The sequence below is a fragment of the Pipistrellus kuhlii genome, unplaced genomic scaffold (genome assembly GCF_014108245.1).
Source record: "Pipistrellus kuhlii isolate mPipKuh1 unplaced genomic scaffold, mPipKuh1.p scaffold_m20_p_13, whole genome shotgun sequence".
In the NCBI taxonomy this organism is placed as follows: Eukaryota; Metazoa; Chordata; class Mammalia; order Chiroptera; family Vespertilionidae; genus Pipistrellus; species Pipistrellus kuhlii.
Genome location: NW_023425438.1, coordinates 13,351,278 through 13,421,739, shown reverse-complemented (window position 1 = coordinate 13,421,739; position 70,462 = coordinate 13,351,278). Strand labels below are relative to the sequence as shown.

The following is a 70,462-nucleotide window of genomic DNA, read 5'->3' as shown; positions in this document are numbered from 1 at the left end:
AAGCCTGCCGGGAGGGGCGGGCATGACTGAGGCAGGGCTCCCGGCCGCCCTGGCCCTTGGGCAGGGAGCCCATATGTTCCAGGGAGTGGACCAGAGGGGCTGAGAGTTCAGGCAAGGCTGGCCAGGAGGAAGAGGCACTCTCCCAGGGACAAACGGGACAACCCAGACTCCCACGGTGCGCGCCGGCACATGGTCCACCAGGCCAGCTGTGACCGTCATGCCCGGTTGGCCCAGCAAAGATGCGCAGAACAAGTTTGGATCTGAGGACACTTCCCCTTGGCCAGAGAAGCTCCCGCATGCTGCCAGGCACTGGCTTGGGGTAGGGAAGGGGGTACCCAACCTGAAACACATTTGGGCAGAGGGACTAGCTCTGTGGTCTGCAAACGGCGGCTTGAGAGCCACATGCAGCTTTTTGGCCCCTTGACTGTGGCTCTTCCACAAAATTCCATGGCCTGGGCCGGTCTATGTTGAAGAAGTGGCATTAGAAGAAGTTTAAGTTTAAAAATGTTGGCTCTCAGAAGAAATTTCAATCGTTGTCCTGTTGATATTTGGCTCTGTTGACTAATGAGTTTGCCGACCACTGGACTAGCTCATCCAAACAGACCCTTTACAGCTGTTCATTAGTTTCCCATTTACATCTCTTGGGAGAGAGTAGGGTTGTTAAGGCTGGAGCTAGGAACAGAGTAGGTCTTCCATCGATTGCACATTTAAATGGGAAAGAAATCGCCCTAACTTGGAAGACACCGGAGCACTATTCCTAGGAAGCCTAGAGGCAGAAGCTTGGGGATTAGATTTGAGTGGTTTTAAAGAATAAGCAGTCTTCTCTTTGCACACCGAGGAAAGACTCCCTGGCCAGGCGGGGGGAGATCCCTGAGGGGACCGATCCAGAGGGCCCTGGGGACCCCCACCAGCCAGACCAGCAGGCTGGAGCCTGGACACGGAAGGAGGAGAGGGTGGGAGACTGTCCAGGCACACCCACACCCTCCACTGCCTTCAAGCACAAAGGCCACTCACCGGGCCACACATCACCCTGGCCGATCGAGCTAGGCGCACCCAGGCTCAACTCAAGGGTAGGTCTCCTGCCTCTGCATCTGGCTTCTGGGCCGAGGGTGGGGATGGGCCTACATTTGGAGGAGACTGAGTCTCCTGACAGGTGAGTAGGGCACCTCAGGCAGTGGTGGGAAGCAAGTCTAACGCTAACGGCCTAGAGTTAGTGCAGACGTCACAGGCCAAGGCCATAGTCCTCCAACCCAGGCGCCCCTCGCTTCAGACAGCAGCCACGAGCTCTGGGGTTCTCAGGCTACTGGTGCTTCTAAGTGGCCTCTATGCACTTGGGTTCGATAATTCATGGGAACAACCCACAGAACTCAGGGAAGCACTAGGTTAGGACCACAGTTTTACTATAAAGGGCTCAAGTCAGGACGAGCCAATGAAGAGACACATAGAGTGAGGTCTCAGAGGCTCTCCAACGTGAAGCTGTCATGTCCTCCGATGTCACCCTCCTGGGCCATGCGTAACTAACCAGGAAGAGCATTAGTGTCCAGCGTTTGCATTGGGGCTTCATTATGTCAACATTACGGACTGAATCATTGGCCCTGTGGTTGAATGTCATCTCCAGCCCCTTCCCCTCCCCAGAGGCTGAGCTGATGTCATCTGGTGCAAAGCCCCAGTTCTCTGATTACACGGCTGGCCCCCATCCTGAGTCATCTCATCAGAGTGAACTCAGGCTGGGTCTGAGCCACCTACTTGAAACAAGGACACTCTTATCACCTGGGAAGCCCAAGGATTTAGAGGTTGCCTCCTGTGAACCAGGGACGTAAGCCACCCAAATTCCTTATTACTCAGCACCAGGAAATCTGGGGTGCTGTGGGGTACAGTTAGAGAGACAGAGACCTAGGTCCGATGTGAGAAGAGGAGAATGATGTTCATTTGGGGATGAAACGATTCACTCAGAGGAAAAACAGGGACAGGCAATATCTTCAAGTTTAAAGCTTTGTGTTTTTTTCTACCTTCTCATAAGAGATCTTTTTTTCTTTTAATTTTAATCTCCCATTCACATTGCCTGGGGGCATGTACAATTGTTATAGCAGAGGAGAAAAAGCTAGAAGCTGTCAATGTGACTATTTTTTTTTTTTTTAAATCCAAAGGGAAGGCTGAGGGAAGCAGGGTCCAGAGTTTATGAAAGAAGGACAGTGAGGAAGCCCTATGCCACCAAAGTGGGTGAGGGGCTCCGATGGGGAGCACTGCCCCTGTCCGGCCTGTTAACCTCGGGGAGGAGCCACATGAACAACCAGATCCTCACTGTAGACCTGTGGTGGGCAGTTGGACAGACATGAGCAGAGCAAGGACGATGGGCCGGGTACAGAAGGTCACCAGGATGGAAAGCCCCAGGTGCCTAGCAAGAGACAATCAATTGCAGGGTGGCTTCTCCTCCTCTAGACCCCCTGACCTTTCTTCCCTAGAGATAACATCTAGGCCTCAAGTTGTGTTTCAGCGGCAGGCCCAGAGAGAGCAACTAAACCAGCCACAGCTGACCTCAGGACCAGCTGCATCGAATAATGGGCCAGGTCGTGGTGTTGGCCCTGTCAGTCAGTAGAGACCACAACCTGAAAGGACACACCTGAAAAACTGCTGGACATTCTGCTGACATCTTCCCCGGGGACCTCCCCTGAGGTCTCCACCCTTAAAAATCGCGTTATTTTAGGAAGCACGGCTCCTTGGCCTTCTGGTAATAAGCGCATTACCATTGCCTTCCTCACTCCCAAGCTCCTAGCTGCCCTTCCTTTACCTTCTTTTAGCACTTGTTTCCTGAGCCCAGTTCGTCTAGGGATTACTCCTGCCTCTGTGATCTGTGATTGAATCACAGAGATGGAAGCCCCCGGGGTGCTGCCCTGCTACTTGGCTTTGTGATGGGAGAAGTCCTGGCATCTTAGTTCTAAATTTCCACAGACGAACCTTAAAGATCATCTCCTATGGTTCTCTTGTCCTTTGGGTCTTGGCTCTGAATTCTTTCCTGGCCAGAATCCAAGTGCTGAACCCAGGTTTGGCCTGACCCCACCGGTCTAACACCTGGTGCCGTTCCACCACCTACAACAGGCCCAGGCCCTGACTTTCATTCAAGGCTGGCCCAGAAAAATGACTGTTTGTGTCCAAGGCTCGGCTAAGCCCCCTCTGAATTGCCCGGACACCATGCCCCCATTTTCAATGACCCAGGACACTCCACAAAAAGTGAGTGGAGGTTGGGGAGGGGAGAGAAGCTCATAGGACAGAGAACTGCTGGGGTGCAGGAGGAGAGCTCCAGTACCCATTGTTGGGTGGCACTAGATTAGGGGTGTCGAACTCAATCAGAGAAGGGGCCAAAATCTAAAATCCAGCCTAAATCGCGGGCCGAATGGTTTACTGAACAGTCATAAACTGTCATTGTGATGGAAACGCAGCGGAGTGTAGTGATGACAGCGCGGTGCGGGCCACATTGCAAGGCCTGGCGGGACGGATTTGGCCCGCGGGCCTTGTGTTTGACACATGTGCACTAGATGGTGGTGCCCCGCCCCTCGGTGACTTGCATAGGATGCCCTGGTGCCCCAGGTCCCACCAGGACTTCGGCACTGCTGTGAGGATGGCTCTAAGTGAGCTTGGTCCAGCTCGGAGCTGCTGCCTCAGGGCTCTCTGTGCATTTCTGCCCCAGGACTTCTCCACGGAGAAGCCTCCGCAGTCTGAGTGAACACAGCCCGGAAGGTCAAGGTGACACTCCTGGGGGTGGATTTGTGGCTTCTCAGCAGGACTATGAGGTCCTGGCTCTACAAGACAGGTGTGACTGGACACTCTGGCCTCGCTGGGCTTCTCCTTCCCCGCCTCCCTCCCCGGCCCCTCCCTCCTGCTCCCTGGGACCAGCTCTCCAGTTAATCACAGACGCTGCTGGTGTCAGTCCTGCTTTCGTGTGACAGCTGGCTGGGGCACCCACAGTATTTATCCCAGGAGCCTCTGGGGTGCTGCCCTGCTGCTTGGCTTTCTGAGGGAGCAGTGCTGGATTTTTAGTTCTACATTTCCATAGACACACGTTAAAGGCCATCTCACTGGACCCCTGTGTTATGCAGATGAGCCCAAGAGGAAACTTGCCTGAGATCACGTGGGGAGGGCTGGAAACCCAGCTCATTTTCTTGTCTCCTCCTTCCCAGCAGGCCTCTAAAAGCTGCTCGCTGGAGGTTTAATGAGATCCTATCTGTGAAAATGCCTTGTAAACTGTGAAGCATTATAAATACGCTATTTGTCATGATTTCTGCCAGGCCTGGGACTGGAACCCAGATCTGCTGACTCCTGGCCAGTGCATTAAACCCGGCAATAAGAAGACTGCATTAGACAGCCATTTAGGGTTTCTTATTTTTATAGTCACACTCTCAGACACTTGCTTACTAGAAACCCCAGCCCAGCCACCCTCTCGCTGCGGAGGGCTCCGTGTTGCTTTCTGCGGGGTGGCGGAGGGTGGCTGCTGTCCTTGTCGATGTGTCATTCCCTTATTCAATTTTTCTAAGATGTCCCAGGCTCTTTGCGAGTGCTGGGGATAGAGTGGTCACCAAGGCAAACACAGTCCCGGGCCTCAAGGAGAAGCGAGTCTAGTAGGGGAGAAATGTATTCAATCAACACTTGGATAATTATGTGATTTCAACGTACTGAGGGTTATGAACAGAGGGCAGGATGCAATGGCAGCGCGTCCACAGAGTCACCAAACCAACATTGGGGGTCAGGGGAGCCCCTCTGAGGAGGAGACATTTAGCTGAGACCTAAAGGATGGACAGGAAAGAGGCAGACATGAGAGAAGAAGGGGCTTCCTGGCAGGAAAAGAGCTTGCCTGTGGGCCTCAAGATGCTGACCCTAAGAAGAGACCAGGGGAAGAGGCAGGCCTGTGGAGACTGGGAGGGGCTGGGGCTCCTTGAGGCTTTATCTTCAAAGCTTTCTTAAAAGCAAGGGATGTCATTGCGTGTGTTATGCAGATCTTTGTTTTCCAGGGGTCATTCTGCTCGCAGGGTGGCTGGCGAGCATGTTGGACAGGGGCCAGCCTGGCTTTGGGGAGGAATGTGAGGAGACTACCCAATAACGGAGGGGAGGGGAGGGGAGCCATCACGGGACAGGGCTGTGGCCGTGAGAGGAGAGAACCGGATGAGTTCATATGACATTTTAAGGTGGAATCAGCAGCACAGGGAGGGTAGACAGGAAGGGAAGGAGAGGGAATTGTCGCCGGTGAGCCAATTGTCGCTGGGTTCCTGACAAGAGCAGTCGGTGGATGGAGGAGATGCCTCTTCCTGAGCTGGCAGCCTGGGGGAGGGACAGATTTGGGGAAAGAACAAGAGCTTGGATGTGTTGAATTTCTGTGTAATAGTCACGTGGGGATAACAAGTGGCAGTTAGTTATGTGGGACTACGGGCTCAGAACGGAGCTCCGGAGTGGAGACAGACATCTGGAAAGGTCCGGCATAGTTGATAGGTAAGGTCATGGTGATGGAGGCAGGGTCACTGCTTCAGGGAACTAACATTCCAACAGGGTGCATAGGGGCTGCCACTTCTGGTAACAACAGCATAGCTCCTCTTACCATGAGCTGGACAAAGTCCTAAAGCCATGTGTTTGCAGGCAGCCAGGATTTGAGAGGGCAGGATCCCCGAAGGACAGGGAGCACATGGGAATGACATTGGTGTTATTCTTCCCCTTAGGCATTGCTGATTCGTGAGTGGCATGGGGCAAAGAGGTTAAGGACCCAGCCATGGAGATGGATCAAAAGCTGAAAACTTGCACTGGAGGTTTTGGTGGTGGGAGACAAAACTGGAGCGCCAAATTCCCAGGCCAGCAGGAGCTGGGGCCCAAGATGTCTGGGAGAAAAGAAGCGCATCATGTTAAAATTCCAGAACCCGTTTCCCTGAGGCATCTGCTGATTCATAAACAGCACTTGCTGGGGTACTGAAGCGCTGAGCCCAAAGCACAGCCTAGAGACCCCGAAGCTGAAGAGTTTTAAGAAGGCAGATGGGCTGGGGAAACAAACTTGGAATCCAAGATCCACCGAAGAGCACAAACCCTGGAACTCAACCCAGATCGCAGTGAGAAAGAACCCTGGGAGGGGAGGCGCTAGGAGGGGGTTGGGCTGGCAAAAGCAGCCTTCAGACACAAGAGCCAGCGGCAAGGCAGCCGCATGCCAGACCGGAGGGGGATGGCCCCTGGGGATGGCCTTCGGAAAGGCCAAGTCAGTCCTCTCTGATGAGAAACTCGTTGGTCAGGGCCCAAAACGTTATCTCCACCATAGAAGCAGACGCACGGGTGATCCAGGGACCGGCGTTAGCCATGAAGACTTTCAAACAACCACCATTCGTATGGTCAAGAACAGAGATGGCAAGGTGGAGAATTTTAGCAGAGAAATGGAATCTCTGTGCAAAAGAGCCGATGGAGATTATAGTGGAATGGGGAGAATTTAAAAATCAATATCCTTGAAGAACGATTGACGTTTTTTCCAACATCCAAGTGGAAGGGTGTCCCAGGGGCAGGTAAGTGCTCCAGAAAGCCCCTCAGGTGACCGCTCCCCAGGGGACAGCCCCCCGGGTGATGGCCCCCCAGGCGGCAGCCGGCAAGCAGGACAGGGGTGGGCATGAGGCGTGGGCAGGCAAGCGGCAGCAGCACTCAGGGAGGAAAGTCGTGGCAGGCCGGCCAGCCCCCCGTGATGCTGGAATGTGAGCGCTGTGTGAAGAGAACGGCATTCCGCTCTGCGAAGAGTGGACGGTCGTTATGTTTGTCCGGGTCTCTGTTTGGGTTTAGTTTGCCTCAGTGTCAACTTAGAGAAATGACCGTTTGCATTTTTCAGAAGTCAACGCTTCTCTCTCGAACATCAGGAAACACAATAGCCATGCGAGTATTTAAAGCATTTTGCAGGGCTTCGTCTTGTGGGCTATTTCTGTAAAACGACATAACAAGCCTGTATGACAGTTTGAGACTGTAACATGGAAGGTTTGAGCACGTGGGGGCGCTGAGCAAGATCTTTTTTTCGGCCGGCGTGCTGTGTCCTTCCTCAGCTGACCTTGTAAACCACTTAATTGCGAAATATGGTTTGTCTCAGAGTGCCTCTTAACGTTGTATTCTTTATAATCGAGATTTTTCCATTGCATGGAAGGCCATTCTCACACACACACACACACACACACACACACACACACACACGGCCAGCTCCTCCTTCCATGGAGAGACATATGGTTTTCATCAGCCACTTCCCTCCTCTTGGCAGGAACCATGGCAAGGACTTAAATTTTACTCAGCAAAGAGCCCACTCCTCTCACACCAAGCCCTTATTTGCTGTTCTCCTGCGTCTCCTGCTCCACGCAAATCCACCTCCTTCCCTGTTCCCAAAGGAGCCCCTTGTCCTGTCAGGCAAACCCAATGGATGAAGCTGCCCAGCCTGCCAGACCTGACCAGCAGGGCCCTGAAGCTGACCCACAGGCCCCCCTGGGAGGCAGAGCAGATCGAGCTGAGCAGAAGCCATCCTTCAGGAAGCAAGGGCTCCCAGAATGAGCGGGGCGGCCAGCTGGGAGCTGTTCCTCGCTGCTGCCGAGAACGGGCAGCTGATGAAGGTTGCTCAGGAATGGGAGGCTGCTGGCATTCGGGGTGTCCTGATGCTGAGCTGATCCAGGGGAGAAACCAAGCCACACCCTCTTGCCACAGGCTCCCTCGCTTTCTGTTTCCACCAGGTCTTGCCCCAGGCCCCTCAGCGGTCTGAGCTGGCAGCGAAATTTGGCAGCCCCTGGTCATCCCTCCTCAGAGGCTGGCTGGGCCCCACTGACGTGTAAATGGTCAGAAGAAGTCCCTGCGTGCTGGTGAGAATGGCCCTACACTGGGTGCTGAGGGACCCAGGCTGTCCAGCACCCTCAACACCACCATACTTACTGCAACACCTGACCATTTATACACACACACACACACACACACACACACACACACACGTACCCTGGATCCATGCACATTTCTCTACCTCCACTACTGCCCCTCCTCTCTTGCCTGGACTATTGAACTAGCCTCCCAGCACGTTCCCCTGCTTCCCCTCAGCCTTCCCCTAGACCATTTTCCCCACAGAGGCAGAGTGACCTGGCCACGCCCTCCTGCAAACCTCTCTGTGGACTTCCACTGGACGCGGAGAAAAATACTGACTCCTCACCATGGCCCTCGAGGCCCTGCCTGTCTCCCAGCCTCAGCTCGAGTGGCTCTCCCGCCCGCACTGTGCCCCAGTCACGCTGGACTCCCTTCAGTCCCTCGTGACGCCAGCATCCCGGATCCCCAAGGCCAACAGCTGGCTCAGCCCCTTCCCCTCCTGGTCAGAGCCGCCCAGCCTCTGCCCCTGCAGGTGGGCCTGGCTTCAGGCACCAAAACAGGCTCCTGCCTGAGGCTAAGAAGGGCCCCTCACAGGACTGGGCTCCGGGTACCTCAGCCCCGCCTGGCCCCACCCTCCCCCTCACTTTCCATGGGAGGAGACAGAGACCCACCTGGGCGCAGGGGCTGGACAATGGTGAAATGAGTTTACAGCAGAACCGACCCAGAAGCCTGTGTCTTGACCCTCATGCTCGCGCTCCTTTCTCCTCCCTAGGCTCCTGGGCGAGGGACCTCCTCCGGGGCCGCCCAAGGAGTGGAGGGACCAGGCCTGCTCTTCGTGCAGCAAAGGGGAGGATGCAGCGGGTCTCTGACTCAGACAGATGGCGTTTCTTGATGCTTCCCAGTAGCCGGCTGCTCCAGTGCATGCTGGGGACGAGCCAGGGCTCACCATTCCTTAGTCATGGAGGGCTCGGGGCCCTGGGTTTGCATCATACACTGTGAGACCTTCAGCCATACAGAGACCGTGACCCCAGGCAAGCAGCAGGGCTCCTAAGACCTCGATGGAGGAGGGCACAGTGGACTGCCTATGGGTCAAGGCACCACATGGCTGGTGGGAAAGAAAGGCTTAGGCTGTTTCCAGAAGGCTCTTGTGTTGGGAGACAGGGCAGAGCTAAGGAAGTATGACGAGCTAAGGAGGGGTGGGACCTGAGGGGGAGGGATGGATGCATCAAAGAAGCAGGTGGGATGATGGGAATATCTCTGGGCTGTAGTTAGACTTGAGCAACAGGAGAGGAAAAGCTGCAATGTAAACAACCAACAGAATCATCCTAGCGTTTCTGCCTTCCGAGGGGGTGGCATAATTCCTACGAAGGGGTGAGGGATCTTTATGTGCCTGCAGAGACCACTGGGAGGGGTAGGAGTTAAGGGGAATAATTTGATTGCGTTGAAGAAAAAAGTAATTTCAAAGCCAGTCCTTAATGTTCTCTGTGCAGGCAGAGATTGGCCCAGAGGCGGTCTCAGGCAGGGGGTGGAGATGAGCGGCTCCACAGGAGAAATCGATGCTCTGGGAGGCTGGGGGTCGGGGATGGAGAACACGAGGCTGGGCGTCAAGGAAACAAGATGTCTCATGGGGGCGGGGTGGCCAAGGGAATAGCTGATATTCAACTTTAAGGTGTTTTCTGTGCTAAGACTCGACGCAGCTCTCTCAATTACATGTAGGAAAAATGTGTTCCGTACGCCCTACTCTAGGGCCACTTTGGGGAAATCAAGGAAAAGGATCTATGCTTTCCATTTGTCTTGACCGAGGGAAGAAAACAGCCTCAGGGGCAAAAAGAAAAAGAAAAAGAGGGGAGAGAAAGGAAGAAAGGGAGAGAGAAAGGGAGGGAAGGATGGAGGGAGGGGAGGGAGGGAGGGAAGGAGGGAGGGAGGGAGGGAGGGAAGGAGGGAAGATGAAAGGGAGGGAGGGAGGGGAGATGGAAGGGAGGGAGGGAGGGAGGGAGGAAGAGAGGAAGGAAGGAAGAGAGGAAGGAAGGAAGGAAGGAAGGAAGGAAGGAAGGAAGGAAGGAAGGAAGGAAGGGAGGGAGGGAGGGAGGGAAGTCAATAGAAACAGAATAAGAAGGGTTGGGATCAAATCCCCAGAAGTATTGCAGGAAAGCCTGGCTTCCCTCTCTTGTGGGTTGATCCATTTTCTCTTGGATATTAATAGGCAAAGTGACTCCATAGGCCATAGGGCTTGGGAACACCCAAAGTGGTAGACCCTGGGATTTGAATCTTGTGTGTGACTTACCAAGTGGTCACGAAGACAGAGGATCTCTGAGGTTCAGAGCAGTCTGCGAGGGCACGTGAGGAGATGGGTCACCTAAGAGAGTACGTACATCTGGCCTCTCCTGTTGAGGAAGGTCCTCGGCTCACCTCAGCCAAGGAGTTCATAGAACCCTTACAGGATCTGGAAGGGAGCCGGCTCACTATTTCCTTACACACACACACACACACACACACACACACACACACACACACACTGAGATGGTGATAAGGACAGGTCAGGCCCACTGTCTCCCTGCTCCCTTCCTCCTGCAATTTATTAAAGCTCCTTTAAATTAAAGATCGGCTCCCTAACAGCCGGTTAAGATGACTGAGTGGTTTCATCTATATTTCAGGGCAGCCTGGGGATCCTTTGGGGCAGAAACGAGGACACACTGCTTTTCACTTTCCCTCTCTGAAACTGAAGTTGTTCAAGCTGCTAGACTCTGCGAACTCCCGTTGCCAAGTTGCTTCATTCTTTATAAAATGTAGATACCTCAATCATACATCACCATGACCGGGGCCCCTCCAGGCGGCCTCCCCAGCACCTGACCCACAGGTATCGGCCTTCTATCTCCATTTCTTCAGAGGAGAGTCCATCACGTGCTTCACTGAGTTGCGACTCTAAGAGCAAAGGTCCCCGGGGACACTGGTGTGGACACTCCATCCCACAGAGTCTGACCGCGGTGGGAGGGATCTAGAAGCCATCCCAAATGTCAGATACATTGAGAATATTGATCCCAGGGAAGAGCAAATGAGGGAGAATGCACGAGTGTTAGTGAGAACCCTGGCTTACAAGTAAGATCAATGCAACAAATGAGATTATTGGCTAGTGTAAAAGGGAGGATTGATGAAGTGGCCTCAGGAATGGCTTGATCCAGGAGTTCAACAAAGTCCCCAGGGCATTCATTTTCTCTCTCTCTCCCTTCCTCTCTCCATGCTCTCTCTCTCCTCCAACTGCTTTTCTTCTCGACATTACCCTTGGCCGAATCCTGTGCCTTGAATTGCAGTCGGAGGGCCCTGGCTCCTGCCATCTCTCAAATGTTTTCTTTCCATGGAGCAGGAAGCCTTCTTGGCCCCGGTTCATATCCTATCAGTTTAAAGGCCCTCACCAAAAAGAGATGGTCTTTCCTAACAGCTGTCAGAAAAGTCCTGGGTTCAACTCACTGGACCAAATGAGAAGCACAAGCACAGGCCTCTCCCTGAACCAGTATCTGTGGCCAGGAGGTCCGGTGTGCCTGTTGGCCAGGCCTGGGTCACAGGCACACTCCCTGTTTTTGAGAAAACTGCGATCAGCTCTCCCCAAATCGCATGGAACAGATGCCCACAGGGAAGAGAGGCTCTGTCACCGCAGGAGGATAGGAGGAGCCAGCCAACCGAAGAGCAGATCCCACGGCGCTGTCTGCAAAGTTGTGAGACAGCCTGGGTTATTGTTCTTTCTATATCATGTGAGTCTGGTCACATCACCATCTTGCCTACTATCCTCCCATGGCTCCCCAGGGCCTACAAGATAAAGTCCAGTTCTTCCTAAGGGCTTGCAAAACCCTCCATGCACTGGCTCCGGCTTCCACTCTGCTCCACCTCCTACCACTCTCTGCCCAGGTCTCTCCTCCACTCCCAGCACCACTGCACCTACAGCCAGGCAGGTCTCTGTCCTCTCCCCTCCTACCCCCCAAAGCACCAGCCAGGTTCTCTCCTAATTCTCTAGACCCATGATCAGCAAACTCCAGTTCTCAAGCCACATGCGGCTCTTTGGCCCCTTGGGTGTGGCTCTTCCACAAAATACCACGGCCTGGGCAAGTCTATTTTGAAGACGTGGCGTTAGAAGAAGTTTAAGTTTAAAAAATTCGGCTCTCAAAAGAAATTCCAATCGTTGTACTGTTGATATTTGGATCTGTTGACTAATGAGTTTGCCGACCACTGCTCTAGACCAAAGACAAGTTAACGTTGCCTGAAATCTTAACGGGAATAAAGGAAGTACATATGAGAAACTACCCCTAGACTGTTTTTAGAAGCGGCTCTGCTGAGAACCCACACTAACTTCAAGGTCTTCCCAAGCCCACCGCCCAACTCACCTGCCAACTGCCTCCACGTGGTCAGGGATGCATCTCCTCGCACCGCTGGCCTCTGGCAAACTATTCCCCTTCCTTGGAGTTCAGGTCTGACACCCCACCCCCCACCCCAGCTCCTAGAAGTACAATAGTTTTCCTTCTTGCTCACATTTAAGATCTGCCTCCCAAGCCCCCGTGTCCTGATCCAGCAATTTGCCTCTTCCATGCAATGCATTACTGACAATAGGGACATCAAAACAAAATGCCTGTCAGGACACCTTGTGAATGCTGGGATGTCAGGTTAAAATCAAACCTCACGTGGGACACCAGCTCCCAAGTCCAGTCTGGCTCACGTGCACAGTTGTTTTCTCCGGTCTAAGCTGAGGAAGTGAGCACTTCTCTCCCACATTTTTCTCCATTCCAGCCCTCATCTTGTGCAAACAACTGATCCAGAGAAACAGGCACCACTTTGCAAGAACACACCAAGTTCAGGTATAGGGTAGTCTGGTTCCAAATTAGGAGATGCTCAGAGGCAGGATTCTATATCCGACCTCCTGCCAGTCTGAATAAAACAACCTTCAGAGACAGAATTCCACAAATCCATTCAATGTTCATTAATTGCTAAAGGGCATTAACATTTCGGACTAAGAAATCCCCATTAGGGCCCCATCAGTGCTTTCCCATACTCACCAAAAATGATAAGCAGGTCCTTGCTTTCTATTAGCATAGCTGAAAGAGCCAGCTCGAGTGGTATGTTCCAAAACAAAGGAACATCTTCCTTTAATGCGAATTTTAGTCTCCATCCTAAAAGGCAGACAGTTTATAATCCTAAATGGCATTTTTTTTCCAGTTTTAGAAAAAAACAAACTTATTATAAACTCATTACAAAGCAATTTTATAATTCCAGGACAAAGGATGATAGGAGAGCAATTGGGTGAAGGCTGGTTTCAAAGATTTGTCATGGAGAGCCCTATTGATACATCCAATCAAAACCAAAGACTAATCAGGTATAAAAATTTTCCAAACCTTCTCCAAAGAAATTTTGAAAATTCTTCAAAACTCTATTGTAAAGCATAGCTAAGCTCAAAAGCAAGAAAAAGAAACATTCTAGGCACCAAAATGAAACAAAGAGCTATATCCATAGAGAGTCAAAAGGATCAAACCCCAAGAGGAATAGAAACAGGCCATAGTGAAATCACCCCACAAAAAAACTTAATAACTCGGAGCAGTTATAAGATTGTTGTGAAAAAATAACCCCTGCTAAAGATGATCTCACACACACAAATTATAAAATACTACTGGCCCGGTGCATGAAATTTGTGCACATTGAAAGGGAATTCATTAGAGGGAATATTTTAATATTGCTATTTGCCCTTTCTCTATAATAGAAATGTCAGACATGAAAGAAAATTAGTAAAAGGTATATGAAAAGCTCCCTCCTGTCAAACTTAGGTGCACCACAGGACCCAGAGTCAAGTCCCTGCCCACCTATGCCTCAAAATTGTGTGAGACCCAGACCTGGCAGCTCCACCCCTGTCAGGCCCTGCCAGGTGGGGGCACAGCCTCAGGTCCCCCATCAAGCCCAATAGGGCATGGCCCCAGCACGAGGGCTCGAGGGCGTGACAACCATTTTCATATCAGCTCTTTATTATATAGGATGGGGAAATCCAATGCCAAGTCAGACTATCCGTGGGTTTAACAAATGGAATCATTCACACCAGAGGAACTACAGACTAAAAAAAAATGACCTTTAAAGAAGCTTAACTTCAATTAAGTGTTTAAGGATATAAAGGCCCATTTAACAAGTGTAGAAAATTATGATTGAGAACAAGAGGATTTGTAATCCTGACTACAATTGTGGGTTTGTCTTTCTCTTGGCAGTTTAGTTTTCCTTCGTGTATTTTGAAGCTTTCTTTTCAGGTGCATATACATTTAAGATTACTATGTTCTTTGGATGAACTGATCCCTTTATCGTTATGAAATGACCTTTTTTATCCAAGGAAATATTCTCTGCTCTGAAATCTGCTTTGTATAATATGAATATAGCTACTCCAGCTTTCTTTTGATTAGTATTTGCACAGTATATCTTTACCCAGCCTTTCACTTTTAACTTGTTTATGACTATATATTTAAAGTGAGGTTCTTGTAAGCAGTATATAGTTGGATCTTACTTTTTTTAAAAATCCAATCTCAGAATCTATCCCTTTTAATTGAGGTGTTTGAACCATTTTATATTTAATGTGATTGTTGATATGGCTAAGTTTAAATCTGTCATTTGCTACTTATATTCTATGTGTACTGTCTGTCTTTGTTCTCAATTTTCTCTTTTTTGAGTTGTCTAATGTGTTTTATTATTTTATTTCATCATAGGTCTACCTCATTCTTTTTAACCCCGATATAATATTCCACAGTATGGATATATCATAGTTATTTACTTAGCGATAAAATTGTAAATATTTTCCATTTTTAAATATTACCAAAATTATTGTAATTAACATCTTTATGCATGCTTCTTCCTCTCTGTGTGAGTATTTCTGTAGATTCAAGTCTCAGAAGTGAAACATCTGGGTCAAAGGTGAGCACTTTTTCATTTTGATAGAGTCCGTCAAGTTGCCCTCCAAAAAAAACTGTACCAATTTTTTTCCACCAAGAAATGGCAGCTCCCTACTCCGTGCCAATTCTACCCAGAATCCATCTTCTTTTATTATTTTTGTCATGTTGTTGCTGAGGTTGTCAGTCATTGTTTTTAATTTGCATGTCTCTGTTTTTTTAATGATATTAATCATATTGACATATATTTAATGGTCATTCATACTAATCCTGTGAAATGTCTATTGTTTTTGGCTGAATTATGTTCCCCCCAGATTCATAACTTGAAGTCCTCATCCCCAACACCCCAGATGTGACTTTATTTAGAGACAGGGCCTTTCAGGCAACAATTGAGGTAAAATGAGGTCATGTGGTAGGCCCTAATCCAACGTGACTGTGTCCTTATAAGAAGAGATTAGCATGGCATCTGTGAGAGGAGAAGAAAGACCGCGTGAGGACACAGGGAGAAGCCAGCCATTTGCCAGCCAAGTAAAGAGAAGAAACCAAGCCTGCCAACACCTTGATCCTGGACCTCTAACCTCTATACCTGCAAGAAAATAAACTTCTGTTGCTTAAGCCACCCAGTATTTCTATTTTCTTATGGCAGCCCTGCAAACTCATATTCATATTCATCTATATTGCCCAGTCTCCTGGGTTGTTTTTTCTTATTGATTTATAGGAGTTCATTACATACTATCAATAATAACCTTTTATCTAGAGAGGTTTGTCGTTCTTACCAAAAAGCTTTTGAGAATGACAAATACTAAACCAGATGGGACACCAAAACAAGTATAAACCAAAACTGCCCTGAGAAAACTAGAATGCATGTTTGCCATATTATTGTCTGTTATATTCGCTGCCAAATTTTTCACCAAGTATATTAATTACTTTTAGGTTTTTTTAAATTGACTTTATTTTTAAAGCAGTTTTATGCTTATAGAAAAAAAAATGAGCAGAAAGTTTCACTATTATTAACACCTTGCATTAGTGTGGTAATTTGTTATAATTGATGAACCAATATTGATAAGTTAGTATTAACTAAAGTCCATAGTTTACATTAGTGTTGGCTCTCTGCTATACAGTTCTGTGGGTTTTGACAAATACAATGTCCTACAGAGGTGTTTCACTGCCCTCATCTTCATCCTGCCCCTTCTCCCCCAGAACCCGTGGCAACCATTGATCTTTTTTCTTACTGTCTCTATGGTTTTTCCCTTTCCAGAACATCCTATTGTGGGAATCATAGAGTATGTAGCCTATTCAGACTGGCTTCTTTCACTTAACAATATGCATTTAAGGTTCTTCCATGTCCTTTCACAGCTTGATAGATCCTTTTTATCACTGAAAAATATCCAATTACATGGAGCTACCGTAGTTTCTTTATCCCTTCACCTATTGAAAGATATCACAGTTGCCTCCAATTACTGGCAATTATGAACAAAGCTGCTATAAATATTTGTGTGAAGATTTTACATAGGAAAAGTTTTCAATCCAATGAGATTGCTGGATTGTACAGTAAACCTATGTTTAGTTTTTAAAGAAACTGCCCAACTGCCTTTCAAAGTGGCTATACCATTTGCATTCCTACCAGCAATGAATGAGAGTTCCTGTTTCTCCACATCCTCATCAGCATTTGATGTTATCAGTGTTTGGGATTATAGCCGTTCTAATATTAGTGGTATCTCATTGTTTTCATTTGCAATTCCCTGGTGGTATATGATGTATGGTGTTAGACATCTCATTTGCTTATTTGCCATCTGTGTATCTTCTGTGTTGAGGTGTCTGGTCAGACTTTTTTCCCCCCATTTTTTAATTGGGTTGGTTGTTCTCTTATTGTTGAGTTTTAAGAATTCTTTGTAATTTTAGATACAAGTCCTTTATGAGATATGTGTTTTGCAAAGATTTTTCTCTCTGCCTATAGCTTGTCTTTACATTCTCTTAACCATATTCTTCAAAGAGCAGAAGTTTTTCACTTTTAATGATGTCCAACTTAGCAAAATTTTTCTTTCATGAATTGGTGTCATATCTCAAATCATTGCCAAACCCAAGGTCAGTGGGTTTTCTCCTGTTATCTTCTAGAAAGAGGAGATTTTTCTCCTGTTATCTTCTGGAAATTTTATAATTTTGTATTTTATACTTACATCTCTGCTCCATTTTGAGTTAATTTTTGTGAAGAGTGTAAGGTCTGTGTCTAGATTCATTGTTTTTGCATGTGTATTCCAACACCACTTGTTGAAAAGACTATCCTTTCTCCATTGTATTGTCTTTGCTCCTTTGTTGAAGTCTGTTTTATTCTGTTTCACTGATCTATTTATTCTTCTATAAATACCACGTCGTCTTGATCACTTAAGTTTACAGTAAGTCTTGAAGTCATGTTGTATCAGTTCTCCAACTTTGTTTTTACGATTGTGTTGGCTATTCTGGGTCTTTTGCCTTTCATTATAAATTTTTTATATCCACAAAATAACTCGCTGGGATTTTAATTGGGATGACATTGAATCTATATGTCAAGTTGGAAAGAATCAATATCTTAACAATTTTGTGTCTACCTATCCATGAACATGGAATATTTTTCCATTATTGAGATATTCTTTGATTTCTTTTATCAGAGTTTTGTAGTCTTCATGTATATTCTGCACATATTTTGTTAGCTTTATACCTAAGTCTGGTTTTCTCTTTCTTTCTTTCTTTTTTTCTTTCTTTCTTTCTTTCTTTCTTTCTCGCTCTCCCTTTCTTTCATGCCAATGTAAATGGTATTGTGTTTTTAAATATCAAATTCTAATGATTCATTGTTAATATAATGGAAAGTAATTAATTTTGTATATTAACCTTATATCCTGCAACCTTACTATAATTATTTATTAGTTTCAGGAGTTTTTAATGATTCTTTGTAACCTTCTGTATAAACAATAATGTTATCTGAAAATAAAGACAGTTTTCTCTCTTCCTTCCCATTCTTTATATTTTCTATTTCATCTTCTTGTCCTATTGTATGAGCTAGGTCTTTCAACACAGTGTTACTAGTAAATAGGACTGGTGAGAAGGAACTGGATGTGGACTGGAACGAGGCTCACAGAGTCAAGGCATCTCTATGCAAGATTTGCCTGTAACAGGAACCACAGGTTAGTCCTGTGTCCCATTGGCAAGGTTTCCTTCATCAGTCCTCCCCTTACAACAAGAAGCCTCGGTTCCTCTCCACATCACTGGCTTGGATGTGTATTGTTGTTGCTGACTTATCACAAGTGGGGAGTGATGATCCAGGAGGGTTATATTTCCTTCCCAGGACCAGAGTTTCAAGTCCTGCCTGGTGGCAGAGGAAGTGCCAGAGAAGGCAGAGAGCTGCCCAGGCGCCTGACTGGAGCTCTCCTATTGAAATTCTCTCCAGAGGTCTTCTGGACTGATCTTCTGGAGCCATTTGGGTCCTCACAGCCACTGCTAAGCTCTAGACTGCATCTTTTCTCATCTTTTTATTTTAAAAAATATATGGCTAGCCGAAACCAGTTTGGCTCAGTTGATAGAGCGTCGGCCTGCGGACTTAAAGGTCCCGGGTTCGATTCTGGTCAAGGGCATGTACCGTGGTTGCGGGCACATTCCCAGTAGGGAGTGTGCAAGAGGCAACTGATCGATGATTCTCTCTCATCCATGTTTCTAATTCTCTATCCTTCTCTCTTCCTCTTTGTGGAAAATCAATAAAATATATATTTTTAAAAATATATGGCTAATACTTCAGAGTATATATTTATTCTTTCATTTGACCTCCTAAAATACGATGATATCGGTATAGCTATAATTACTGATGGGGAAACTGAGGCTCAGAGAAATTATTTGACTCACCAAAGCTACTAAGTCTCAGAGCCATTTATTCATTCAGCAACCATTTCCTACTGGCCTATTGTGTGCCCAACCATCTGGAGACCCAAAGCTGAAAGAAAACGTGCCCATGGTCATCCGGTGCTCCCGGGTGGTGGGCAGCAGGCTCATGGCCAGGCAGCTCCAAAGCAATGTTACTGCCTCGGTGGCGGTCCATACCAACCCAGGGGTTACGCAGGAGGAGGTCTCCAGGGTGACCTGGGGGAGTCCTCCCAGACGGAGAAGTACCGGTAGCATTTGACCTGAGACTTAAACAACGACTAAGAATTTCCAGGGAGAGCCACGAGGAGATTGTATTCCGGGAAGGAACGGCACAGGCAGAGGTGGCCAGTGTGAGAGGACCTAGAGGGTTCGGGGAAACTACAAGTTGGTCTGGATCACTGATCACACGGCGGTGAGGGGTGGGGGTTGATGATGCAGAGACAGAGACATCTAGGCTGGAGGGGCGCTCATTTCGCGGTACACAGCGTATGCCAGGCTCTATCCTCGTCACACACAAACCCATGGAATCGTGCCTTGTCTCGACTGGGAGCCTCTGAGCATTACTTACATTCCAGAGCCCCCGCAGGATCAGGCTGAGGCAACCTGTCTGTTTCCTAGAGTGGCCTCCTCCCTCATCTGCCTGCTTCTCCTCTTCCTACAGCCTCCCCAGGAGCACTTCACAGATCCTCATCTCAGGGACTGCTCCCTGACAGCCCATCCCAAGCACCTGCTTAGTTTCAACCACTTCCAGTTACTTTGATACCACGCCATGGTTTTATTTGTTCGCTGGTTGTCCCTTTCACAGAATATAAGTGCCAGGAAAATAGAGAGCTGACCTATTATGTTGACTAGTGCCTCCTCCTGCCTGTAACAGTATCTGGCACATAGTAGATGCCCAAAATATACCTTGCTCCATAGATGATCTCAATTAATTCTCACAATGACCCTGTGGTGGTAAATATTATCATCTCTTCTTACAAACAAGGAAACAATTTCGTAGACGTTTAATAAATTGCCTAGGCTGACACAGATAGTGGATGGCACAGCCAAGGTTCCAAACTTTGCCTGTGACTCCAAACCAACGCTTAGGCTCTAGTAAACGCAAGCCCATGTTTGCAATTTTCAGAACATTCCAGACTATTTCACACCTCCTCAAAGGGGGCTCCTGAAGCTGCTTCTTCTGCAAAGAAACATCCCTCCTATCCCGCATCTCACCCCAGGCGGACCCTCACGGTGCCCTGTGAGCCCCTCTGTCCCTGGACAGATTCCTTTGGTTCTTGTTCATCTTTACTTCCTCTTTCTCTTCTGTGAAGTCCTTTAGGATAAACCTTCACCTTGCTCATTGTATAGTTCAGCCCCAGTGAGGGTCTGCCACTGGACCCCTAGACAGCTGAGGCTGTGAATGTGGGATTGGCGCAAAGTCTGAGGGACCCTCTATACTGGCCATGTGAGGCCCAGTGAACTTCCCAGCCCACATCAGAGCATGAGGCCTGGTCCCTGGGGGTTTCTAGATTCAGGGACCTTCCCCCAAATGCCTTTTGGCTCAGGGCTCCTCTTATCTCTCTCAGGCCCATCACCCCCACCCTGTCTGCCCCCGCAGACTTTGAGTGGGGTGAGTCCATTTCATTATACTCTCCCTGTGCCTGCCTGTCAGAGATCACCCCGGTGAACTTTGTGGGGGCACAGAGAGCCATCAATCCTACTTACAACTGCTTGGTTGACTTCCCCAAACCAAGAGCTTAAGTTTTCTGAAAGTTGCTCCCAGGTCCAGTCCATGAAAGAGGCCTTGGTCCCCTCAAGGTAGATGTGGAATCCTGAGGGGATGTAGGCCTCCTCCAGTGGAACGCTGGGGCTGGTGGGGACTCTGTAGACCTCGCTGTCCACCCCTGAGGCCCAGATTGGGGACATGGCTACCCTTAGGTCACAGAGAGGGGGACAGACGGGGGCCAAAACTGGCCTTCCACTGCCCCTTTCTATTTCAGCTCATTCTACTGCTGCTCAGCAATTGAGACACAGGAAGCATTCCTGCGCCCAGCCAAGGACCCTACATCCCTGCCCCCTTTCCAAGGCCAAGCATTGGTAAGGGCCAGAGTAAAGTCTGGCCAGGGCAGGAAAGTGCTGTCTTAAAGAGGCGGTAGGGCCTGCATGTCTGGCTGAGCTGGCTGTCACCCGGGGCCAGGTGGGCCTCTGACACTCAGCAGGAATTTTCCATTTGCGCATCCTTCGGCTGGTTGGGATCCAAGGCATTTTTAAGCTTTTTTTTTTTTTTTTTTTTTTTCCATTCCAGTTTTTTCTCCTGCCCCGTGAAAATGCACCCTGGGGTCCAGAGCAAGGGTCTCTAATTCTCAGGGAGGCTCCAGGGAGCCCCTCCCAGGAGCCACCTGTTAGAACATAAAATACAGAATTCTCGAATAGAGGAACCAGAAAGTGTTTTGTTTTGTTTTAAATCCACACAGACAGTGAAATTGAGGGTCAGAGAAAAGAATGGCATGCCAAGGGTCACTCCACCGGCAAGTGGTGCAACCAAGATCAAACACAGGTTTGTCTAACCCTGACAGTATTCCATTTCCACGGTACCCGTTTCCCAAGGTCAAGAGCCGAGGTCACTGAGGGACTCCAGAAGTCACGTGAGAGAGTCCCACAGATGAGGCCGTAAGCGGGAGCTGAGCCATCTGTGGGGAAACTGCCAGGCCCTAGGAGAAGGCCCCAGAACAGACAGCTGAGCTGCCAAGGACACACGCATGCTTCCCCACACCCACACTCCTTTGCCGGGGCTGGCAGCAGCGATTCCAGCAGCTCCTTCCCGAAGGCAAGGCCAGGTGTGGTGGCCCCACCTACAGGGGCCTGAGACCCCTCCTCTCGCATCACAGCGGAGGGGCTGTTTCCCGGATGGTGGCAGACCTAACCTTGGGGTATTCCTTCTTCAAAATAGACTCGCCCAGGCCGTGGTATTCTGTGGAAGAGCCACACTCAAGGGGCCAAAGAGCCGCCTGTGGCTCGAGAGCTGCAGTTTGCCGACCACTAGTAACCCCTGGGTCTGCAGGTCAAGGAGGAAAGACCGGCTACAAGGTGAGTGACACGCTACGGTGTCTTCGCTGGGCCCCTAGGGGTGTTTCCCAGAGTCCTCGCTAACTCCCGGAGCGTGGGCCTTCCCGGGCCGGACCTCAGGGCCCCAGCCTTGTCCACAGAGGTGGCCGTGAGGAAGGTGACGATGGGAGACCTGCAGTGCTGGGCCTGCGCCACCTTCACCTTCGTGAAACTTGTAGAACAAGGTCTGCAGTTTCCGGCCCAGCACTCCCCAGCGTCAGTTCTGTGAGTAGCCCCAACTGCCTCCTCCCTGGTGCCCCGAATCCCCGCAGCTGCTGCAGCCTGAGACAGAACGCAATCAAACGCTTGGGCTTGTCAGAAGGTGGAAAGAACGGAAACGTGGGTCCGAAGTCTGTTGCTTAATTAGGCCAATGAGGTTGGCAGATCAGAGATAAGTTTGAAAAGAGACCTGAGGTTTTGAGAATCTGAGGAGTCAGGAGGGAAAGACGGAAGCTTTCGGGAAGCCAGCTACCCACCCAGAGTGAAGTTCGTGTTTGTAGGGGATTCTGCGCCCCGATTTCACGGAAGGTGCTGAGGCTGGCTTCAGGTGGCGTTAAAGAGCAGTTTTAGACACGTTCATTCATGGATTCATCCAGAACATATGGAGCCCCAGTCATTGAACAGGTGCTGCTGAGACAGTGTTGAGCCACACAGACACAGGGACCTGTCCCCGCCCTCCCGGAGCTTGTGGTCTGGTGGGGGAGACAGACAGCCAGTCCTTGAGATGCAACTGGTCTTTCTGTTATGGTGGTGTTGGGAGGAGAGGGGAGGCCGAGGACCAGGAGGGACATAATCCCCCTGGGCCAAGGAGCACTTCCCCGAGAAAGGGACCATCAGAGGAGCAGGGGTGAGCCAGGTGGGGGAGGTAGGAATCCACTGGAGGCTGAGATCAAAGGAGCACAGTAGGCCTGCTAAAGAGGCTCAGTGGTTGAGCATTGACCTATGAACTTATGAGGTCACGGTTCTATTCCCCATCAGGGCACATGCCCAGGTTGTGGGCTCCATCCCCAGTGGAGTGTGTGCAGAAGACAGTCGATCAATGATTCCCTCTCATCACTGATGTTTCTCTCTCTTCCTTCCTCCCTAAAATCAATTTTTTTAAAAATTGGGGGGGGGGGGGGGGGATAAAAAAAAAGCACGGTGGGTTTGGGGACCCGAACAAAGGCTCGCAAAGCTCAGCAGGGGAGGGCAAGTGGACCCCAAGCCAGGCTGGAGAAGTAGCGGGAAAGGGTTTGCAAATACCCTGCAGACCACGCCCAGGGCCCAGGTCCTCCTTCTAAAAGCGTGGGAATCGCTCGAGGGTTCTGATTGGAGCCGTGTGGCACAGGTGAGGGGAACCTGGAGCACAGCACGGCTCTCCAGTGCTGAGACGGATGGAGGGGGCTGTCCTCGTGCGGGATGGGTGTCCAGGTGAGGGGGTGGAAGGGACACAAACGGACTTGGGGAGCAGCTACAGTGCTCAGGCTTCATGCGGGGGCTAGACCTGTGAATGCCTTCCCTCGGAGCGGGAGTGACATAGGAACAGCCCTGGCCTCTCCGAGCCAGAGTGCATGCCCCCCCCCCCTACCCCACATGCTTGCTGCAGGCCTGAAGGTGTCAGAGCAGTACCGGACCATCAGGGCCTCTGGGAAGTGGGAGCTGAGGGAGGAAGAGGAAAATACCCAGCGGGAACTGGCCCCGGCAGCTCCAGAGAGGGTGCTGGGAAGGAGGCAGCAGGCGGCTGGGCCAGCCACTCCTGACAGGTGAGGACACTGAGGCCCAGGGTGCAGGGGCAGAGCGGGAAACACAACCCAGGTTCCTCCGATGCTCGTTCTGCTGCTCCAGGTGTGTGTGTGCACATGGGCGTGTACACGTGCACACGAGTGATGGAGACGAGGCTGTCGTCTCTCCTTCCGCCCGTAATCCAGGCTGGCCGTGATGCTGGCCTGAGCGAAGATGTGTACAGAAATATGAGAAATGCTTAGGAAAGAAGTTAATCTCTATATGGGCTGTCTTCAGTTTCAGAAGGTTAATATCTTGATTTTTTTTTTTTAATCCCTTTCTGTTTTTTTCAAAGAGGATTTGGTGTTCTCAGTCCCAGCTGGGAGCTTAAGAAAACAGAACAGTGTTTCTCCGCCTGCTGCCTTCCCTGCTGCTCGAGGCCTCTCATGCTGGCCCCGGGGGCAGGGGTGCCTGGATCCAGGCCTTAGCTCAGGCCTGCACTGTGCGCAGAGAGGAGGAGAGGCACAAACTGCAATGTGCCCCGGCGTCTCCGTCCCCCATTCACTGCTTGGGTGAACCGTGGAGCTATCCTTTCGCCTTAGAAGAACAGGGATGACCGTGAAAATTTGTACACTGGATGTGCTCTTAAAACCGACTTTTGGGGCAAACAGGAGAATGTATTTCTGGGGTTGCCATTGGTGGGTAGACAGAGGTCTTGGTATGGCCTGTAAGAGGGGGCAGACTGGGCTGAAGGACGCCCCCCCCCCCCCCAGTGCCTCTAGTAATAATAATAATAATAATAATAATAATAAAGCAGGTTCCAGTTTCTCCAAATTCCAAAAGTGGTGGTGTTGGGTTCCCCTTGGAGCTCATTTCAAGATTACAAACTTCCACGGAATCTCTGCCTCTAACAGCCCACCCACCTCCCCCCCCCCCCCCCCAGGCCAGACCCTGGAAGTCCCTTTCCCTACAGATCTCTTAAGCTTCAGGGCTGGCCTCATGGGGGTTGGTACCCCCAGGCCTTATCCAAGGAGGGAGCAGAGGGAAGGGAAGAAAGCACTTTTGACATGCCAGTCCTCATTTAATGGCCGGTGCTCCCTAATCTCCCCTAATCCTCCCAAGCCCACCTTAAGAAGGTGGGTCCCACAACTGGGCAGGGGTGGGACCCACCCAGGGATGTTGGCCCCCAAACCTGTGCTCTTTCCTCTGCCTCTCGGCTGCCCCCTCAGAGCTACTCTGTTGAAACAGGACGGGGCACTCTGGTCAGGTGCTGTGTCCTGGCTCAATGCAGCAGGCCTGTATTAACGCGCCCGAGGTTTGCTTGGCAAGGTATTGAGGGACAGAAAAGATCCAAGGAGCCTAGGGGGTGACTCCCAGCTGGCCTCTCAGCTGGCTCATCCCCTCCCCCAGGGCGGTGGCAGGCCATCATCACACACCCCTGGGACTCTGGCAGCCGTTCTCCCGCTTGTGCTTTTGGATCCAGCACGTTACAGTTCATTCCTTCGGCCACATTGTTCATTAACGACATCACTTTTTCCATCTCCCTGACGGCTCCGTGCCCTTTCCTGAGCCCCGCCTCCCAGCCCATCTCCATCTCCCTGGCGGGCTGTGGATTCCATGGGGGATCACAGGACCACGCCGTCTGGGGGTCACCAGTGACCGGCTCAGCACAGAGCCCAGGTACCACCTGTGCCTCCCCGTGGGGACCCAGCACCCTGGCCAACCCTCGTCCATGTGGTTGGACGGTGACTTCCCCTTCAGATCGCTCGGTGCCCTGCAGACATGGCCCTTCTCCCAGACACGCAGCTCACAGGCACCTTTCCATCGGTGCACAGCAGTGGAGACCCTGCTGAGTCCCTGTCTAGGTTGATTCCTGGCAGGGCTGGGCCATGGACAACTCGGCCTCTTCCTTCATCCCCACCTCCCATCCGTCACCGTGCAGTGGGTTCATGGACAGTTCCGGCTCCCAGCCCCTTTGCAAGCTGGAGTCACTTGGTCTTGTCCACAGTTCTGCCCTGTTTCCTACCCAAAGTCAAGCACCTGCCCCTCCTGGGGCAAATCCAGAGGCGCATCCTGGCCCTTCCTATTCATTCAGAGGAATAGCAGAGAACACAGAACGGCTGGTGCAAAGAGCTCGAAGTGGAGTAAGGGGGTGAGGCTGGCTGGTTCAGGCAAGCCAGTAGGCCGAGCCTAGGAGTACAGGCTTAGATCTGGGTGCCATGATCTCGTGGTGGAACAGCTCTGCCCTGCCCCTGTCCCTCCGCTGTCTCCAGGTAACAGTGCAGGTTTTTAGATTGGCACCCCAGGCACCCCACGACCTCCCCATCCAGCCATCCTTCCCACTGCCTCCAGGGGAGTGTGGGAAATAACGTGGCTTCTTCCTTAGAGTCTCTCTCCTGGCAAACATTCATTGTGGGGCTGAGGAGCCAGGCCATCCAGGCCCGCTGGGTGCCCCCACAGATCCCGCCTCCTTCCTTCTCTTCCCTCCCCGCCAGCCTACAAGGGGAATCAGCTCTTCTCAGCCCCAGCGTTGCTCCTCCTCCCCCACCCACTGAAGACCAAGGACTCTGCATGGCCTCACAAGGTCACTGGTTGCCAAGCCACCCCAGGGATCCTCTTCAAGGACAGACTCAGGCTTTGGGCACCAGTCATCTAATTACATGGGCACCAGTCATCTGAGGTCTCCAAGGCCAGGGCAAGCTGTAAGTCAGGTGGCTGCCACAGCCTGTTCCAACAAGGCCACCCTACTCTCAAAGCTACAACCACAAAAACCAAAACAGGGATTAGATAGGGCGATGTGGACCCCAGCCATTATCACTCACACCTATTCTTTTTCTTTTTCTTTTTTAATTGAAATTTCACCAATATATACTATCATATTAGTTTTGGTAATTTGATAAATGAATATATTGAAGTGATCACCATAATAACTTCAGCTACCATCTATCTACACAAATAGTCACAATTCTTTTCTTGTGAGAAAGTTTATGTTTGTTGACCACCTTTACCATTTCACCCAGCAGGTCCATCCTTGTTGTTGCAGATGGCAGGAGTTCCTTCTGAGTAATATTCCGTTGAATACATGTACCATATTTTCCTTATCCACTCATCTACCAATGGATAGGCAATTTCCGTATCTTAGCTATTGTACATAATGCTGTAATGAACATGGGGATATAGGTATCTCTTTGAGTTTGTGTATTCATTTTCTTCAGATAAATACCCATAGTTGGTCCGAAGGTTGTGGGTTATTGTTAAGCAGATAAATACCCAGAAGAAACATGGCCGGGTCATATGGTAGTTCTATTTTTAAAATTTTTTTGAGGTGCCTTCATACTGTTTTCCATCGTGGCTGCACCAAGTTACATCCCCACCAGCAGTGTCCAGGGAATCCCTTTCTCCTCATCCTCACCAACATTTCATCTTTGTCCTTTGGGTGACAGCCATTCCGACAGAAGGGAGGAGAGAGCTCACTGTGGTTTTGATTTGCATTTTCCTCATGACTGGTGACATCATGCACCTGTTGGCCATTTGTATGTCTTCTCAGAAACACGTCTCTCCAGATCTTCTGCCCATTTTTTATTTGGGTTGCTTGTGGGTTTTGTATAGAGTTGTATCTGTTCTTTATATGTTTGGGATATAGGCTTTGCAAATATTTTCTCCTTCTGTAGATTGCTTTTCCATTTTGTTAATGGTGTTGTCTGTGCTGTACAGAACTCTTGGAGTTGACACTCTCACCTTTTAATAGAATGAATTAATTAGTTTTAGCTTCTCACTCGTCATCTCACTTGGAGTCCCCCACTAGGTGAGTGAGGCCACCGAGGATTGCTCTCCTCACTTTTTCCTGTTTTATAGAGGGGGAAACTGGGGCTCAGAGAGGGGCCCACTGCTCACAGCTGGTCACTTCCAAGGTCTCCTGGCTTCTGATCCTCTCCATTGAGCAGCTTGTCTGGGGAGGTTGGGTTACTCTGGTTGCTTTAATACCAACCCAGAATCCTGGAATTTCAGCAGTAGAAGGGACTGGTGTTCAAAATCCACCCTCTGCCTCCTGACAGGGTCCACACGTCTTTCAGGAACCCTTCCTAGGGAGGGAAACCAGCACAGCTAGAAGGGAGACTGGCCTGGGATCTCCCCTGACTCCATCCTGCTCCTCAGCCGTCATGCTCAGGGACCTCCTCTCCCATATCCTCCAGCTCGAACACAAGCCAACCTCCTCAAAGAACCTGGGGCTCAGAAGCCAATAAATCATGGTTTAAACAATCATGACTGGCTTGTTGGGAACACACATTTCATTAAACTTCTAGAGGAAAACAGAACGCCAGAGGGCATTCCTACTTTTATAAATATATATTATTTCGGTGTTTTTAAAACATAGCCTGAATAATTAGATCCTGCAGCATGTATTTTGTATGTTTGAAGATTTCAGACACGTTCTTCTTTAGCTGGTCAGCTCATTTCAGCCTGAACTAGAAGCCAAATCAGATGGACTAACTGGACTAGGGTTTCTATTTTACTGGTTTAAAACACACACACACACACATAAAAAAAAAAAATAAAAAAAAAAAAAAAAAAAATAAACTTTATTTAGGTATGATTGGCATGCCAACAGCTATACATAGTTAATGTATACAATTTGATGAATGTGGAGATAAGTATACATCTATGAAACTCATCACCCAAATCTATTCCATAGACTTATTCATCACCTCCAGAAGGTTCCATCTGCCTTCTGTCTGTATTTATTATTATGGTTAAGTATACAATACATTATTGAGATGGACTAGCATTCCAAACTCGGAATGGATCTTTCCAGCCCGTCCTACTCATTTGACAGACAGGGGACTGAGGCTCGGGTCCGAGAAGAAACGTGCTCCCCAGGGAAAGTCAGATCCTCAGTGGCAGAGCCAAGTCTCAGCCCAGGCCTCTGAGTCCTCCCAGTGCTTCTCCCAGTGTGGCAGCTCCTGTGGCCAGGGTTTGGGGAGCCTGGGGAAGGGGCCAGGAGCCACTTTCTGAGGAGCCCCTGGCCTCAGACCCACCTGCCCACCTCTGCGCCTCAGGCTGCTTTGATGCTACTACTCCCACATGTGTCTGGTTCAAATGGCTGTCCCTTTGGACTGCAGCGAGGGGCTGATTAGATGTAATTGCTTTGCCTAGAGCGAGCTATCTGCCTAATAGAATCAGCTGCCAGTAATTAGCCTGCCAGAGGCCTGTCTCCCCAGCTGGAGTCCTCTGACCTCCAGACCCTTACAGCAACCTATGAGTGCTGGGCCTCGGCGGCAGCTAGGTGTCCGGTATAGGTGAGGGGGTGCCAGAACTTTGGGTGGAAGAGAAGCTGGAAGAAAGCAGTGCTGGGAAGGCTCAGCAGGATTCCAGGTGCTGAGCCCCTGGGGCCAGAGAATCGCAGTATTTTGTGGTTGGAGGGGGAGAGAGCCTGGTGAGAGGGACTTCCTGCTCCCTGAATGCTGAACTGAGCCCAACGGAATCACAAAGGGCATCAAGTTCAGCCCCAACCAAACTCAGTACCCTCAGCAATCAACTCAAAAGGCATTTCTTGCAGACCCACTATGTGCTAAGAACTGTACTAGCTCCTTGGGTTTTTCAAAAAAAGACCCCAACCCAAGGGATCATTCAGGCTATGCTTGCCTACCTCCGTTGACCAGGAGCTCAGTACATCCAGGGCAGCCCATTTCTTCTTCAGAGGCGTAGGGAATATTCTGGGCTGCAGGGTCTTTCCCTGTAGCCTCTCCCCACAGATCACTAATCCCTCCTGCAATGGACAGACAGCTCGCGTGTCCCCTGTGTCTTTCCTGCAGGCACAATATCCCCAGTTCCTTTGGCTGTGTCACCTACATCATGCGGTGAGACCCTTGCGACTCTGGTTGATGGGGCTGGAACCTGCTTCTGCTGTCACTTCCTCTCTCCCAGCCGTGGGGACTGTGGGAGTCAGCATTTCTCTCCCAGCAGAAACAAGCGCAGCTGAAGTCCCCAGGAGTGCCCTGGTGCCCACCGAGGGGCAGACGCCTAACAACTGCTCATTGGGCATAAAGTCACCTCTCCCCTGCCTAGACACACACACACGCCACACACACACATATACACACACACGCACACACATATACACACACACGCACACACACTGTGCCGTGAACACTCACAGGCACCACTCGATACTCACTGGCTGATTAATCACTGCAAGTGCTATTATAATTATTGTGTTCGGAGCTGAGAACAGGCTGCCTCTGCTTGCTTCTCAGAAGCCATAAACCTGCAAAGAAGGATTTCAAGATTTGTGAGGCTGTTGACTAGATGTGCAGGCTCACATTTTCCTTCGCAGCAACACGTTTGTTTGTCGGGGAATGCAGGCCATGGCCGCTCCAGAACGCCTGCAGAGGACAGGCTTACGGGACTCTGTGTATGCAATGGGGAGTAGGGGGAGAATTTAGGGAACTTATCTTGTAGGTAAGGTTTAGAAGCCACGCTAGCCGGACTCGAGTCCCAGCTCAGGCCCAGCGAGCTGTGATGCCTGGACGTGCAGTAGCATGAGCACTATAACGCTTCTGCTATGTGTCCCAGTGAAAATCCCCTCCTGGTCCTAAGGACACTCAAACAAGGATGCTCATCTCAGCGTGGTCTTCAGAGTCAGAGGTAGAAGCTGCCGAGGGGGCCTCTCTAGGGGAAGGGATCCGTCACATGTGGTGGATGCTGACCTTGGACCAAGGCTTTCTGCTAACGAATGGAGCAAGCCTGACCCACAGCAGCTCCAGGAAGATGGGCTGGTTCCCATGCTCACTGGTAGGAGACCCAAGTGTGTGCCCTGAGCTGCTCACAGCTCATGTGGGGCAGGCTGAGAACAGAGCCAGGTGTCCACCTCCCAGAGTGTGCTGTCCCCTCCCTGCCCCACCCCACCCGCCAGCTCCCAGGGCCTCTCCCTGTGCACACTGACTTTGTGTTTGCTTTGGGCTTGAGATGTTAAACAAAGAGTGTCTCTGGACAAACGCAAGCCGGCCGCACTGGGACCAGTTATGCTCTGTAAATCCAGACCAATCCTCCATGTCTCTCTCCTCAGAGATACATCAAGAAACATCTCCGTCATCCCCTCAGCATCCTGAGTTCTACCAACTCCCTGTCAGAGGCCAGGATCCCCGGCTCAGCTCTCCGCAGCTGCCACTTCCCTGTCTTTCTGCTGTAGCTCCTGGGCCTACAGGGCCCCTTCCTGTCTCAGGCCTGCCTCTGGCTTGATGTTGAGCTGGCTCTGAACACTCCTTCCTACAGCGAGCCATGGGCCCTAGGCCTTGCCAACCCATCTGGCCCAGCCAGGCCTACTGGACCGGATGGAGGCGTGCCTTTCGCGTCAGGGGCTGTACCAAGGGCTGTGGGGCACAGGGATGAGCAGGGCCCTTTCCCTGCCCAGTTGTGTCTGTTCTAATTAGGGTGGACCTGAATTCCATATGAGGCTCCGGTCCAGCTAGTAATTGATAGAGTCAGGATTTGAACTCAGCCATCTGATTCAGGGTCAACTATGTCACTCCCTACCTCCCTGCTCCCTGCTCCCCGCACCCACCCTCCAGCCAAACTGGCCAGTAAAGAGGGGCTAAAAAGCAACGGACAGAGAGGGTTCTGGGCCCCTCATCCTTCAGCCCACATTCTTGACCATTGCACAATGAGCATTGCTGGTCCCCGGGCCAGGCCTGTCATTAGTATCACAGAATGTCAGGGCAGGAAGGGACTTTTTTAGATCGTCAACCCTTCCTTCTGTAGAAAAGGACACTGGGCCATAGAGAGGCGATGGGACTCTTTCAAGTCCCCCCACCCCCCCAGTTAGTTGGCAGTTGGTGGCAGCACTGGGACCAAGCCTGGTGTCTGAACTCCCAGTCCAATGCCATCTCCACAAGCTTCCTCTGGCCTTTGGACACCCACACCTGCCTTTGTCCCCTCCCCCTAAGCCAGGCAGGGCTCACTCCGGCTTCAGAAGGGGCTGTCTGCCAGGAGTGACGGGAGCAGATTGCTGGGGTTTGCTGCCTGTGGATTCAGTCTGTGCCCCTCTCCCGCTGACACTGCTGGTCTCTAACCCAGCAGGTATAGGATGCTACTGAGGACACCAGACAACATGTGGAGCCACTCTGATGTGCAAAACACTGTGCTTCCCACTGGGAAGGGCCTCGTGTAAGAAGGGTCTCCAACCTGGAGAAAGCAAGGAGCCAGTGCCGCAGACACATGTTCAAGCGCCACCTGATCTATCACCCAGGAGGAAGAGCTGGTGGACTGAAGTTTAGACAGGCTGCCTCGGAAGCGCAAAGGAGCCAGAGGTTTTGACTGGTGGCAATCGGGGAGTGCTTCCTGGAGGAAGTGGCCTTAGAGCTGGTTCTTGAAGCCTGGGCAGGAGTTCAACAGATAGAAAATGGAGGAGCCAGGATCCTAGCGTATGGGAGCCAAGTGAGCCAGGAGTGAAGCATGAAAGCACTTGGATGTGCCTAGAACATAGAGAGGGGTGGAGGGAAAGACAAAGCTGGGAAGTAATAATGTGTATAATAACATGCAACAACTAATGATAATTATTCAGTATCATTTATCCCAGTAGTCGGCAAATTCATTAGTCAACGGAGCCACATATCAATAGTACAACAATCGAAACTTCTTTGGAGAGCCACATTTTTTAAACTTAAACTCCTTCTAACGAATGCCACTTCTTCAAAATAGACTCACCCAGGCCATGGTATTTTGTGGAAGAGCCACACTCAAGGGGCCAAAGAGCCGCCATGGATTTTATCTTAACTTGACCCTGTCCTTTTCCTCACAAACTAAGGTCTTAGAAAGCAGTAGCTAGAAATCTCTTTCTCCCTGATTCTTGGGAGAACTAGGGAGGCAGTGGCAGGCCAGAATGCTCATGGGATGTTATAAATAAAGGGAGCACAGGCATGTCCTGGTCCAAACCCCTCCACTCTCCACTCGTGGCTGTGTAAACCGAGGCCCAGGGAGAGGGCGAGACGGGCCCCAAGTCCCCCAGCAAATGACTGGCAGAGACAGCACCCCAGCCCAGGCCTCCCGACTCTTTACCCTGGGTCTCTCTACTGCAAAGAATTTTGGGAAATCATCACACAGAAGGCTGACGCATGTCATGATTTGAGAGATGTAAAAAAGTCTCTAATTGGCCCAAAGCTTCCTCCACTAAAGTCACCAATGGATTTAAAAACAAAACAAAACAAAACAAAACAGAAGAACACGGAGACGCCATAGCTGAGCAGTCATTCTTGTGTATAGCAGACAAGATTGACAGAGGTGCTCTCTGACACCTGGCCCTGGGCAGAGGGGGTCTGGGGGGGTGGGGGGATGCCCGAATCTTGGAGGAAAGGATGTGCCATAGACTGTGCGGTCTTCGGCACAATCCCACCCAGGTTGAGGATAGGCTGATGCCACTCTTGCCTAAAGGTCCCAGGGGCTACATAGAAGTCTAGACAGGCACCAGCTTGAAGCCCCACCACCACCACCACTCCCACCTCCTTAAGAGAAAGGAGGGAGAAGAGGCAGGAAGAGGAGACCCAGGCTGCCCTCCACTCCACCGTGGTTGTGCTGTGTTCCCCAAACTGGCAGATGTCCTGATCCCACACATAACAGATGCTACAGAAAAACCCCATGGGGCAGGAGCCCTGCACCCCCTCACTCACTGTGTGACCTTGGGCAAATTCCCTTCTTACGCTCCATGCCTCAGTTTCCCCATCTGTAACATGAGAGGGTTGGGCTAGACAATCTCCAAAGGCCCCTCCAGTTCTGAAGTGCTGAGAATAGGCTTCATCAGAATTAATAATAAATGCCCTGCCCCTAAAAGACAGCATTTTTCCCTTTTTTAAAGCTCTCAGACTCATAATATCGCCTTTCGTCTGCACAGCAGTCTGGCCTGGCTGCCAGAAACAAGCCCCTCCACACACAGCCTTTCTTTCCCATGGAAAACCAGGTCCAGCACACCGCTGCTCTTCTAGACCAGCTTTGGGGGAACTGCTTTCGGGGAGGGTGCGGCCAGGAGTCGAAAACCCAACTGTAGTCTTACCCCTGGGAGCCAGGAAGGCAGCGTTTTTCTTCCAGAGAGCCAGAGATGCTCAGGGGGGAAGCCTGCAGTAGGCTGGTTCATGGCCAAAGGGGCAGGGTCAGAAAGTTTGTGTCTTCCAAGAATCAAAGATCCTGGGAAGGGGGTGCCGATAGGATGGGGAGAGGTACGATGTCACAAACCAGGGCCCTCCCATCGGGCGCTGGTCAGAGACCTGAGTCCTAGGGGGGAAGGAGATGTTATAGGGCCCCATATAGTCTGACTGTACAAATGTGACCTCCGTTGGTCCCTCACAACAACCTGTTCAGAGTTCGTATCATTATCTACCCTATTTACAGATTTTTTTAACATTGAGGCTCAAGGAATCATGATGGAAAAGAACATGGGCTAAGGAGGCAGACTGAATTCTCTTCCCAGCTGAGTGGTCTTGGGTCACTCTCCACACTGCTTTTAACCTCAGTTTCCCCATCTATAAAATGGACACAACCATACCTACCTTTCGGGATTGTGGAAAGGACTAGAGATAATGCATGTAACCACATGCCCAGCAGACGCGTAGCAGGTGCCGATGGATGCTTGTTGACCGAACGGCTGAAGGAAAGAACGTGTTGGTGGCACGCCTAGGAAAGCAGTATGGTGTCCAGAGTGCCAGGCCAGCCCAGGCTGTGGGCAGATAGTGCTCCCACTCTGGCTGTCTGCCTCCTGAGCCTACCCTCAGCCAGGCGCCTGGGGGCCTCTTTCATGTCTGATCTCGTGGCCATTGCCAGGGTCCCATGAAAGACTTTTTCACACACACACACACCCTTTGCCAGTGGGATTTGCATTCCTGTCATTCTGCTCACTCAGCCCATCCAAGTCTGGAGTTGTTTGGAGCTAAGCAAGGCCTGTGGGGTCATCTACCATGAGGAGGTGAGGAAGCGAGGCTGAGAGGGACAGTGACTCCTGGCCTGAGATCCCACAGCCTGCTCCTCCTCACCACCATTGGCACCATGTTGGCAAATGAAGAACCTGGGGCCTGGGGGAGACTCCTGGTCCCTGCAGCCTGTCAGATCCTCCAGATCTGATCCCACCAGCCCTACTGCATGGAGACCTCACTTCTGCGGGGATGTCCAGCATTGTCTCCGCAGCCCAAGCCCAGCCTGGCCTGATGGTGCAGGACAGGGACCACAGATGGTGTCAAAACAGTACAACCTCCCCTCCCCACTTGCTCCAGGGAGTGGGGGGAGCAGAGCTGCTGGGACTGGGTGTTCCTGGCCCAGGTCACCAGTTTGTGCCTTCACAGCCAATAGGGGAGCATGCTGACTGGGAACTGACACATTTCATGAGAGCAGGGTTTTCCTTGGGTGTTGGCCCACGTGTGCCCAGGTCCACAGCTGTGCCCTCCCATTTCTAAGACAGCCCACAGCCTGGCAGGGAAGTGGGGCTGTGGTCTGGAGGAGGGAAAGCTAGCTGAGTCCCAGTGCTGACCCTAAGTCCCAAGGTCCCCTCCGGCTACAGCATCTGTGGTTTCTGTGGAGGGAGGAGGATGGGCTAGGGGCTCACTCTGCCTTTCCTCTCCCCTTCCTTGCTTTTCTGATTCCGTGTTATCCATTGATCTCCAGCTACCCAGGTCTCCCTGTCATGGTCTGCCGCTCTCTGCCTCTCTCTCGCTCGGTATTTTTTCTGCCTGCCTCTTCTTTTCTCTGCCTATGAGTCTACCTCTGATTTTATCTCCTTGCCTGGCACACTCCCCTCTGCCTCTCTCTCTCTCTCTCTCTCTCTCTCTCTCTCTCTCTCTCTCTCTCTCTCTCTCTCTCTCTCTCTCTCTCTCTCTCTTTGTAGTTCTATGCATTGTCTCTGTCTAGTTATCTCTGGGTCTGTGTGTGTGTGTGTGTGTGTGTGTGTGTGTGTGTCCTGGCGGCTCTCTCCACGGCTCTCCCGCTCGCGGCCCGTCCCCTCCCCCTCCGCCAGCCACCGCCTCCCTCCCTCCCTCCGCGCGTCTCCCCAGTCCTTATTTGGCTGGGCGGGAGGGCTGGCGGGAGGAGGCGGCCGGCGGGCGGGGGGGCGGGGGGGCGGGAGCGGGGCCGGGCGGAGGAGGGCGGTGGGTGGTGCTGAAGGGACAGCTCCGCGGCGGCGGCGTTGGCGGCGGCGGCGGCCCGGGGCGCGGAGCGGGTGCCCAGCGCGGGAGCTTGCGAGCGCAGCCATGCCCCAGGCCGCCTCCGGGGCAGCAGCAGCGGCGGCCGGGGCCGGGGCCGGGGCCGGGGCGCGGGCCGGGGGCGCCGGGGGGCCGGCGGCGGCGGCGGCCCGGGCGGGACGATGAAGCGGCAGAACGTGCGCACGTTGGCGCTCATCGTGTGCACCTTCACCTACCTGCTGGTGGGCGCCGCCGTCTTCGACGCGCTCGAGTCGGAGCCCGAGATGATCGAGCGGCAGCGGCTGGAGCTGCGGCAGCAGGAGCTGCGGGCGCGCTACAACCTCAGCCAGGGCGGCTACGAGGAGCTGGAGCGCGTCGTGCTGCGCCTCAAGCCGCACAAGGCCGGCGTGCAGTGGCGCTTCGCCGGCTCCTTCTACTTCGCCATCACCGTCATCACCACCATCGGTAACTCCTCGCGGGGCAGGGGGCGGGGACCCGGGGCCGGCGTTCCGGGGAGCCCGCTGGCGAGGGGGTTCCCCGGTGGAAGGTCTGGGCGCCGAACCCAGTGCTTGCACAGCCCCGAGTTGAGCCCGGCGTGTCTGTTCCGCGGGCACAGGACTGGGGGCGGGGGGGCGGGGGGGGACAGGAGGAGGGTTTTGGGGGGCCCAGCGTCGATTCCTGGCTCCGGACCCGACTCTCCAGCCAGCGGGGCCAGCCCCAACTTGTCCCTGCCAGGCTGCGCGGGGCCCCGGGGGACTCCGAAGTGTGTGAGAGGATCGGGAAGGAGCCGGGCGAGGGAGGCCGGGGAGGAGGGGTGTGGCCCGGCCAAGCCGTGGACCCGGGCCGCTGAGTGCGAGCCCAGCCGAGCCGCTGGGAGTGTGCGACTCCTCCCTGTCCCTGCAGATGGGCTGGGGCTCCGGGGACACGTGTGGCTGCAGGTACTCGGCACTCGGGGACTCTGGGCCACTCTGGGTTCCTGAAACACCCTGTATCTGTGGGCTGTGGGGAGGTGCCTGTGTGTGTGTGTGTGTGTGTGTGTGTGTGTGTGTGTGGTGTCCGGTTCTGAGAGTTTGTGCCTTTAGTGTTGTCAGGGTGGCAGAACTGGCTCTGGGAGCCAGATGCAGCTTTGTCTGCCTCACCTCACAGGAATGGCCTCAGTTCCCGTCTCCAAGCTGAGGCCAACCGCAGCCTAGGAAGGTACACACACACACCTAGGCTCTCTCACAACTCAGGCACAGGCGCGCGCACACACAGGCACACGCGTGAGCACACACAGGCACGGACACATGGCACACCACGATGTCCAGGGAATAACTCTTCAGGGAGGCCCTTGATGTGCTGTTCAAAAGTGACCGGACAGGAGTGAACGCCTTCCCGACCCCCAGGACGCTGAGGACCCAGCCAGCTCCTCACTTCCGCCCCTGTATGACCTTGGGCAAGTCCCTTCCCGGGCTTGGGTCTCAGGCTCACTGCCGGACAACAAGAGCTTGGCTGCAACGAGTTCAAGGACTCTTCCCCGTCCTGAGGCGCTCCCACCCACCTTCCTCCAAAGCCCCCGGGGAGGCCACCGGGGGCTGGTTCCTCCGCCTCTCCTGTCTCCTCTCCTCCCCGGGTCCCCTCCGTGCCTTGGCAAGACTCCCAGGGGCTCCTTGCCACTTGGCATGGCCCATGGCAAGATGACAGTGTTTTCCCGAGAGGCCACAGGAGTCCCGAGAGTAAAGACAGGGCTTGAGGCTGTCCCTGCCCTCTGTCCGTCTGTCTGCTGAAGGACTCTGCAGGAGGCTCCATGTCCCTCTGGGGACCACAGGGAGCTAGGCAGGGCAGTTCTTGGATTCCTCTCTTGGACCGGGGGGAAAAAGGAGCCACAAGTAGATGTGGCCCCAGTGGGGGTCCCTCTGGGTTCTGCTGACCCTGTGAGTTTAGAGTAGGATGACCAGACACAGGCCCTGCCCAAAGCTCAGGTTTGCTTTCCTGGGAAGGACCAGACCGGGTCTTCCTCTTGCCCCTCCACCACTGCCCTGCCACCTGCCAGGGTTTCAGGAGCAGCGAACATTCTCAGGCCTCCCTGCTCCCTCTTCCCACACACCATGCCCGTGGTTCTGTGCCCCCTTTCTCTCTCAGCCCCAGGTATCTGTGGCCCGGCTCCTCGGGAACCTCCCAACTGACTCCTTGCCTCCAGCCTCATCCCCTACAGGGCGAGTTCCCTGGGACAGTGCTGCCAGAAAGTCTCCTCAAAGCACAGCTCCGGCCACACCGGTACGCTACTCCGCAGCCCACGATGCTCCCCTACCCGTGGAGTCCGGTCCATGTGCCTTATCTCAGTTTCAAGGTCCTTTGTACCTGGCTGCAACCTCAATGTCCAACTTCATTTCTCACTTCACACTGACATGATCCCTCCACTGCAGCCAAGCTGTTCCCCCAAGAACACCTCAGGTGTGGCCGTCTGACACGCCTTCTTCTCTGTCTCCTATTTAGCTTGTCCAAGCTAACCTTCCAGGTCCCGCTCAAACCCCACTTCCTCCTTAGAGTCTCCGGGAACACCCCAAGCCGCTGCTATGGGCAATTTCAAGACTTATTGTCAGGATGACACTGGAGGCGCTTTTGCATGGTTACTTAAATTTGGGGGGCTGTGTTTGGTCTCTTTACCCACACCGTCATTAACCTTCATGTGGGCAGGGCTTTCTGGTCCCCATCTCAGTGCTCCCTATGCTGGCACAGTACCCAGAGGCACACATGAGCACAGAGAAGGCTGTTGATGGGTTTAAGGTGTGCAGAAATGAAAAGACATCATCTTTTCGCTCCATCCCTGCCGTCTCCCAAAGTGTCTGTCGTCCTCACCAAGAGAGATGCTAAAAGCTGGAGGTAGAGACAGATAGAGTGTGGTTCTGGTGATTATTTATTTATAATGTGCCGGGCAAGAGGAAAGACAGTGTCAAAGCACGACCCTGGGGCTGTGGGGGCTCCAGACTGGCACAGCCCACTCCCTGCCTCCCCCAACCATCCCTGGCTTTTTGTCACCTTTCACCCCGGCTATGCCACCTGGCTGGAAGGTGTCCATCTAGGAGCCCTACAGTCTAGGCTGTGATCAATGGCTGGAAAGGGCTTTAGATGAGACTCATTGACCCAAAACCCAAAGGCAGCAGCCTCTGTCCATCTGACTCCTTTGGGGACCCAAATGGATCTGCTGAGGCACCAGCAATCCCAGCGGGATAGGACAGTGACAGAACCTCCCATTCATTCAGCTCCTTCATGAGCACGGTGCACTTTCACCCCAGCCTTCATAGCTCAGGGATGTTTCCGGGGCGGGTGTTGTTAGCTCCGTTGCACAGAGGAGGGCCTGGAGACTCAGGGAGGGGAAGGGACCCCCCCAAAGTAACAGCTGGTGAGCAGTTAGAGCAAGAAGCTGGGTCTTCTGACTCCAAGTCTAGCGCTCTTCCCCCTGCTGCTTCCTCTGCCTCCCTAGGCTGTGAAGCACAGAGCCGGACAGGATCAGCATGACCAAGATGTGCTCGGTGATGCCAGCTTGCAGGGCACCCACCATGGGCAGCCTTGATTGGTTGACGGTCAGCAGGGTCAGCATTAGTCATTCACCTGGTTAGTCACAGTCTCTGCTGGCTGCAAGGATTCCTCAACTCCCATCTCTGGTCTCCTAGCCAAGAAACGCTTCCATTCTTGGGCCTCAAGTTCATCGTATACAAACAGAAACGGGGAAGTTTAACCTTTCTAGCTGTTGAGTCATTAAACTCCTCCGGGGCCCCAGCCCCATCTATCCATAGCCGAAGGCTGTCGGAGCAGGAAGGGGCCTGGAGATCAGCTAGTGCCCCCCTCCTCTGACAGAGAGGTGGTGGGCACCACATAGCCGGAGGGTAGCGAAACCTGCCTCCCAGGCCCCACCTTGTTCAGGACGCCTCTTTATTTAGTATCATTATAGTAGCCACCATTTCATACCTACTCTTGGGCAGGCCCTATCCAAAACTCTTTCTTCCTGTCCCCTCAATTCATTCCCTCACCTACGCTCCGAGATGGGCATGATTACCTACGTTCCTTTCAGGGCAGGAACGGAAGGCTCTGGGCTTAAATGACTCACCCGCCGCCTTGTGACTTGAAAGGAGGCACCTGCCCAGATTCAGCTGCGCCTCTCTGACTCCCGTGCCCTGGCTGTCTTGCCAGTTCCTTCTCCTCTTCAAGAACTCAGCCCAGACCTTGTGTCTTGAGGGCACCGAACAGCCACAGCCTGTCTTTCCCCCAACAAAGCCCTCTCCAGCCTGCTGCTTCCCCGCATCCTGCCCACTAGCCAAGCATTAGAGCTGTGCCCAGCACCAGGCCGGCCCGAGCTGCCACAGGCTCACAGGTGCCTGTTCTCCCACCGCAGGTCCCAGAATCCGCGTGGCTCTCAGGCCACATGAGGCCACATGAGGCCAGTTGGTGATTCGCTGAGGAGGGGCTGGAGCAGACACGCTTCTGTCCTGCTCTTTCCTTGGCCTCCAGCCTGCTCTCCTCAGGTCCTGAGGCCTGGATTCGATTGTGAATTCAAGCCGGCCGCTCACTTGTTCCATCTTTCCAAGGGGGGGTGGGGGAGTTCTCTTTAACCACAAAAGGGACCTGCCATCCCCAAATCCCAACACCCGAGCGAAAGGAGACGTTAGCAATCATCCCAACACCCGAGAGGTGAGTGACTGGCCTGAGGTCACACAGGAAGTTGAAGGTATGACCCTGAGTAGAACCTGCACCGTTGGGCGCCCAGACTGACCTTCTCTCCGTCACCCCAGCCTGTTCCCCTTACGACCCACCATCTCTCTCAGCGCTGGGCCCCGGCTGCTCATCACCCCACTGTCCCCCGTCCTCTCTTGACTTCCCAGCCGGCAATAGCCCCACGGCCCACTCTCAGTTGGCATTTCCTTCTTCCCTGCCCAGGCTACTCCTCAACTTCAACCACACAGACTTTGACTGAGGGAGGTGTAGAAACACAGATACTGGCTTAAAAGCCATAGTGCTAGTGTTCATCTCTCAAGCCACCCCTCCACTAACCCCCCCCCCCCCCAAACACCACCGCCAGCTGTGTGATCTTGAGCAAATTTACTTAGTCTCCCTGAGCTTGTTTTGTCATCTACAAAATGAGAGGCTGATATCTGCCTCCCAAAGATTAAGTGGGATAATAGAAAGAAAGAGCCCGGTACAGAGTAGGCACTTAATAAACAGCATCTGCAACTATCGGTGCTATTAATAGTATTGTCTGTGTATTATTACTTCCCCACAGAGGGAAGTGCTATTTCCCGAGGACTTCTATGACCACAGCTAGCTCTGCTCCTTGCTAGCAGGCGGGGACAGGGGGGCTGAAAACCAGAGGCTGCTGCCCCCTTCCCTTTAACCCCCTAATCCCACCCCCCATCCCAGGCCTCCAAGGTTACCACGTATGCCTGAGCCCACCTGCCATCCAGACCCAGGGCCAATCCTCCCTCCTCTGAGCAGGAGACCCTGGAGAAAGCCAATTGAGAGAGTGAGGTGCACCATGATAGAACCAACCCTGAGTTGGAGCAAGGAAGCAAAAGTTCCAGTTCCACTTAGTTCAGCTGCTGGCCCTCTGTGACCATCAGTTTTCTCACCTACAAAACAGGTGTATGTGCTCTGAGGTCCTTCTGCCATGCCTCCTGCCTACATGCCTACCTGTCCGGGCCCCATACATCTCGATGGGGACAGGAGGAAGGGGACGGCAGGCAGATACATGGAGGGAGTAGGGTGAGAATGGGATGGAAATAGAAGACCCACGGCTGGCCAGAGCGGAGACAGGACAAACACAATAAGTATTTTCAAAGAAAACATAAACAAGCACAGATGAATCTAGTGCAAATCGCCACTATAAACAGCTTTCAGCTGGCAGCACACACGGTGGCTCTGTGAGTTGGTTTTGTAATTTAAAAGAATGTAAAACTGATTTCCCTGCAGTCAGCTTGCCAGGGAAGTGACCGCTGGCCTCATGGGCACCTTAGCTGAGCCCAGAATGGGCACTTCCTCGCCCTTGGACCTCATCTCTGCCTTGGACGCGGGGGAGTGGCATGGGTCTCTACCATGTCAGGCGCTGTCCCAGGCCCTTCTTATCACCTTCATTCCCACGACTGCCCTGGGAGGGCTGGCGTGACCATCTTATTACAGCCAGGAAAGGGCAGCTCAGAGCTGCAGAATGTGGCCCAGGGCCCTACAGATATAAAACAACAGCCCAGGGGCTTACACCCAAGACTGTAGGGAGCATCTTTTCCCAGAGCCCTCAACTCTCCAACCCCCACAGAGCCTCTGCCATCCCTTCTATGGGAGCACCACAAGTCATGAGAACGGCACCAGGGCCTGTGCAGGGCACTCCAGCTGTGGCCTGTTTCAGGACCGATTGCGAGCAGAACTATGGATAAAGCAGGCAGCCCCAGGAGAAAGCAGAACGTTAGCCCCAGTCCTCTCGTTTTCCAGTGTGGACACTACAGTTCAGATGGGAAAAGGGACTTGCGAAAGGCTACACGTCCCATGGTCCTCAGAGCTGGCCTCGGAGCCCTGTGTGCTGACACTTCACTCCGTGCTGTGGGTCCTCCTCAGACTTTTAGAAAAGAGGGCAAACTGCCAGCCAGCCTCGTCTGCTGGCCCCGGGCCTCCTCCTGACCCCTCCATGAGCCTCTGGTCCTCAGAGAGTCACCTGACCAACGCCTTTTGTGGCCAAGCTCATGCCACTGCCTCTCTGTCCACATTTGCTGGTTGTCCAGAAACTGCAGATGCTCAGGCAGCTCTCTGGTGGCTCCCTGGCCTCCTGGGATCCCTGCCACTGAAGCTAACGCCCCACTCCTGCTCCCTCCAGTGACACCTAAGGGACTCTTAATGAAGGGGCCCTGGTTGCTATGAATACAAGGCAGGAACCTGACCTGGGAGCTACAGATAGGGTTCGTTCTTTCCCGAGAAGCCTTAGACAAATTGTTCTCCCTCTCTCTCTCTTTCTCTCTCTCTCTCTCTCTCTCTCTCTCTCTCTCTCTTTCTCTCTCTCTTTCCCTCTCTCCCCCCAACCGCTTCCCCTATATTCATGGGAGGAACAAAAACTTCCCTAGTGTACCTCAGTCTTCCCATCCGTATAGAGGCAGGTGCCCACAAGGGGACATGATGAATGCTAGCCTGCCAATGTAAAATTTTCTACGCTAATGTTTCCCAAATGATCAGATCCGGGTTTGACCTTGTTTAAATGCAGCTCTTGAACCACTTGGTCTGGGATGGGGCCTGAGACTCTGAATTTCTCACAGGACCCCAAGGGACCTGATGCTGTTGATCCATGGTCCATCCTTTTAGTGACAAGGATCTAAATAACCTGGAGACCTGACTTCTGGGAATAGTCATGTGACTGTGGTTTTAAGAACAAGAAGGTTTAGAACTGGGAAAATCCTTAGGAATCTGGTCTTGGAATGTTAGAGCCAATGGTCTCAGCGCTGATGGACCCTTCTCTGCAGTTTAGCCGTGGAGTCACTGTGGGTGGGAGGAAGAGGAATGCAAAAGGGCTTGTCCCATTGGGAAGCCTGCAGACCAGAAGCCACTGGTCCTCGGCTGTCCTCCTTTCCTCCCCTGTCTGCCAGGGAAGTGCCTTAGATCCAGCGAAAAGAGGTGCCCCAGAGATTACACATCACAGTGGGAAACTGGTTCCTCCCTCATGGCATCTACCCAGAAGCCCAGGGGCAGTCCGACCTCCTGCCCCCATTAGAAGAGGCTCAGGCTCATTTCTTCTCTCATGGGCTGGGATCCAGACAGCCAAGGCCCATAGAAGTCACCAGGCCCAATGGCTACCAGATACCTCGCCCTGTTGCCAGCGACAGCGTGGAATGCAGGTAGCAGGACAAGGCCCACTCTTTTGTAGACCCATCAGGCCACGTGTGTCTACACATGTATCTGGACATCAACAACCTGGGCAACATTCAGAGGAGGGGAGCAGCACGTCCAATGAAGGGCACTTGGTGGGGGCGGGCCTGCAGAACATGAGTGCTGCCTTCAAGTATCTGCTGGGCCAGTGGTCGGCAAACTGCAGCTTGAGAGCCACATGCAGCTCTTTGGTTCCTTGAGTGTGGCTCTTCCACAAAATACCATGGCCTGGGCGAGTCTATTTTGAAGAAGTAGTGTTAGAAGAAGTTTAAGTTTAAAAAATTTAGCTCTCAAAAGAAATTTCAATCTTTGTACTGTTAATATTTGGCTCTGTTGACTAATGAGTTTGCTGACCACTGTGCTGGGCTATTAAAAGGTAAAAGCATCAACCTTGGGCTGATTAGGCACATGGGGTTGAACCAGCACCAGTGGGTGGTGTCCATAGAAAGATTTAAGTCCAATATAATTCAGAACGTATTAGCTTTGAACTTGACCAAAGATGGACTGTGTGACCTTGAGAGGTGGGGAGTTCCCCATGGATAGACATGCACCAGAGGTCACCTAGATCCGTCAGGATCTACCAGAAAATAGAACCAGTGGGAGATACATATTATGAGATGTATCACAAGGAACTGGCTTATGTGATAATAGTAACTGGCTAGGCAAGTTCAGAATCCACAGAGCAGGCCACCAGGAAGGACAGGCTGGAACTCCTGCCAGCCTAGGGGGAAACTGCTGTCCACCAGCAGAATTTCTTCTCCGGGGAATCCTCAGCTCAGCACAGAAAGCCTTTCAACTGATTGAATCAGCTCCATGAAGATTATCTAGGATAATCTCCTTTACTTAAAGACAACTGATTATGGACTTTAATCACATCTACAAAATGCATTCACAGCAAAATCTAGATTAGTGTTGGATTAAATAACTAGGGCCTTTATTAAGCCTAGCCAAGTTGACACGTCAAAAAATCATCACCCAGTTCATATATCAGACTGGGGGGCTGCAATAAATGGCTGTTAAGATTCTTCCCAACCCTAAGATGCTTTGATTTCTTGATCATCCTGGAAAGTTAGAGCACCAGAGTGGTACTCAGATGTGTCCAGAGGGGGCCCCATACCCTCTGGGTCACTTCCAAATAAACCAAGATTTGCCTTCATTTTAGTCAGTTTACCAGAAATGATTGAGCTCTCCTGAGGGCCAGGCACTATACCAAGAGAATGGAAAACTAGGGCCCAGATCCTTCCCCAAGGAGTCTGTGGGCCAGTAGAATCCTAAATCCACAAATTGAGTGGTATGTGTGCTAAGTCCTAGTGCCTTGATTGGCAAACTGGGCTTGCGAGCCACATGGGGCTCTTTGGCCCCTTGAGTGTGGCTCTTCCACAAAATACCACAGCCTGGGCAAGTCTATTTTGAAGTGGCGTTAGAAGAAGTTTAAGTTTAAGAAATTTGGCTCTCAAAAGAAATTTCAATCATTGTACTGTTGATATTTGGCTCTGTTGACTAACGAGTTTGCCGACCACTGTCGTAGTGGAGTGACTGAAACAGGGAAGTGAGAAGGCTTCCTGCAGCAGGTGGTGCCTCAGAGGAGCTTGGGCGGAGAGTGAGGACTTCAGGTGAAGATTGGCGGTGGGAGCTTTCCAGGATGCGGGAACAGCGTGAGGCCGGCTGAGGGCCACGAGCGTGCCAAGGAAAGGTGGTTGTGAGCAATTCCTGGAGAAGCTGAGTGCTGGGCTCCAGTGAATGGACTTGATTTGACAGGTGCTGGAGGAGGGAAGTGACGGATGCCAACCTGAGTTTGGATCCACTAATCTGGAGCCTGCCCAGTAGGGATCCCCATGACTCCAGGTGAATTAGGGGTTACCCTCATCAGCTCAGTTGAACTGGTGGGTGTCCCATGACCCCACTTGAACAAGAGGGTAATGACAACCTGAACCCTGATTGCCCCCTTCCACAGCCCCACTCCGGAGCCCAGACCACCGCCAGCCTGTGGGTGGTGTGCGGAGGCCGGGGCAGCGCCGGGCTGAGAGATGATACTCTGTGGATATTATCTGCGTGGACAGCCCCAGGTCCCCTCGCAGATCCCCTTCCTCTCTGCTCAAGGCCCCGGGGCTTGGCTCGGACTCAGTGTCCCTCTTCAGGAATGCGCAGGGCCTCTCCTGACCACGGCCCCAATGCAGAAATAACCATCTCAGACACATCCGGAGAGGCACATTCCAGCCTGCTGGCCACGGGATCATCTGGGGGGCGCTCTCCAGAGACCTAGATTGTCCGGCTCCAGCGGAGCTGCCGGGAGAGAGTGGCCCCAGGCTCTCAGACAGGAGGCGGCCTCTCTCTGGGATGGGGGGAGTCCTCCTGAGGGTGCAGGAGAGCTCCCCGAAGCCTGGGGAGCAGACAGAAGCGAGTCTTCGATGGATGCAGCCGAGGGGTCTTCCCTGGGTGACTCCATCCACATGAAGCAGCCATTCCCCACGGAGCCTGCCTCAGTTTCCACGGTCACGAACCAAGGCTGCCGTTCCCTGGGAGGTTTCTCTGGGCTGAGTTCACTCCATGTGTTACCTCGTTGAATCCTCACGGTCCCCATTTCAGACGAGGACCCTGCGGCTCAGCGGGGCTAAGAAATGCTCCCAGCGTCATACTGCTGGCGTGTGGCAGAGAGGGCCGGGTAAAGCGGGCACCACACTGGGTCCCACGGGTTCTCTTCTGAGCCCCCCAACAACCCGAAGGTGTAGGTACTATGATTCCTACTTTGCCAGACATTGGACTTGAGAAGGTGAGGTCACTTCCTGTGACCCAGAGCCAGCAACCATGGGAGCAGGCATCGCATCCAGAGCTCTCCCCGCGAGGGCTAAAGGTGGGTCACCCCACTGCACGGGCGTTAGTGCATTTGAGAAGCACATGGCAGCCTGTGGGGGGCAGGAGGCCGTGCTGTGGGGGCGGCTGTCACCGGGTGGCCTTCGTTCCGTGCATTTGTCAACACCGTCCTTCTGAGCAGGACAGGAGCCTGAAGCTGGACATGGGAACAGAGTGATGATGCTTGAGCGTGGCCAGTAAGTGTGGGGACAGGGGGCCTTGTTGGGGGTGCTCACTGGTGCCTTGCTGAGGGGGACCGATAGGGTAAGATGGCCCCTGGGCGCTGAGGAGGAAGCTTGTCCCAGGAGCATCAGTTGTCTGGGCCAGAGCCACAGGTGTCAGGGCTCAGCCCCCTGGGGTAACTCATTAGACCTGCGCACAGCCCAGGAGGCGGGAAGTGTTACATACCCCCCCACCCCCACCCCACATGGAGGAGCCGAGCTCAGGCACAGGAGAGGAGGGAGTGTCTTAAGATTGCACCCTGCAGCTGGGGGGCTGGGCCCCTCTCGAGCCGTGAGCCGGCAGCTAGCATTTTCCTTCGGGGTTTCCTTGGTCTTTAAGGAACATTCAAGAGGCAGCAGAGGAAGAATCTTTGGTGTTGGCAGGCCAAAGCGCCTGGAGTGAGCCAGGTGGCGGAGACAGCAGGAGCCAGTGGGTGGCCCCAGGAGAAGGTCAGTCTCCGCACCCGCTCAGAGGAGAAAGGGGGCTGAGTGTCCGTGGGGGTCCTGCGGACAGGCCGTGGCTCCCCTTCGTGGCTTTAGCGCTCAGCCTGCTCTCTCACAACCCCAGGGAAGGGCTCCATCCAGCCCAGGCAGGCCCCTCGGCTGGCTGTGTGAGGGTCACCTATCCGGGAACAAACCAGGGGCCTTGGTCAGGCTGAGCCAGTGTGCCGCCCTCGTCAGCATGGCCTGCCTGGTGGATTGTCCACCATGGGGGTTAGTAAGACCCTCTCAGGCTGTTCATGGTCCTTGATCCACCTCCAGATGGGGCCAGAGAAAGGGGCACCTGGATCCAAATTCAGTGGCAGCCTCCTTCCCTCTGGTGTCTTGCTCAGCTCCAGGCCCTGGAGCCAAGCACGCTTGTCTTCCTGGGGATCAAAGAGGTCCTGGTGTCCCTGGCTGCCCTCGGGGCTGTCCAGTCGATGAACATCCTTTCTGGACGTTGTGACGGATGACAGTGCAGCTGACTGAGGCATGTGGGGGACACAGGGCCCTCCACTGTTTCTCTGCTCCTACCTGGCTGTGAGACCCACAGCAAGTCACATCCACCTGGGCTTATCCGCAGAGGACCGGGCTGGTGGGGCCTGAGCCCTGTACAGCCCTGCCGGCCTCTGGTGGGCCCGCCCCTGGCCTCAGCTTCTCCCAGCCCCTCCTGAGAGGCACGTTCCCCGGGACTACGCTCTTGTCCCCAGTTCACCCCATGCCGGCGGAGCCCTAGAGGGACTTCCTCTGAGGCCAGTCCCAAGAATAAAGCTCTGTCCGGGACCTCCACATCAACTCCCCCCCCCCCCCTTCTGGAAAGAAAGCATTTCGGACTGCGGCCCAGGCCCCGTTATCAGCAGAGCGAGTCCGCCGCCCCAGCCCCTGGGACGGCTGGAATGCAGGAGCCTCCCTCCCGGAGAGGAGGGCCGCCCGGCTGGCAGCTCCCACGGTAGCCCATGTGGGTGTGGGAGGAAGCCGTGGTGCTGAGAGCAGGCTGACCCCAGCCAGCGCGTTCTGACAGGGATGGCCTGCAGAGAGGTGCGGGCGGTCCGACTTCCCACATCGCCACTGGGCCTGAGCCTGCCAGGGGGAGCACGCTGTGGTCAGTCCTGCAACCCAGGCCCTGGGCTAACTCAGAGGCCTCTGGGGTTGGCCGCCGAGATCCTGCTCATGGAAACTGTGACCTCCCACCCAGACCCAGTGACTTGGTAGGCCTGTGAGGGGCCGGGGTTAGCCCCACGTATTGATATCTGAAAACGTTTACGGGATATTACACAGTGACCCATTGCAGAACATGCACAGGCCAGTGGAAGGTCCCAGCAAGCATCTTCCTCAGCCTTTGGCGGGAAGGAGGTCCATGCAGGGGGCAGGTGCAGCGTGGCAGAGGATGGCAATGCCTGGGGTCCGTCAGATTCTTTGAGGATCACTGATTCAGTCAACCTTTCTCTCTTCCACAGGAGACTGAGAACGGGCGAGGTGCAGGGAGAGGTGGGGAGTGCTCCCACCCCCACCCCAGCCCCTAGCAGCTCAGTAACAGAGCCAGGCCTCAAACCCAGGCCACCTGACTCCTCCTTCAGGCATCTGCACAGTCATCCCTCTATCCCTCCATCTGCACAGTCATCTCTCCATCCCTTTTGTTTTTCTGAGCATCTTCCATGTGCCAGGCGCCATTCTAGACCTCAGGGACCCACCCCTGTGCTCAAGGTGCCCACATTTCAGAGGAAGCAGACAGTTGAGAAACTAAACTATGTGGTCGCAAATAAAATATCATCTCAATGGTAGCAAGTGCCAGGACCATCGGGGGGGGAGCGCCTTTCCGGGAGGGGACCTGTGTCATGCAGAGATCCGAAAAGGACCTTCCAGGAGGAAACAGCAAATGCAGAGGCCCAGATAGGGGCCTGCCTTGGCGTGTCTGAGGGACAGGAGCAGAAAGAGAGATGTAGGTACAGCCTGCTGAGCAAAGAGGTGGAGATTGAGAAGGATGGCCATGGAAGCCCCATCCAGAGCTTGGGCTTTGTTCTAAGAGGCCTGGAAGTCCCTGGGAGGACTTAAGCTGGGTTGTAGTGTGATATGACTTAGATTTTTATCAGGTCCCCTAGCTGCTCCATGGAGGGCAGCTGGGTGTGGAGTAAGAGGGAAGCCGGAAGGCTGGCCAGGCTACAGTTCAGTGACTGAAAGCCAGGATGACGCAGGGCTGGACCTGGTGGGGACTGTGGAGATGGAGGGCAGGGCGGATTGAGTGGTGTCTGCGAGGCAGACTTGGCCAGACCTGCTGATGGATAGGAGCAATGCCATGGAGAGGGCGGGAGGGAGGGGGAGGAAAAGACGTGGAGGGACTTTGGCCTGCGCCTGGGTGGAGGGTAAGCGTTTCCTGAGCTGGGGAATAAAGGCTGCTGAATAACGGGTTTGGTCAAGAGATAAGATTTAAGACTTCTGTTTTAGACACACAGGTTAATTTTGAGACGCTTGTAGCAAATCCGTGAAGGCAGTTAGAGAGACAAGTCTGCGGCTCACGGAAGAGGTCAAAGCTGAGATATAAATTTGGGAGTTATCAGACGGACATAATTTAAAGTCAGGAGGCTAAATGAGGTCAGCTGGGGAGAGGGGAGAACAGGCCTGGGGCCGGCTCCTTCGCCTGCTGCGGGAGGTGGACACCAAGGGGCTGCCTGGAGCCTGGAGGGGACCTGGGGAGAGCGGTGTGGAGGCCAGGAGGCCAGTGTCGGGAGAGGGAGCCGTCCACTGCCAGCCGCTGCTGGGAGATCGGGTCAGGTGACTGCAGAGAAACAACCAGTGGGTTTGGCAACCAGTGGCCGCTGGAGACACTGACGGGGAAAACGGTGTAACATTCAACAGCTTGTTGCAGGAGCAGGGCCGCTGAGAGGGGCCGGTGGCCTTCTGTGTTTGCCCGGAGTGGGAGTGAAGAGCCTGGTTCCAGGGAAGGCAGGGAGAGAAAGAACACGATCGCAGCTCAGTTTCAGGCCCCTTCATAAATGCTTCACACACCTCCTCCTGCAGAGGCCCAGGAGGTAGTGATCATTATGTCCATTATGCAAATGAGGCCCGAGGCCCAGCAAGGTTATCGGCTCAGGGCACCCGGCCAGGGACCTGAATCCAGGCCTGTCCATCACCCAAGTCCCTGCTCACCGTGCAGCGGCCCCCACCTCCCAACGGCCAGCTCTGCCTGCCTCTGCTTGCAGCTTCTCCCCACCCCTCCTCCCATCTCCCCAGCGCAGCATTGTCCTTTGATCATTCCCATCCACCTCCAGCAGTCTCAGCCTTGGCCTCCCTCCTCCTGGAAAGCTCTGCCTTTCCTCTTTGATCCTGCCCCTCTGTCCCCGGCTGCATCCTAAGCTGGGCTTTATGCCCCACCCCCACCCTTGTAAGATGTCCTCCCACCAAGGTGGGGGGGGGGGGGGGGAAGGGGAATCTGCAAGAGTTTTCAAGAGCCTTAAGGGAGCCTGGACCTGTGTGTTTGCGAGAGGGAGTGTGGGGGTGTGGCTTCTGCCCCCTTGACTGCCATCTCTAGAGTCTGGGAGCTTGGGAGGCCTGGCCAGCCTGCTGCTCAGCCCCTGCTCAGCATTGAGGGTCCAGAGATGGGAGCTCAGGCCAGGGATGCCTACAGGGGCAGCCAGGAGTGGGCATCCAGAAAGGCCATGCATTTTTATAATACCCCAATGGGGCCAGAGGAGCCTCAAAGTCCTTCCCAAGAGAATGGTACAGATGAGAAGTGGTGGACAGGAGTCCTAAACAGGATGTATTGTAGCTGGCAACACTGGCCACCTGGCTATCCTAACATGTGCTTCAGGAAACTGGGAGAGGGGGTGCACTCAGGACCTCAAAGTCCCTTTTGGAGCCAGAGGGATTCCAGTGGGAAGTTGTGGACGAGGCCCAGAGACTAGTGAGGCAGAGAAGCCCTGGTAGGGACTAAGGCATGGAGCTCTCTTCCCAGCCTGGGGGCTCCCCTCTCCCCCACCCCCCGGGCTCCCCAGCCTCCCTGCCTGGTTGTGATGAGGGAGGCTTCCCAGAATGCCCTGGGCCTCCTCCAGCTCCTCCATCAGATCCTGAGGCCTGTCCGCCCCCACTGCCCTGGGAGGTTCTGGGACCTGCCTCCCTCTGGAGGAGATGAGCAGAGGGGACCTGATATACAGACAGCCCTGACAGGGGGCTGCAGTGGTAATTAGCTTCTCACACATCCCCTGGGTTATTTTTAAGCCTGGCTCTTCCCTGGTTTATTTTTAAAGTAACACTGGCACGTGGCTGGCCAGCTGCCCTTCCCAGGTGCTGGTGCCAATTCGGGCCAGGAATGAAGCAGGGCAGATGTGGCCCCCTCCCCGGGTCCCCACTGGGTGCCAGAGTTAACCAGCCCTTTCCACATGGCCAGGGAGGTTCCTGCTGGGCCCAAAGCCTGGGTCCAGCCTGGGGGGAGCAGGTGGGCTGGCAGCGGGGGCCCACAGCACACTCCCACCTCGCTGTCCTTGACCAGGTCACCTCACCGGCCCAGCCTCAGCCTCCTCACTCCTCCTGGGGTGAGTGATGCTGATAGCTGCCTCTCTGAGGTCATACACTCCACAGGGAGTGAGAGGCTAAAATGCTGCACACAGAGAAGAGAGTATTAGGATAACCTGCTCCCCACACTGTCCTGCTAACCCCCCTCCCAGCCAGGCCCTTCTCCCTGGTGAGTGACACCCAGTCTGAGGCTCCTCTGAGCCCTCATTCCTTCCCCACCTGCCCCAAAACCTGCCTTCCACATTCCCAATCTGGCTGGACCCTAGTCCAGGCTGCTGGTGACCCTGAAAAGGCTTCAGCTGGGATGGGGGTGAGGGCAGAGTCCCCCTCCCCCAGCACCTCCCCACCTGCCTCCCTCCTGCAGCCTTCCAGAGAGCTGAGCTGTGGGAAAGCATGGCCAGAGGTTCGCTCTGACACCCTGTCCTCGGGTAGGGTTCGCAGGAGCAGCTGAGGCCAGAGAGGCGGGACGTAGGGTGGAGGGCCCTGAGGGGCAGGCTGAAAGCTCAGGCTGCTGTCCCTGTGGGCAATGGGCTCATGGAAGGTTCTGAGGAGAGGAAGAGGCATGCTCTGGGAGCAGGTGTGGGGAACTTGAGGGGACAGGGGACTGGCAGCTGCTGGGGGTGACGCTTAGGAACAGCTGCCCTTGTCCAGATTGGAGACCGTGCGGGCCCAGACGATGGTGGTGGCTGAAGGAGCATTAAGAAAGGGCAGGACGAGGAAAGGGGGAACGGCTGAGGTCAGGCATGCGGGTGAAGAGGGGGACAGAAAGGCAAGGTGTTCACCTGGCTGACCGAGGAAGGAGGCCATGATCAGAAATCAGGCTGCACAGAGAGGGCCAGCATTGGGCGTGGGGGATGATGCATTCGGGTGGCCAAGCCGGGCCTGTGGGGGTCGTGGTTCAGCCAGGTGGTGGGTGGGAATGCAGCCTGGAGCAGAGCTGGAGGCGAGGCCTCAGGGGCTTCCCTGGAACCAGCATCAGAGCATCCCAGGCAGAGTCCTGGCCCAGTCAGGATGCAGGCCAGAGCCTAGGCAGAAGGGGAGACCGCCAAGGACCAGTGGAAAGCAGGAGGGTAGAGTTTCGGGAGGCGGAAGGCTGGCCACCAGGGCTGAGTGTGGCCAGACGTAGAGGAAAATGCGGAGGCCAGCGGTCCAGCTCACCCTGTGCGACTGTCCGGGCTGTGTCCGCCGGGAAGAACCCAGCTGGGGTTTGGGGTTGCTCAAGTCTGGCCTGCTCACCGAGTGACACGCTCGGGGGGACTGCATCCACCCAGAAGGGCCCATTGTTCTAATGTGTCCCTGAGTGCCACAGGGCACTGGGTCTGGAGCTCAGGAAGGTCCTGATGCCTTGGGGAGAGCAGTCCTACCGGGCAGTCTGATGGGTGAGGCCAAGGAGAGGGCATAATGCCCCTGCCTACCTGCCATCCTCCCTGTCTCCCACCCTTTTCTTTCCTTGAGGACATAAGGAGGCTTTAAAATAGTGAGGAGATGCCAGACCGGGCATGGCCCGGCGGTTGAGCATCAACCTATGAACCAGGAGGTCACAGTTCGATTCCCGGTCAGGGCACATGACCCAGTTGCGGGCTTGATCCCCAGTGTGGGGTGTGCAGGAGGCAGCCAATCAATGATTCTCTCTCATCATTGATATTTCTCTCTCTCTCTCTCTCTCTCTCTCTCTCTCTCTCTCTCTCTTCTTCTTCTTCTCTCTCTCTTTACCTCCCTCCCTCCCTCCCTCTTCCTTCCTCTCTCTGAAATCAATAAAAACATCTTTATTAAAAACACCACAAAAAGGAATAAAGGGCTGTGGTGGCCTCCAGTAGCAAAGCCAACAGGACGAAAACAGGGGTCAGCCTTGGGAGGGGGGCCCCACCCCCACTGAAATGGGAAGGGGGGGCGGGGGGAGCAGCCTGAAAGGAGAGTAGAAGCCATAGTGGGAAGGCCAGGCACTGCCATGTACTTTCCGTATGACCTTGAGCAAGTCCACCTCTCTGGCTCAGTTGCCGCATCTTTAAGTGGGGATGATAATAGTACTTTTAATGGGGATGATAACAGCCAATTGGGATTGCCGAACAGGGCTGGGTGAGGAATGACGGGCTTGGAACGGTGTGGCACATAGTAAGGGCTCTATGGAGGTCCACCGGTACTGTTTTGAATCGGGGAGGAGGGAGCCGTGGCAGGCATTTAATCATTTGAATAAAGTCAAGTGCAGAGCGAGCCAGCCCTCCCAGATTCCAGGTTGGGGCTGCGGGGAGGAGGGCGAGGCTCGTCAGAACGATGAGCAGTAGCAGGAGAGCACCGGGTCCCGGGGACACTGCCCAGTGCGGAGCTCCTGGCATCGTAAAAAGCAAGCGCGGGACACTAATGCATAACGAGGCAGCCTCTCCAAGCCATAGGAGCCATGAAGTCATGCTCCATTTATACCCGGCCCGCCAGCCTGGCGGCCCAGCCTGGGCTGTGCACCGGTGCGGACGGAAGGTGGGTCCGGCGGCAAGGTCATTGGAAAGGCGGCAGGGCCAGAGGCCAGAAGAGAGGTGACACGCCCAGGGGGAGGCAGGCGGCCGGAGGCAGGCAGGGCGTGAGTGCGGGCCTCCATGGCTCTGTGTGAAGGGCCGTGTCCCCAAGGATGGGGACAGCCGCTTGCTGTCTCCACTGAAGACAGGCTGCGCAGGAATGGCCTTCGCCTTGGTCATGTCTCTCTGCCTAAGGAGCATCACCAACAGACGGGGCAGGGCTGAGGGGAGCGTGTTTCCATGGAGAGTGGCGGAATCGTGGCCTCTGAGAAGTCTCTCAGGACCAGTGGGCCGAGCGGGGGAGGGGCTGGACGTGGTGGCTTTGGAGGTCCCTGATGGCGTAGAACTTGAAGGAACAGCAGGGCCCAGAGGGATGGCATAGAACTTGAAGGAACAGCAGGGCCCAGAGGCCAGGTCCTGAGGGGGTTTCTCTCCCTTCACGGAGGCACAGGCTTTCCTGCTCCCCTGGGTGGGTCCACCCATCGTGCATCTGGTTCTTGCACTTCCGCCCGGAATGGTGAATGAAGTTGCGCCAAGAGGCCCCCCTGGGGGGCCTGGGGGGTGTTGGAGGGAGCGTGGAGGAGGGACCCCGCCTCTGCAGGCTGGCTCCGAGGGAGAGAAGGTCCTGGCAGCTGCCTCCAGGCTGAAGTCCTTCTCCTCCTGGGCACAAGGCCAGCCTCCACCCTCTAAGCTCCTGAGCCCTGGGGAGGGTGCTGGGCCTGAGAAAAGCTTCCTTCACCTCTCCTGGCATCTGCTGCCAAACAGCCTGCCAGCCCGGAGCTGCCTGGGCCACTAGCCATGGCCAGAAAGGACAGTTGGGAAGCAGGTGATGGAGGCCCACAGGGGCCACGCCAGCTCCCAGGCCTCCCCCATCAAACCAAACCAAACCATCCAGCAAGGCTGGCTCTCTGTATCCACTGGGAATCTACCGTGGATACCAGGAGAGGGGCCCACACCACATGAAGCTGGGGACAGGGGGGTGTATTCCAGAGGAGGGCAGCCCTGGAGCAGTCCTTGGGGAGGCAGAAGAGATGAGGGAGGGAGCTCAGGGAAGCCGAGACATGAGGAAGTACTCAGGTGAGGCAGGGCGCAGGCGCAGAGGAACCTTGGGACAGAGGGAACCGGGACCATCTATGCTTTAGAAAATGATAAAATTAATAACAGCTCCTACTTCTGAGACCCTCCTCATGCCAAGTCTTGAACCAAGCACTTTACACACTGCATTTCCAACCCCAAGGCCACCCAGCTACGTGCTTAGGTGGGGGGTCGGAGCAGCCGTGTGGGCTGTGGGAGAAGCAGCAAGCCTGTGGGAGAAGTCCCAGGTTTTCCAGCTCTGGAGCTGCAGCCTTGGGTGAGTCACCAATGTCTCCAGGCCTCACTGTCCCCACCTGTCGCAAGGAGACCACCGGGGCCCAAGGGGCTCCCCGGGGCTGCTGAAGGGGCAGCAGGAATGCTCCTGAGCACTGTAGAGCACAGGGTCCGGGTGGATCCCTGAAGCCCAGCCAGGGCCTCTGCTGTGCTGCTCACTCAGATGCCGTGCTGGCAGCCTGGGCCCTCCAACGGGAGTGGCCAGAGCTCAGCCGGGGCACAGTGCCTCCTTGGACCAGTGTGAGTAAGAGACTTCAGAAAGGAAACAGCACCACTCAGCTGGGGTCAAGGGCCCGCAGTGCGAAGCGCAGGCCTCTCCCTCCCCCTCTCTCCGGCCACACCGTCCCTGTCCCTGCTGGTCCCCATCACTCTGGCATCCCTTCCCTCGTAACTCTGACATGCATGCGATGCTGGCTCACCCTGGCCCTGGCTAGGCCCAGACTCTTTATAACCCTGCAGCTCAGCTCCCCAGCGCCGACCGGCCACTCAGCCTCTGATCACAGTGTCTGGGAGAGACGACCTGATTGGCTCAGGGCAGCTGATCCTGGGTCCTCTTGGACCAGGAGTCCATCCCTGGCCTAATCCGCTATGGCCTGAGCCAGGGCACATGGTACAAAGGGGTGGCGCAGGCCCACCCAGGACTGGGGCGGTTGCAAGGACAGCTCCAAAGAGGCAGGAAGGGAGCAGACACTCAGACCAGTGGTCGGCAAGTACAATGATTGAAGTTTCTTTTGAGAGCCAAATTTTTTAAACTTAAACATCTTCTAACACCACTTCTTCAAAATAGACTCGCCCAGGCTGTGGTATTTTGTGGAAGAGCCACACCCAAGGGGCCAAAGAGCCACATGTGGCTCGCGAGCCGCAGTTTGCCGACCATGGCCCTAAACCATGCTTCCAAATGTCCAGGGCCATCTTTGAGGGCCACCAGGTGCGGAGCCTGCATGCTCCCAGCCTCAGGGGCACGGGCAGGATTGCTACGGCTCAGACTCCCTCTGGTTTGGGTGCCCACAGTCCCACCAGCTCCTCTAGCAGCGGCTCAGCACGTCCTGGGACTAGGCTTTGCTTAAGGGACAGTCTGCTCTGACCTGTCCACCGACTTGTCTGTTTTCCCAGAGGGCAGGACTGAGCCATCCTCGTCTCTACTTCCTCTCCCAGCCCTTAGCCAAGTTCCTGGCACAAAGAAGTAGGTGCTTAAGAAATGTTTGCTCAATTAATTAATTAAGACAAGCTAAGGGAGAAGGAAGCCATTTCCATCTCACTGATTTTTTTCAGCTGATACTGTGGGGACTAGCCAAGTTCTACACCTTCCTCTCCGCCCCGCCCCCCATCGCCCCCTCAAACTCCTCGGAGCTGGCTCAGGCTGGCGGAGACCTGCCTCTCGGGGAGAAGGGCCTGAATGGGAAGGAGGAGGGATCACAGCGGGAGAAAGCACCTGCTTTGACAGACAGCTTACGAGCTGCCTCTCCACTTTCCCAGAACAACCTTGAGAGCAATTCATGCAGGTCTCCCTCAGATGGGCCATGGACCCCATTCTCTGGGTCTGCAAGACCCTGGAAGCCACTGGCAAGTGGAATAAGAGGAGCAGGACTGCCGAGACCGGTGTGGCTCAGTGGATAGAGCATCGGTCTGCGGACTGAAAGGTCCCGAGTTCGATTCCGGTCAAGGGCATGTACCTTGGTTGTGGGCACATCCCCAGTAGGGTGTGCAGGAGGCAGCTGGTCGATGATTCTCTCTCATCGGTGTTTCTAACTCTCTATCCTTCTCTCTTCCTCTCTGTAAAAAAAATCAATAAAATATATTAAAAAAAAAAAAAAAAAAAAAAAAAAAAAGAGGAGCAGGACTTAGAAAGGCGTATGACTTTGTCCAAGTCACCCAGCCACGTGGCTCAGTCTCCTCAGCTGGAAAACCAGGGCACCCGCCATCCAGAATGCAGCCTCTAATCAACTAACATAGGTTAGATGATACAAGGCCTGAGCTGGTACCCTGACTCAGGCTCTCACCTGAGTAAAATGGAAATAATGCCTAGCTCACAAAGGTTTTGTGAAAAGTAAGTGAAATATTGCGACTAAAATCACGTAGGACAGTGCCTGGCACATAGATGCTCACTAAATGCGAGCTTTCTTATTTACTACAATTACTACTGCTATTGTTACTACCTCCTAACCACCGCCGCCATTCCTACTGGCTACTGTGGGCCGGGCACTGAGCTACTGAAAGGTACAAGGCACCATCTCTGTCCTATGAGCTCAGAGGGAGAGTAAGGAGACAAAATGAGACAAGGAGGGAGAGGAGGAGGAAGGGGAGGAAGAGAAAAGGAAGGAGGAAAAGGCAGCAAAAGCAAATAGAAGCCAAGACTCCAAGCCCCAGGAGACTGGTCTCCAGGGCTCGATGGAGGTGGGGTCAGGACCCCTCAGAGCTCAGCAGTCAGGACCCCTCAGGGCTCAGCAGTCAGTACGGAGAAGCTGAGGACTGACAAGGCTTCCTGGAAGGCTTGGTCCTGCGAGGCTCAGGTAGGGCCGTGCAGCCATCTCCTCCTGACTCCGTGTGGCGTCCTGTGCTGGGCGTCTGCGTAGGAGTGCGTGGATGAGACACGATTTTCAGAGCTGACTCTGGCTGCCCCTCCGCTTCGGCTGGAGGGATGTTACTCAGAGCCGTGCTGACTAGGCCTGCTCCCGCCCCCTCCGCCCTCCTTTGCCGGGACAGCCCTTGGGTTCTCACCCCATCCACAGCATCTGCTCCGTGCCAACTGGGACAGCTCCACAGACACGTGGGCCCCAGCAGCATGTACCAAAGGCTCAGTGCCGTTGCTCTGCAGACCAACAGTCCCACTGAGATGTCTGCTTCCTCCACTGTGTGTGGAGGAGGGAACATGGCCACTCTGAGCGCCTAGAACCTTAGAACGTTGCAGGGCCCCAAGAATATCTCCTCCAGCCTCTCCATTTCCCAGAGAAGGCACTCCAGGCCCAGCCAAGGACAGGGTCTGGCCTGCAATCACATGGCAAAGCTAGAACCCAGGTCTTCTGACTTCCATCCTGTGGAAGAGTCCAGTGGATTTCAAGGTTTGGTTCTAGCATTATGGCTTGAGATGAAGCACTGTATGTCCCTGGGCCTCAGTGTCCACATCTGTGGAATGGGAATAACAACACCACCTCTTCCACAGGATTGCTGTGTGAGTTCAGACAGTAGGATGGATAGAACTTGCCTGTAAAAGACAAAGCCCTGCCGGGACCAGTTTGGCTCAATGGATAGAGCGTCGGCTTGGGGACTGAAGTGTCCTGGGTTCGATTCCGGTCAAGAGCATGTACCTTGGTTGCGGGCATATCCCCAGTAGGGGATGTGCAAGAGGCAGCTGATTGATGACTCATCGATGTTTCTAACTATCTCTCCCTTCCTCTCTGTACAAAATCAATAAAATATATTAAAAAAAAAAAAAAAAAAAAAAAAAAAGACAAAGCCCTGAAGACAGGCATTGTTACTATTATTCTAGAACGTAGAGCACTGCACATAGTAAGTCTGCTGGTTGAATGGAGGGTGTTTGAAGCATGGTAAGTGGTGAACAAGGGGCTCTAGGAGCACTGATTTGTTTAGATGAGGGGGAATCAAGGAAGGCTTCACAGAGGGGGTGACTTTTGAGATGGGCTTTGATGAAGACGTAGAAGGCTGGAGGCGGAGCCACAAAACATGAACCGTGTCCAGAAATGCAAAAAGGCAGCTGTGGCCTCCAGAGAGCTGTGGACACCAATTCCTGCTCAGAACTCCCCACTCTCTCCTGGGCCGGTGCATGGTCCCGGAAACAGGGAGCTAGCAATTTAGTCCATAGAAATAGCCTCCTGACCTAACCTGAACATTGAGGCTCAGCGGGCTGGCATGCCTTAACACGGGCCCTGCCGCAGGCTCAGCCAACGAGGGCCCCAGGGCTCAATCTGGCCCACCACTTGCTTTTGTAACTAGTATTATTGGAGCCCCGTCACTCCCGTTCGTTTACCTATTGTCTGTGGCTGCTTTCTTGGTACCATAAACAGAGGTGAGTAATTACAGAGACCATATGGACTGCGAAACCCAAAATATTTACTCTCTGGTCCTTTATAGACAAAAAGTTCCCCTATCCTACACAGCAAGACGGGGCAAAGCTGGGATGGGGGCCAGGCCTCCGATTCCTGACTGGGTGCTCCCTTGGCCCTCTAGGCCCCACCCCTGTAACTCTGCCCAAAGGGTGAGATTTCAGGAAGCTGGCCTCTGGGCAGACTCACTCCAGGACACAGAGGGCAGCCAAGAGGGATCTGTGGGGTGGCCACTGTTGCCCCCATGACTCAACATGGCTCCTTACAGGGAGCAGGTCAGACACTTTAGGGGGAAACTGGCAAGGAGATGCCAACAGGCCCCTGCTTCTGCTCCCCGGGAAAACTGGAAAAGCCAGCGAGTGTGCGGGTAGGATTTGAGCCAGCCAGATGCTGGAGTTACAGTCGCAGGCTGTCAAGAAGCGCTCAGAGGAGGACTGGCATCTCAGCAGATGGCCGGGTCCACTGTAAACCGGGCTGTAGAGTTCCTTTCTCCACGCCAGGCTGTCCCTGGTGCATTCATGTAATTAAAGCCCCACCAGATCCAATCTGTTAGAAGTTCTGGGTTCACACATGTCCTGCCCAGCTGCTCATAAGGAGGCAGACAGACAACGGGCCTAGGCCGTGGCCACCTGGTGTATGGCTGGCCTGGAACAGACCCCACAGGCCCCAGATTGGCCGTGTTCTGTGACACTGCCCACTCTGGGCCTCACGCTCTGTCCATCATCCCTACCTCCACCCCTTTCAATCCGCAGGATCACCTTGGATGCCTCCCCTTCCTAGTTCGCTCATTCAGCAACCAAGATTTATTAAATGCCAGCTACATGCCACATACTCTTCTAGGTGTGAGGAATAGAGTGGTAACAAAAGAGACAAAAATCTCCTCCTTCATGGGGGTTACAGTTCAAACCCACACATACAAGAGCATCTCACACATTGTTTAGTCTGTTCTTTCCTCACTCCCCTTCCCTCCCTCCATTCCTTCCCTTCCCCTCCCCTTTCCTCCCCTCTCCTCCCTTTTCCCTCTCCTCTGCCTCTCTCCTTTCCCTCCCCTCTCTTCTCCTGTACTCAGTGCACTGCTGAGCACTTGACAATGGACGATGCAGAGGCCTCCTAGTGAATCATCCTCTCCCCATCTCTCATAGCCCCACACAGGGATGCAGGACAAATCATCTCTCTGACATGTCCATTCCCTACTCAAGGTCTGAATCCCCGTACCTACTCTTCAAAGCCCTTGCCCACCTTATCAACCTTCACTACCCGTGAACTTTCCGCTCCAAGGAAACCAGAATTTCTGTTGTTAGGTTTCTAATAGTCATTACTTTCTTATTATAAAAGTAATAGAGTTTTATGGAGAATATTAAATATATAAAAGAAAATTAAAATTAATCATGAGCCCTGGTCGGTGTGGCTCAGTTGGTTGAGCAATGTCCCATGCACCAAGAGGTCGCTGGTTCGATTCTTGGTCAGGACACATGCGTAGGTGGGGGGCTAGATTCCTAGTAGGATGTGTGCAGGATGTTTCTCGCATCCATGTTTCTCTCTCTCTCCCTCTCCCTTCCTCTTTCTCTGGAATCAATAAAAACATTTTTTTTTTTAAGTAATTGTAAGCCCTAACTGGTTTGGCTCAGTAGATAGAGCATTGGCCTGCATACTGAAGGGTCCCAGGTTTGATTCCAGTCAAGGGTATGTACCTTGGTTTCGGGCACATCCTCAGTAAAGGGTGTTCAGGAGGCAGCTTATCGATGTTTCCAACTCTCTATCCTTTTCCTCTCTGTAAAAACTCAATATAATATATTTTAAAAATTAATCATGAGCCCATACTTTAAAGATAAACTCTATGAGCTTTTTAGTATATTTCCTTCCAGTTTCTCTTTCTGAGTGAGTGTGCGTGTATGTGTGTGTGTATACTTTTTTTTTAATATTTGTATATTCAGCATGAGATCCCATTATGCATAAAGAGTTACATCCTACCAGTTTTGTTTAGCATTCTAAGGTGGTTTTCTATGTCATTAAAAGACTTCTCAAGAACAGCACTTTCGTGGCTGCACAATATTCCAGCACATAAATATGCCTTAATATGTTTAACCAAACCCTATCGGTGAACATTAGGACTGTTTACCATTTTTCACAATGAAAATACTGCTATAAACATCCTTGCTCATAAATCCTTGTTCCACGCTCTGGTTATTTTCTGAGCAGACATTCCTAGAAGTGGCATCGCAGGTCCAGCAGGCACTCGGAGGCTCTTGATGCTACCTGTCTGAGACTGTGTGTTGATCCCCTCCACCCCCCAGCTGTGAGAATGCCCACCAGCCTCAGACGGCTGTATCTTGTCTGCCCCTAACACGCCACGTGTCTTCCTAGCATTGTGTCTTTGCTCCGGCAGCTCCCCTCTATCCGAAGAACTCTGTGTTCCCCGCCCATCTTTCAAAGACCACCTCCTCCGAGAAGCCCTTCCTGATACCCCAACCGAAGTTCTCCACCGCTGGCCCTCCTTCAGCCCCTGCCTTAAATTCTTCCTGAAACATTTCCCGCTGTGGCGGTGCGTTTGTGTAATGTGTGTTATAATAACCTCTTCTCTGCTCAGGGCTTTGGGTTCTCAAAGTGCTTCCACGGAGATGTCTCATCTGACTCTCTCAGGGACAGAAAGTGTTTCGAGGTCAGGACCGTGGCTTCATCATCTGGGTCCACTGACTTGCTATGGCCCCGTCGCCAGCCTCAAGCTGGTCCTTGACCTCCTGGATGCGTCACTATTCCTTTTCCTATGAGAACAGCCTTTAGGATTGCCGCCTCCCCCCTCCCCACCCCCCTCTCTGTAGAGCGGACAGCGCTAGGACGGAGGGCCTGGATTCCAGGCCTGGCTCTGTCACTGACTCACCTTGACCTAGGGCTAGTCCCTGCCCCATTCCGGGCCTCAGTTTACCCACCTATAAAATGAGCACGTTTAACTACACAGTCTCCCACACTCCAGAACCGATCGCCCCTGCAGCCCCTGGCCTCAGGCACCCAGAGCAGCCCCAGGGTGCCTCTGAGGGCCCCTGTGCAAAGCCAGTCTCTGGGATAGGCCTGAGGGAGCTGGCCAGAGAGGCAGGCCTGGCTCCGGGCCAGGCTGTGTCTGCAAACACTGACCTTGGCTGCCGCAGGGATTTTCCATGACACCAGCACCCTCCCCCTCTGCTCCCCCTAATCCTGTGGGCCTGGGGAGTGTGGGGGATGGGAGTGATGAAGGCTGCTCTACATTCTGGACCCTGAATTAGAGTAACAGGCGCACCTGTGGATGGTAGAGAGAGAGAAGAGAGAGCGGTGGACCTACACTGGAAAGTCTGGGAGGAAACCAGGGGTCGGGAGAGAATGAGCTTGGGGTCGGGGCGTGGGGCGTGGGGAGGAGATGAGAGAGTAGCTGGGAAGATGGGAAGAGAGGCCTTAGAAAGGGGCAGGGGAGAGGGAGGAAGGGTGCTGTGCTTCAGAGCTGTCCTTCCAAGGAGCTCTGGCCCGGAGGGGACAAACTCCAGACCCAGCTCTGCACACCCGCTCCTCCCCCCACCCAGGTCCATGAGGCCCTGGTGGTTTCCCAGGCCTACCACAGGCCTGGGCATGCGGGTGGGGGGTGGGAGGTTCCAACCGGGGCACTGAGGCTGACCTCCTTTTGCAGGGGCCCGGGGCCATGGGGAGGGCAGGGGATATGAGTCACTCAAGGCCCTGCGCCAAGGCTGCCGCCCCTCCCCCTGCCGGGTGCCTTGGGGAGGTTCCTCCCATCCACATCCCAGGCCTCAGGTCTGTCCAGGTTGAGCAGCTGCTCCCACCAGGCCTGTGCGTGGCCCTGAGGTGACTTGCCGACCCTCCAGGAGCTCAGAGCCCCGCAGAACTCTGCAAACTTGCATGCACACGTGCCAGGGGAGGCAGAGAGCAGGCAGAGAGGCCCCTCCAGCTCCGGAAAGGGTCCCCGAAGGTTCTTGGAAGAGATGGTGTCTGGGCTGGAATCTAAAGGATAGAGAAGGCCTGCACTTCTCCCCAAGTCCGCCAAGCAGGGCAGCCTCCTCCGTCCCCCCTGAGGGCCCTGCACTGCTACCAGCTGCCTCTGCCTCGTCTCCTTTAACACCCGTTAGGCCCCTTCAAGCCCCCAGTGTCGCTTCCTGGCTCCACACCGCTGCCATCCCAGAGCAGGGGGGTCCTTGGTAGGTCTTTCCCAGATGGTGCTCAGGCTCAGGCCCAGCCCCTCGCTGGGGCAGCTGTGTCTTACAGCCAGCCCTGGAGGTGCCTCAGTCTCCCTGGAGCCCCTACTCCTCTCCAGGGTCCCCCCAGGCCCAGGCAGCACCCTGGGGTCAGGCCCTTCCCCAAGTCTAGCTCTGCATCAGCCTTTGAGCACCTCAGGCACAGCTTCCCCATCCATCTTCCCTCAGGGCAAACATAGCCGTCAGGTGCCCGTGTTTACATTAGATAAGTAGGTGTTTGGGAACCAGGAAACAGGCCCCACCAGGCATTGCCAGGGGCTCTGTGTTCCTCACCTGGAGAAGGACCGAGCCCACCAGAGAAGGGACACCAGAGAATCAGAGTCCTAGAAGAAGGGCCTTCAAGTTCTTGAGGCTACGGAGGAGAGTTTCCCAAACCGTGCTCTAGGGAACCCTTGTCCAGCAATGTGCCCTGTCAGAAAAGTAGTCAAACAAATGGGAAAATGTACCACACGTGTTAACATGCCTGACCTTGCATGTTAACATGTGTGCGCTCTGATGCAGCCGACACAAATGAAATGACTGCAGTTTCTGTTACGTTCAGCCTTCTGCCCATTGGATTTAACCAAACAACACTTCCCACCCAACCATTATTTGCAGACCATGGGACTGTATCTCAGGAAATTAACTTTGGGAAATACTGATCATAGAATGTTGATGCTGAAAGGAACTTTAAAAACCATCTAATCTTGATGGTCCCCGAAACTATTCATACTAGCGATCCGTATTTATTGATCCCAGGATCCCAAGCATTTTAAGTCTACTCACTCATCAAAGCCCCACAGCAGTTCTATGAGGTAAGTCCACCCACTGTTCCCATTTTACAGATGTGGAAACTGAGGCACTTGGCCAAACTTGAAAGCTGTTTGGCTCCAAAGGCTGTGCTCTCATCTACGCCACTAAACTGCAGAGATCCCCTGCAGAAAACAGAAATGCCTATTTTCAGTATTTCAAAAGGGTAACAATAACTTGATTCAGACTCATAAAATCAGTTATCCCAGGCTAATCAGAAGTTTTGATTGGCAGGTGTGTCCTTAATTCATTTTGATGGGAAAATAATTATCGCTGTCACATTTATTCAGTGCCTGGTGTTGTGTAGCAGCTACACTGCACTGATCAACACATTGTATAATACTTCATAAATAAAATCTTTCGAAAATTGCACTCTGAGGGAACAGAAAAAATAATAAAATGGACCCAGAGTGAGGAAAAACGGTGGAAACCTTTTCTCTTGCCCTATCCTTCCAGGTCACAGATGAGGGAAATTGAGGCCCAGAGAAGGAAAAGGACTTGCCCAAGACACAAAGCTAGCTGTGGTCAGGGTCAAGTCAGATCCCCGGGTCTCTTCCCTCCACCCGAGGCTGTGGCCAGCGTTCTGGCTCTGTGGCCAGCTAGACTAGGGGTACAGGTCAGGCACTCAGGCTGGCAGGCATATGAGGTCGATGGAGAGCAGGCAGCTGAGCCCAGTTCAACCACGGCCATTACCAAGGCTCAGACTGGTCATTTGTGCTTTGACCGGAAGGAAACAGGCCACAGGGAGAGAAAGTCCACTCAGGGGCACGCCGGACCCCAACCCTCTGCATCTCCCTGGAAGGCAGAGCTTCAGCCAATCTCTGCGCTCCTCGGTGATGCCGGGAGGAAAACAGAAGAACTGTAATGGTATTCATCATTAATATTGATGTCCAGCCACATGATTATTTTTTTGGTCCAGCCACCTGGCTTCCTCAGGTGAATCCCATGCCTCCAGCTCCGTTCACTGCTTAGCTGAATTGCTCCCACGCAGGACCTGCTGGACCTGGTTGAATGAATGGGTCAACCCTGGTCACACTGAGCCAGGGGGCAGAGGACCGAGCATTGAGGTTAGAACTGAGCATCCTGGATTATAGTCCTGGCTCTGCCATTCACCGGCTGCACGACCTTGAGAAGGTCGTGTTTCCTCTCTGGCCTTCATTTCCCCATCTGTACACTCTAAGGGCTGAGCTAGCTGATTGCTAAGGGCCTCTCTGGCCTTTAGCACCTTAAGTCAATGGTGGACTCAGGCCGGTGGCTGGAAGGCAAGGGGCGGGGACAGCAGGTTAGCGCTCTGGGAGACAGCGGCCAGAGTCTTATGGTTGGTGCCCGGGTTCTGGCTGGTCAGTCCACTGGATTCGATGAAGGAGGGTCCTCAGACAATGAGCCCCAGGGGGCAGCCTCTGTGTGTATCAGTGACGCACAAGGACAGAGGGAGCCCCTCTCCAGGGACGCAGGGCTGGACAGGAGGGAGAAGGTGGGCACTACTGTTTGTCCCTCTCCCCGCTGTAAGCCCCAATCTGATGCGGGCAAGGACCAGGCAGGCAGCGGGCCTGCTGGCAGGCAGACAAGCCTTGCCAAACTCCCATTCACTTCCCAGACCTCCCAGGGTCCCCTGGGAGTGGCTCCACCCCAGCGGGCACCCCTCCAAGTGGAGCCCACGTCAGCAGGTCCTCACAGCTCCCTGGGCCTTTCACCCAGCGACAGTGGACCAGCCAAAGGGGCAGAGGCATGCTGACCCTGGGCCTGACACATGGGGAAGCCCAGGACTAGTAGATTCTCTAGGCATCACGCTCCTGGTGCTGTTTCTGCCGTGTCCGGCTCGGGCACTGCCCGGGGCAGAGGCACCGAGGGGAGCACTGCCCTCTCAGGGCCCCGGCTTCCCATCCCCGTCACCTTCCTGGGTGACGAATTGGCTCCGAGGCACTGGAGTGAGTGATGAGTCAGAAAGTCCTAGTGGCCTTGGCCAACTCGAAAGCCTTAATTGCTCCGTCAAATGGAGGTAGTCATACTCATGACCTTATAGGAAGCTTTTGAGAATTAGAGTTTAAAATGTACCTGAAAGATAGGACCTGCAGCCTCAGGCTGTGGTGGGAAGCGAGGGGGGCCCTGAGGGCCGCTGACCCCCAAGGTGAGGCTGGGGCCACCCTGGACAGGACCGTGGCTGCAGCGAGGCCTGAGGCTCCAGCCTGGTAAGAGCCTTGGTTCAGCCTGGATGTGCCACCTGCTCTGAAAACCACTCCGTCCAACGGGAGGCGGGCAGGGAAAGGCGCTGTCCTCTGGGCTGGGAGACAGGGCACTCGGGATGGGACAGGGAGAGGCAGGAAGGAGAACGGTGTGAGATGCGGGCGGGAGGTGCCGTCGTGTCTGCTGGGTCGTGGGCTGTATTCAGATGGGGGAGAGCCCTTCTCCTGAAGCTGGGGACTTTGTGGCTGCCAGGCGGGCGGGCGCTGGGCCTTCCTAAGGGCTGGTGGACCAGGAGAAATCACAGCCTATGAACAAACACAGGGGGAGGTGCTGGTGGCGGCCAGACAGGGCCTTCTCCCTGATGGAGGGATAGGGCTGCCTGGCCCCACGGAGCCCGCCCCCACCTCAAGGAACCCCCCTCCCCCTGGCTGCTGCTGCTGTGGCAAACGCCCCAGGGTCCAAGTGCTTTCACAGCCAGTCTCTCCTTTCCCCCTGAAGTCAGCTCTGCCAGGCGGCCAGGGCAGGCAGGGACTAACAGCTGTAGCTCAGGCCCCAGAGTGCAGAAGGGTAAGAGAGGTCCAGAGAGGGGGTGGATTTGCCCGCGGTCACACAGCCAGCCTGTGGTCAAGCCGGGGCTGGGCCCACACTGCCCAGCCCCGATGCAGCCCATCCACAGCGCCATGCCCTCCCCCACGCCCTGGGTGGTACCGGCCTGCTGGACAGGGAAGGACAGGGTGAGAAGCAGCTCTGGCGCGGGGCCTGCCCAGCTGTCGAGGTGAGTTGTGATCTGGCTGCCATGGCCGAGCTGGCGGGCACAATCTGTTCTCACTCAGCTGAGACGCGGACAGGCCAGGCATGGGGGCGCACCATCTCGGCTGTCCAGGCCCCTGGCAAAGGGTGACACAGTCACCAGCTAGATGCCAGGGTCAGGGAGGCAGGGGACCCCGTTCTGAGGGTAGCCCTCAGCCTCACATACCCCAAGCGGCTGTCCCCAGACCTCCCTGAGCTGGAAGACAAATGGCCTCGGGCTGACAGAGGCCCATTGGACCTGTGCTAACCCCCAGCCCAGGGGGAAGGTGAGGACAGCCTGGCACTCCATTCGTTACTCATCACAGTGAGCTGTTCTTGATACATACCAGGCTCTAGGCTCAGTGCCTTAAACACATTTTCTCACTTATTTCACCCCCAAATGCCCTGCTCATCAGCCCCATTTTACAGATATGGAAACTAAGGCTCCGAGAGGTTTAAAATCACACACACACACACACACACACACAGTCCATGGGAGAATAAAGATTTGAATTCAGATCATGCACCAAAGCACCCCGTATCCTGCCCTGCCTCACCAAAGGTGCTGTGGGCATGAACGAGAGAGAAACAGGACAAGGGCCAGCAGTGCGTACCCTGCACCCTCAGCTAGCGTTTAACTGAGTCAGTGTAGTTGCTGACCCTGGGGGACGGGTCAGGGGGCGCTGGTAACATTGGCCCTGGAGGTCAGAGCCGAACGTCCTGTGGCCCTCGAAGCAGAGGTCACTTCCCACTGGGGAGAATCCAGAACAACTGCACGGAAGAGGCAACATTTGGTTACGTTGTGATAAGGCTTTGAAAGGAGGAAAAATTGGAAAGCCTGCCCCATTATTTTTTATTATAATAACTTCATTAACAAAGCAATTTATATCTTAGCCCAGGGAAGGAAGCAGAGCCAGGACCCATAGATTTCATTTTACAAATGAGGAAACATGTTCAGCAAGGGGGGGGGGGGGGGGGGGGGGGGGACTTTGCCCAAGGCCATGCAGCCCCCGGTGACAGGGCCAGCGCTTGTGCCTGGGTAATTCTGCGTTCCCATCCAGGGTCCTATCCCCTCCAGGGCTCCGGGCTGAACTCGTGACTTAAAGCCACTTGATGGCCAAAACCGGTTTGGCTCAGTGGATAGAGCCTCGGCCTGCGGACTGAAAGGTTCCAGGTTTGATTCCTGTCAAGGCATGTACCTTGGTTGCGGGCACATCCTCAGTGGGGGGGGGGGGGGGGGGGGGGGGGGCAAGAGGCAGCTAATCGATGATTCTCTCTCAGCGATGCTTCTAACTCTTCTAACTCTCTCTCTCTCTTCCTCTCTGTAAAAAATCAATAAAATATATTTTTAAAGCCACTTGATGGCTGGCTCAGAGGAAAGCTTCCTTCACTGCTGGCCTCGCCAAGGCGGGGCAGGTGTAGGCAGGGCAGAGGAGAGGAGGGGGCGGGAGGCAGGGGGCAAGGGGCAGGGGGCAGGTGTCTGGCATCTGCAGCTCCTAGAGCTTGCTTTCTCTCTTTTTTCCACTGTTTCTCTCTCTCCCACTCCCCCCCACCCCCAGGCTATGGCCACGCGGCGCCCAGCACGGACGGCGGCAAGGTGTTCTGCATGTTCTACGCGCTGCTGGGCATCCCGCTCACGCTGGTCATGTTCCAGAGCCTGGGCGAGCGCATCAACACGTTCGTGAAGTTCCTGCTGCACCGCGCCAAGCGGGGCCTGGGCATGCGGCGCGCCGACGTGTCCATGGCCAACATGGTGCTCATCGGCTTCTTCTCCTGCATCAGCACGCTGTGCATCGGCGCGGCCGCCTTCTCCTACTACGAGCACTGGACCTTCTTCCAGGCCTACTACTACTGCTTCATCACGCTCACCACCATCGGCTTCGGCGACTACGTGGCGCTGCAGAAGGACCAGGCGCTGCAGACGCAGCCGCAGTACGTGGCCTTCAGCTTCGTCTACATCCTCACGGGCCTCACGGTCATCGGCGCCTTCCTCAACCTCGTGGTGCTGCGCTTCATGACCATGAACGCCGAGGACGAGAAGCGCGACGCCGAGCACCGCGCGCTGCTCACGCGCAACGGCCTGGCGGGCGGGAGCCTGGGCGGCGGCGGCGGCGGCGGCGGCGGCGGCGGGGGCGCGGGCGGCAGCGTGCACACCACCGACACCGCCTCCTCCTCCGCCGTGGCGGCGGGGGCGGGGGCCGGAGGCGGCGGCGGCGGCGGCTTCCGCAACGTGTACGCCGAGGTGCTGCACTTCCAGTCCATGTGCTCCTGCCTCTGGTACAAGAGCCGCGAGAAGCTGCAGTACTCCATCCCCATGATCATCCCGCGGGACCTCTCCACGTCCGACACGTGCGTGGAGCAGAGCCACTCGTCGCCGGGAGGGGGCGGCCGCTACAGCGACACGCCCTCGCACCGCTGCCTGTGCAGCGGGGCCCAGCGCTCCGCCATCAGCTCCGTGTCCACCGGCCTGCACAGCCTGTCCACCTTCCGGGGCCTCATGAAGCGCAGGAGCTCCGTGTGAACGCCCCCCGCCCGCCCGCCCGCCGGCCCCGCGGGGCCTGGAGCAGCTGGGGGTGTGGGCCGGGGCGGGGTTCCTGCAGCGCGGGGCGGACAGCCTTCAGCCCCTGGGGGATACCTCACCCCTCTCCACCCTCCCCATCACCCCTCCCCCAACCCCCATCTCCGACTGTGCCTGCTCGCACCAGCCAGCAGGAGCTGGGGCTCTGAGGACCCTGGAGCCCCTATCTGCGCCCTGCAAATTCCGAGAAATGTGAAACTTTGGGGGAAGGGGGGGGGCGGGGGGAAGAGGGATAGCAGGGAGGGAAGGCAGAAGCTGGGAGCCTCCCGTCCCTTTGGAAATCTAAGGAGCTCCCCCCCCCAGTTCTCAGAGGCCCTGCTGGTACCCAGACTACCCCCCGTCCCCCAATCCCGAGGGGACTTCGTGTTCCATGTCCGTTTGCATCTCTATTTATACCTCTGTCCTGCCAGGTCTCCCACCTTCCCTTGGCTCCAGAAGCCAGGGTGTCTTTGTCCAGTCACC

General features: G+C 54.0%; 1 protein-coding gene across 1 annotated transcript; it reads left to right on the top strand.

Moving 5' to 3' along the window:
- Positions 1 to 35,522: 35,522 nt before the first annotated feature.
- KCNK3 (potassium two pore domain channel subfamily K member 3) lies at positions 35,523 to 70,031 on the top strand. The gene is made up of 2 exons (XM_036434988.2): positions 35,523 to 36,025; positions 68,982 to 70,031. The coding sequence occupies exons 1-2, from the start codon at positions 35,743 to 35,745 to the stop codon at positions 69,941 to 69,943; spliced, it is 1,245 nt and encodes a 414-aa protein (XP_036290881.1). The 5' UTR covers positions 35,523 to 35,742; the 3' UTR covers positions 69,944 to 70,031.
- Positions 70,032 to 70,462: the final 431 nt, after the last annotated feature.

What these genes read in the sequence shown, in the direction of transcription:
- KCNK3 (XM_036434988.2), top strand. Translation starts at nt 35,743, where the DNA reads ATGAAGCGGCAGAACGTGCGCACGTTGGCGCTCATCGTGTGCACCTTC. An exon ending in CACCGTCATCACCACCATCG is followed by an intron (nt 36,026 to 68,981) that starts GTAACTCCTCGC and finishes CCCCACCCCCAG; the next exon opens with GCTATGGCCACGCGGCGCCC.